At 48.3% G+C, this 69,675-nt stretch overlaps 1 protein-coding gene across 1 annotated transcript; it reads right to left on the minus strand.

The window, feature by feature from the left end:
• Window positions 1-25,109: 25,109 nt before the first annotated feature.
• Window positions 25,110-60,568, minus strand: scara3 (scavenger receptor class A, member 3). The gene is made up of 12 exons (XM_056294350.1): window positions 59,742-60,568; window positions 46,651-46,686; window positions 46,313-46,357; window positions 45,489-45,608; window positions 38,246-38,326; window positions 35,898-36,016; window positions 33,179-33,423; window positions 31,361-31,580; window positions 29,755-29,843; window positions 27,876-28,068; window positions 27,281-27,458; window positions 25,110-27,202 (listed from the first exon to the last, which is right to left on the minus strand). The coding sequence occupies exons 1-12, from the start codon at window positions 59,746-59,748 to the stop codon at window positions 26,706-26,708; spliced, it is 1,830 nt and encodes a 609-aa protein (XP_056150325.1). The 5' UTR covers window positions 59,749-60,568; the 3' UTR covers window positions 25,110-26,705.
• Between the last annotated feature and the right edge of the window lie 9,107 nt (window positions 60,569-69,675).

The following is a 69,675-nucleotide window of genomic DNA, read 5'->3' on the forward strand; positions in this document are numbered from 1 at the left end:
TGAATGCAAAACTAGAGAATAAGAATAGAAGCTGCAGAGAGTCTTGAGTTAGAGGCATGTCTGACTTACTGTGAAACACTGATTTTGATTTCAGTTTTAGCTCTGGACGCGGGGATCGTAAAGTCAGGGGGCCATGACAGCAAGGGCCCGGTCATCCCTAATCTTCAGTCTAGACTTGTGAAGAGTCAAAAGGCCTTCGCCCCGGCTTCTCAGGCTGCAGCCCAGCTCATAGGGGGCAAAAGGTCTGTTATGTAACTCGGAGCTAGACCGTGCAATGCCTCGAAACTAATCAGCAAGATCTTAGAATTAATTCAGAAGCTCACAGGCAGCCAGTTCAAGTAAGTCAAGGGCAAAGTTACATGATTATGTTTATATTTTCCCCAACAACAGCCTCAAAGCATTTTTTGGGGCGGGGGGGGGGGCACAGCAAAAGGCCTGCACCAGAAGACGCTGCAAATTTAAGAAACTGCACCGTGGCCTTTAGCCCATGTGCTACATGCTTATCCGCATGAGCTGCTGCAGCACACTCCAAAAACATTTTGGGTAACACTTGAAGCAAATGTGTATAAATGTCTGTGAGCGCCATGAGTACGTCTTGTAGTGGGTCATGACACTGTCTGTGAGTCACCATGCTGGTTTATAAATGCTTATGAGCCGCTCTGCACGGCTTTACAGATACATCTTTATAGATACGTGATTATAAAGGCTGCTTGACAAAGGTGATGAAGTGCTGCAACCCGTCTGTCAGCAACTCTCTTGTGACGCAGGAGAAAAGCATGTCGTTTTATTAACATTAGTAAATTATTAATATAATAAAATAATTTATTAACATGATTGTAGTGTGAATTAAAGACTTATAAACAACTACATTGTTTTTCTGATGATTTAATAGATTTTTTAAATATTTTTATTTATATATATTTATATATTTATAATATATTTTATATTTTTATATATTTTTTTATATATTTTAATTTTTTTTTTATTTACCCAATTTCCCCTCGGGGGTGAATGAAGTGTTCTGATTCTGATTCTGATTCTGATTTATAAAGCTTTACAGAAAGCATTCTACAAATTTATTCATGTGTTTTGTTGGATGCTTTTAGTCAAATGAATCACTTTACTATTTGACAATAAGGAGCAACGACTACAAAGAGCAGTTCACAACCCGAATAACTTTGTAAATAGGGCAAGTTTCATAAAATGCATTAAAGTATTAATTTAAAATCCAAGGTACAATCACACCGCATGTTTCTTCGGCACAGGCTCTGGGGCCATTATGTAACAGACACTAATGCTACATTAGTCACGAGTCCAACCACAAGCGGAGATGGGCACGAATACGTCAAAAAGTATCCTGTTGCAAATACTTGCTCAACAATTGCATCAAAATAAGATACTGGTATGAGAAAATGTATTTAATTGAAATACAAGTCGTTTGTAATTTCAAAATGCAAAATACATCCTATACAAACTGATATCACATTTTAGGCATTTAGTAGCCTCAATATGGGTCTGACCTTTAACCCCCCCCCCTCCATGGAAAAGATGAGCTCTGCTAATTCCCCCACATCATCAGGACGTCTTGGGGAGGTGGGAGGCTGTGAACTCAGGGGTGCGCGCTGGGAGGTAAATGTGAGTCAACGTACACTGACTGACTGAGTGAACAGCCAGCTGAAACGCAACTGGGGGAACTGAACAGTTAGGCCACCGTGATGCACCAGTTCTTTCAGAGGACAGTGGATAAGACTGGGCATTCAGCAGAGGCCTTTGTCAAGAGCGATAAATCCAAGTGCGGTGGAGTAAGTACACTTCTGACATCTCTAACTTTACAAGCAACCAGCTGAACGAGTGCAAAAGACGCATAACCGTACCAGTACAGCAGGGTATGATGCAGTACAACATAGTAGGAGAGAAGCACCCCCCCCCCTTCACCCCATGCCAACAACAACCTAAAAAAAGAGGATACTCATGTTGTGTACCCCCTAACACTGCAGTCATTTCCCTTTTGGTTGTTTTTTCAGCACAAATCATTTCTCCGTCAGCTCAGCTGTTAATCGGGTGGTAAACCATGCCTGCAAAGGAGACGAGACGCTCGACTGTACCAAGTCTATAAATTCTTTATTCTCAGCAGCGGCCAATGGGTGCATGCCCTTAGTGACAAAGGGTGTGACGAGTCAATTCTATTTTGTCACTGGACCATGTTCAAAGAGGGTAGTTTGTTTGTATGAGGTCCTGGTTTTTTTTTTGGTTTTTTTTGCTTCCCCCCTGCAAATTCCTTTTTGTGGTCTTCAAATTCTGTTATTCTGTCAGGGTGCCTTGGTTTCAAGTGGGTTATAAAATTTGATGTTGCTGCAAGAGAACCACATGTCATGACCTTTTTGTTAGCGCACAGCTGACACTCAGCCTCTGTCTTTCCATTTGGGATCTGCCTCACTGTTTGGAAGTATTTCCCATCCAGCATTGCACATTTGAGCATCGGTGTGGCTTCTGCTTCTGCAGATGTGGTAGATGATGGGCCAGCTCTATACTTATTTTAAACTAAAAAATCACTGAGTACACTTTCAGTTTACTTTTGAAGTACTTGTCAGAGATATGCTAAACAAAACTATACTTACAAGTATACTACTAGTACATACACTTGAACTTAACCTTGACTTGAAGTTTACTTAATAATGCCACTCATCCCCCGAGATGACTGACTTCTACCTAAAGAAAACATGCAAAGATGCCATTGAACTGATTAGGCCTACCAATTGCAACTTAAAACCAACAGCATTCAAAAAGCACCAACAACTACTCACATAACAGACACTAAAACGGTCATGTATGTGTTACTTAAGCATTATCCAGGAATGGGGTCAGTTCACTTTGAATTGTATTAACTCTCTATGCTCCATACTGACACGTGTTTTGTGCAAAAGGTGAGCAACATTTCGTTTTAAAATAACGATCAGAATTGATGCATGACTCCCTTTCTTAAAATCTATGATGAGTGTTTTTAACCGGACCATCCCCTGGCAAAGTAAACGCTGTAAAATGTGATCCTTATCCTCAAGAGGACTGCACAAGCTAGTTCCCTGACAACTCTTAAGAATGGCCAGCATAAAAAGCCTAAAAGTGTTGTAACGTGCATGGATAAGGAGACACGTTGGTCCTTGGCTAACGGGTCGGACCCTTTAGTCCACTGGTTAACGTTGTCGCTTGCGGTGTGTGAGACACGTGTTCGCGTCCCGGCTGTGGCGGTCCCGGACTGCCCCCCCCCCCCGAATTCTCTATAGCAGTGTTTCTCAACCCCCTAGTGGTCCGTGGTGTAATTGCAAGGGGTCCGTGAAAAAAAAATCTTTAAAAAAAAATCCTATGACATTTATAGAAATAGGATTATTTTACTCAGATGTGACTGAGACCTTTATCTACCTAAACTATAAAGGGTAACAGGACTTTTTTCTCTAATTACATCTGTTTCACAAGTGTAATTTATTGTATTTTAATAAGAGATCTCGCTCCCGTTTGCATTGTTAAAAGTTACTGAATACATATTCTGTTTTGTTACATATATCTGAAAGTGCAGTTTCTACTGTTTCTATCAAATTGCAACCCCCCTCCCCCAAGATCAGGTGGAGGGGTCCTCAGGGTAGATCAAAAATACGCAGGGGGTCCAGGACCCCAAAAAGGCTGAGAACCACTGCTCTACAGCATGCTAGATATTAATTTCGTCCTGAGTTACAGAAGCTGCTAACAATTAACCTCGCTAATGAAGCTTCCCATATGATGACTAACCACGAGATGCCACTGTTCCAGGCTGCCTGAGCGTGTCTGTGACGTTAGCGTTAGCATACATTAGCATACCAGCTAACTTTACTAGCTAGCTAGTAAGTACATTTGCCACCTCTAGAGCACATGTGTTTGCTGATCGCTCTTTTCTTCTGCTGTATTTTAGTCATTCAGAAAGCTTGCCTCAGCATACCATATCTGAGAACAAAATGACATATCAATGGGATATGGACACGAGGGACCGGGGGGATCACGTGTTATGTTATGGTCATGTGTTCTAGGTTCTGATTGGAGGGAGGTGTTCTCCGTACGGGCATTGGCCAAGTAGGAAAGCGGGGCGGGACTAGAGGAGGAATGGGGAAGAGTTTTGGTGTTGCGTGTTGTGGTTGTTGTTGTTCCGGCGAGCTAAGATGGATGCCATGCCAGCGGTTAGCCTTGAGCTAAGCTGCGAGTAGTGGCCGGGACCAGTAACGTTAACCTGTCGACCGGTCAGCTGTTATTATTTTCCGGGTGCACCTCCAACTCCAGGTAGTCTGTTCGCTTCAGCAGGAATTAAATCCGGACTCAGTTGAGCTTCCAAAGAGGACTACAGTCTCAGTCTCTCTTCTTTCCTATGAGTTAGCCACAACACAATGTTACATTGGTGTCAGAAATGGGATTTTTTTTCCCGCCCAAGCAGCCGGTGGCTAACAAAGAAGAAACAATGAATGGATCTGGACTGCTAACGCCTCCTTAATCGGAGCCCAGAGTGAAGGTAATGCAAGTGGCACGGACAGCCGAGTGACTGGAGTGAGGAGGAGGAGGAGGAGGAGGAGGAGGAGGAGTGGACGGCGGAGCTCCGAGGAGGACTCTCCCGGGCTACCGACGCACACGGGCTGCGGAGCGAGGACTGGATGGCACGGCTCACAGCGGATGTGGAGGCGGAGCAGGGAGGGACTTATCAAATTGACGAAACACATGCACGGAGGAGTGAAATACTATCTGGCTGCAGCACCGGAGAATCGGACCTCTCGCGTGAGGAGTGGGGTAGCAGCATCTAGCCGCAGCCCCGGGGAAGCGGCCCCTTGTGTGAGGAGTGGGGTAGAAGAGGGGAAATTCGCTGCGACCCAAACGCCGTTACTAACCCAAAACACAGAGACTAAATTTGAGAGGGAGATCTTTAGAGAGTGGCTGAGGATGAAATGTGCTGAAATGGGCGAAGATAAACAAGGCTCTGCTGTGAGAGATCCCTTTGAGAGTGAGCAGGGGATGGAGAGGGGATTGGTCTTAAGGAAAGTTGGCCGAGATTTGCCTGTTATGGATGCTAGTAGCTTTGATGTTCATAGCACCCCTGTTCAAGCTGCTTTTAATAGCCCTGTGGTTATGCCAGCTAACCCGACCAGTGCAAGAGGTCACCAGCTTGAGTTTATTAGCCCAGTGGTTAGACAGGCTAGACACATTATTGAATCATTTAGTTTGAACTACACCATCCCTCCAACCAACCAGACTGCTTATATTAGCCCAGCAGTCGTCGAACCTAGTTCACTCACAGCAGGACAGGCCAACAATAGAGTGAAGGGACTTCAACCGGGGTATTGTAGCCCCATGGTTACCCAGCCTGTTTCGGCCTCAGCTGCCGGTGTGATTCCAGCCACCACCGCCACCCCCTGTCAGAGGAGGGAACCAGTAAAAGTGGGCCGCTAGGATGGTAGGACTGGATGGGAGACTTACTGGACCCAATTCCAGCTTATAGCAAAAGCTAACCAGGGGAATAGCGAGGAGAGCGCAGTTCAGTTGGCTGCAGCCCTGAAGGGAGAGTCAAGATGGGTGCTTTTGGACCTCTCTGAGACGGACATGGCTGACCCCCAGGCTATAGCAGGGGCGATAGAACGGCAGTTTGGTGAACCAACATCGAAGTCGACTGTCCGACAGCAGTTCAACGAGAGGAGATGTAGAGACAGAGAGAGACTGGGGGTCTATGCAGTTGAACTATGCCACTTAACATGTAAAGCATCCCATAGTTCAGTGAGGAACAGCGATTTATTCTAGCAAAGGAGGCTTTTATCAGTGGATTGACTCCCGACAGGCTACGAGAACAGTTTTGCCTCAGGAACCCTCTACCCAGGGAGAGCGCATTGGAACACGCGCAGGAAGTGGAACAGATACTCACTGAAGGACGGACATTGAGACCCTCACAGTTTTCCCCAGCTCGACCGCCTGCTCCTCCCCATTTCCCACAAGCCCCCGGAACCGAAGGACAAACACTGCGACGTTTACTGGATGCACAGGATCGTTCCTGTTGGCAATGTGGTCAGAGGGGCCGCATCCAATACAACTGCCCTGGACCCATGAACTCCACACCCCACCGTCAGCACACACCGGGAAATGGGACGGGGGCAGAGTAGAGAGAGGTTACTCCGCCCCAACCCTTGCACATGTTGTATCCTCACTTGCCATGAATAACTGTGTTTCCGAAGAGCGTCCACGATCAACGGAAGGTGTGTTAATGCCCTAGTGGACTCTGGGTCCTCATTGACACTTATACGGCCAGATGTTTTCATGGAAGAACCCCAGTTGAATCCCACCATCCATCCCTTTATCACAGTGACCAGGGACAGAGCGCACATGCTCGGTCATCACACAGTTGTCCTCCAGTTAGGTGAGCAAACCTTCCCTTACCGTATGTGGGCAGCTAATATTCATGAACAATGCTTGATTGGATATGATTTTATGGAAGCCACCGGGGCTGTGCTGGATGTGGCACGGCAGACAGTGACATTTGAGGATGGTCCCCCATTGCCTTTGTCGTGTGGGAATAAACCCTCGGAGGTTGCCCAGGCCCCAGACACGGGAGATAGCGGGCAGTTAAACCAGTCATCTTCCCCCACGGAGTGTTCAGAATCATTAAAGGCAGAGCCCATAGTTACTCCAGATGCAGGGCCATTACAGCAAGCAGTCGAGCACTGTGCCGTCGTAAAACCTCCAGACCAAACGCGCAGTGAAAACCCCCAACATGCTTTCATGGAAAAGTGGGCCACTCTGCCAGAGTTTTCAGGACTGTCACATGTTAAGGCCGAATAGCTGGAGGCCCCCTTCAACTGAGGAAACCCTTATGGTTCCCTCATGGGAGGCCCTGCCCCAACGAACTCAGAAAAGTCAGCGACTTCAACCGGCTGGCAACCTGGTGGTCAAGATGGTAGCCGTATGTGGTGAGGTCATATTCCGTACTTCCACACCCCAGGAGGAAACAGTAAAAATAGTATGGGAGCAGAACAGGGACGGACTTTCCGAACCAGAGCAGTGGCAGTTGTGGACTGTGCTCTGGGAGTATTGGTCTGTCTTTGCCACCTCCCCCATGGACCTTGGTCAGACACATTTAATGGAGCATGAGATTGACACGGGTAAGGCTCACCCCATCAGACAGTGCCCAGACAGCAGCAGAAAAATGTTTGGAAGAGATGCGGGCGGCCAGAGTAATTGAGTCCCCAAGCTGTACGTGGGTCTCGCCAGTGGTTATGGTGCCAAAGAAAGTTGTAGATGACTTGTGGTTCTGTGTGGATTTCTGGCCAGTGAATTAGGTGACCATTAAAGACTCTTACCCATTACCCCGAGTCAATGACGCCCTGGATGGAATCAGAGGTTCTGCCTGGTTCTCGTCAATGGATTTGAGGAGTGGGTACTGTCGGGTGCCACTGTCAGCTGAAACCCAGCCCAAAACAGCTTTCACCACAGGTTTGGGATTATGACAATTCACAGCGATGCTTTTTGGGCTGTGCAACGTGCCAGCGACCTTTGAAAGACTCATGGAGAGGATCTTGGCTGACGTACTTCACAGAACCGGCAGGTCTACCTTGATGATGTACTGATACATGGGCCGGACTTCCACACCAGGGCTGAAGTTGAATCCAGGGAAGTAAAAGCTGCTGCGGAAAGAGCTGACCTACCTCGGCCACAAGGTGAGTGGTGAGGGGGTGAGTACAGTGGACAGAAATTGCTGTAGTCCAGGAATATTCAACACCAAGGGGATTATCAGAGCTTAAGTCATTCCTGGGTCTGGTGTCATACTACCGGCGGTTTATTACTGGGTTCTCGACAGTGGCGGCACCCATGAACCACCTGACCAAAAACAATGTGCGCTTCGTGTGGGGCCCTGAATAACAGCAGGCATTTGATGCACTCAAGTCCACCCTGTTCCAGTCTCCAGTCTTGACAGCTCCTGATCCTGACGGACAATATGTGTTGGACACAGATGCAAGCAGTGATGGCCTGGGGGCGGTCCTCTCCCAGGTCACCCCCGAGGGGGAGTGTGTAATTGCCTATTTTAGCAGGACATTCAATAAGGTGGAGCGCAACTATTGCATAACCCTGGGAGAGTTACTGGCAGTGGTGGAAGCCATGAAACACTTTATGTACTACCTGTGTGGGCTCCACTTCATTGTTCGGACAGACCACGCTTCACTCAGGGGGTTGATGTCCTTCCGGGAGCCGAGCCAGAGGGACAAGTTGCCTGATGGACTGAATGGCTACAGGATTACAACTTCTCAGTTAAACATAGAAAAGGAGTCCTTCATGTGAACGCAGATGGGCTCTCAAGATGGCCATGCGTTGTGGACTGCTCTCACTGCAGCCGTGTGGAGACGAGGGACGCTGAGGCTGTGAAAGAAAGGACAGAGCTGTGCATGGCTTTGCAAGCTGGACGATGCCATACACTGAGCCGAGGAACAGAGTGCCGATCTGGAGTTGAGTGTGTTGCTGGGGTGGTTACAAGAGAATCGGAGACCAGCCTGGTTGGAGATAACGGCAGCTGGACCATTGTTATGGGGGTTGTGGTCACAGTGGGAGGGATTGGCCCTTCAAGATGGAGTGCTCTGCAGACGTTGGAAGGAACCAGCTTCAGGCTGAGAGAGATGGCAAGTGGTAGTACCTAAGAGTTGACAGGAAGGAGTGCTACAATTCAGTCATGGTCAGCCAGCGGTGGGGCACTTTGGTGTCAATAAAACACTGAATAAGGTCCGACAGACATTCTACTGGAGCACATGCAGGCGGGATGTGGAGGCATACTGCCAGGGATGTGACCCCTGTGTAGCCCGCAAGGGTCCCACAGGCCAAAGCAAGGCTCCTTTGCAACAATACCAAGTGGGGCCCCAATGGACAGTGGCTGTTGATGTGCTTGGACCCTTTCCTCGCACACTGCAGGGTAACCAATATGTGGTAGTTGCAATAGACTACTTCACAAAATGGCCGGAGGTCTATGCCGTTCCAGATCGAGAGGTGGCTACTGTCTGTGAGGTACTAATCGAAGGGATGTTCAGCCATTTTGGGGTTCACACTGAGCTACCCTCGGATCAGGGGAGAAATTTTGAGGCTAAGCTTTTTCCAGAAATGTGCAGGCAGTTGTCCATACATAAGACACGCACGACACCTCTCCACCCTCAGAGTGACGGTCTGGTGGAGAGGTTCAACCACACCCTAGGGATACAGCTTGCCCTGGTGGTTGCAAAGGATCAGAAGAACTGGAACTTACAGCTGTCTTTGGGCCTGATGGTGTGTCGCTCAGCAACTCAAGAAACTATGGGTTGTACTCCGGCCCTACTGATGCTTGGGAGGGAACTCAGGACACCACCAGCGTTGGTATATGGACAACTGCCAGATACTCCCCAGGTGTCCGCTGGCATGGAGTATGCGTCTCAGCTGAGAGAGAGGTTAGACGTGGCACACGAGTTTGCAAGCAAGCAGTCCGAGATGGCTGGAGTGTGGCAAAAGAGAGTCTATGATCAACACACTAAGAGAGCACACTTCTGGGCAGGAGAATTAGTGTGGGTCTATGGGCCGAAGAGGACAAAAGGAAAATCACTGAAACTGCAAAGCAGCTGGGTCGGGCCGTGCTACGTGTTGGAACGGCTGAAGGGAGTGACCTATAGAGTGAGGCTGGCACCACGAGGGAGAGTGGTTGTACTGGACCGTGATCGTCTGGCTCCCTACTGAGGAACAGGTCAGGCTACAGATGGCTGGGTCAGCAGAACACCACCCCAATCACCTGCATCTGCGGATGGAGGTCTGCATCCGTCCCAACATCCCCTTGAGGATCTACAACGGTCCGCAACTGCTAATAGATATTCCAGGTACACTCCTGAGAGCAGGGGCATCGACCGAGGACAGAGGGGCGGGGGGTGGAACACTAGGGAGGGCTAGGCCAGGAGATGGCGTAGGGCCCCCCACCCCCAGCGTTATGCAGACTATGAGGTTGAGCTCCTCGGTGGCGAGGAGTTTTAGAAGGGGGGGCAGTGTAATGCTGGGATATGGACATGAGGGGCCGGGGGGGGGGATCATGTGTTATGTTATGTTCACGTGTTCTAGCTTCTGATTGGAGGGAGGTGTTCTCCGTATGGATATTGGCCAAGTAGGAAAGCGGGGCAGGACTAGAGGAGAAATGGGGAAGAGTTTAAGTGTTGCACGTTGTGGTTGTTTTTGTTCCGGCGAGCTCAGATGGATGCCATGTTAACCTTTAGCTAAGCTAGGAGTAGTGATGTTACAGTATTTTAAGTAATTTCAAATACACAAATACAAACTCAAAAGTATTTTGTTACTTTATTACATCTTGTTTTGTTTTCTGTCCAGCAAAATACAAATTACAATCTCCTCAAAAGTAATCAGATGCATATTTTAAATACATTTAATTGAAATACTGCCCATCTCTGATCACAAGTCTATGTAAAATTCAACAATTAGTTACTGAGTTGATTTACATAGATGATTCGTCTTGCATCATCTATGTAAACATTATCAATACAATTTGGCTCATGGATAACTCCATTACCTGCACATCACATGGATGTACACAAACACACAAACATACGTAAACACTAACATAGAGTACTTATATATCACTCACTGAAATTACCATATACAGTGCATTTCTGGTTCCCTTCAAATACTGACGGTGTTTTTCTCAGTAGGCCTGTTAAAGGGGATTTGTACGTACATGTTCTTTTGCAGTGTAGCAGAGTATCTGAGCTGTGCTCTGTTCCCCATTTACTCAGTCGCTCTCCGTGTTTAATCTGTTGTCAACTTGTCAGAAGAATGTTGTGGGAAAACACAGAATCACTACGTTTCTTGAGATTTGCAGTTAGATGTGGTGAAGTTGTTGTTCCATAAAATCTAAATATTGCAGAAGTGACACTTGATGATTTATTGCCCACTCGAGTTGTTTTCCCAGCAATCCTTGAATAAACAAAGCTAATGAAGTTAGTCTTTGATGAAAAACACATTTGTAACATCTTCCTGTGGAAATCTTTCCAGTATCTTATGGCACGCAGCATGAATGTTGTCACCGAAAGGCATCTGAGTTATAAAGCCGATTTACTGTGATTCCTAAACTGGTATTGCTGGGCACACATAATGTAGCCTATCCCATAATAAATAACCGTTAGACACAATCTAATATTGGTTTGGCGGCGCAGTGATTAGCACGGTCGCCTCACAGCAATAAGGTCCTGGGTTCGAACCCCGGGTTAGTCCAACATTGAGGGTCATCCCGGGTCATCCTGTGTGTGGAGTTTGCATGTTCTCCCCGTGCCTGTGTGGGTTTCCTCCGGTTGCTCCAGTTTCCTCCCACAGTCCAAAGACATGTAGGTCAGCTGAATCGGCTGTACTAAATTGTTCCCAGGTGTGAATGTGTCAGCCCTGTGATGGACCGGCGGCCTGTCCAGGGTGTTTCCCCGCTTGCCGCCCAATGACTGCTGGGATAGGCTCCAGCATCCCCGCCACCCTAAGTAAGATAAGCAAGTTGGATAATATATGGATGGATGGATAACATTGGTTTGACGGAGGCCTTGTGGGCCAAATAGCACACTAGTCAGTTCCACATGGTGGAAGGGAACTCAAATTTTAGTTGGTACTTTAAATTTCAATGGTAAACGGTGCAAGATCATGAAGGCTGGGGCGTGACCCAACAACCAGCTCAGACACTCAATGACACATGCAAATTGAAGGTCGCATCCCAATAGGGCATGCTACAGCACATGACAATTCTCAGGGTCATCATTCTATTATTGGATACACTTACTATACAATTAAACTCATAAGCCAATTCTCAGAAAGTGAGAGACAATACTGAAAAAAACCTGCCCCTAATACCTAAAACTAAGTACTAGCCCAACTGGTCCTACAAGAAGCATCAGCATCCAGTCTTTAAGCTGGCACAAGACCTAATTGAAAAGTTCTGTCACGTCTCCATCAGCAGGGAACGACTGAGACAAAATGAATATAGATTGTCTGTACAGCCAAGTGCATGACACATGTCAGTAAAGCACGTAAAACACTTCCAGCACTCAGCTTCGGTCAGCTGGGGAAACAAACAGAAAGGCTGTCACATGTCAGCTGGCAACAACTGGCCACCACAGCTTATACTGGAGTGGGCAAAGAGCAGACAGGTCCCATCCATTTCAGCCAGAATAGCAACTGTTTTTCTGTCTCAGTGACTCCACTGGCAGAAGCTATAGGCCAGTAACTTGTGCACCCCCAATGCATTTACCCCCAACCTCCCACCCTTGCCTCCAAAAGAAAATAAAATGAAATGAAACAGAGGGCCCAATAGCAGAGATCGACAAACAGAGAAACACATTTTCCACGTCAAAGTAGCTTCTAAGATTCTGTCACAGTGAATATGCAATACATTTACTGTAGGCTCATTGTACATTCCCAATGGGTTACTACATTGTCAATGAGAAGAAAGATAGAAATATGGGCTGATTTTTCCCCCCGAAACTGTACTATAAGAAAAAATACTTAAAAAACAGTTGGCCATCTCTTACTGCTCGGAGAAAAAAATACTAAAATGGTTGCTAAATTATTCCAGTCTTATCTCACAGGTTGGTCATATCACTGGGGCCTCCGCCACACAAAAGGTTAAATATGGTGTGCCTCACAGTTCATTACTCAGCCCACTTACTTAATTCAAGAAAGTCCAAAAACATTTCTTTTCCATTCCTATATTGATCCATAAATGGCCCAATCGTGATTGGGATGCTGCTTTAGATGTTGAATCCACTATTAATTACTTTATTAATTACATTAGTAATGTATTATGTTTCATACTTACACTGAATGCATATGATATATGATATGATATGATATGATATGATATGATATAATATGATGTGTTGTGATGTGATATGGGATTTGATATGATATGATATAATATATGATATGATATCATGTTTTCATTCAGTGATTCATCATCAGCCACCTCTCCGGGGTCGGGTCGCAGGGGCAGCAAGCTAAGTAGGGTGCTCCAGACGTCCCTCTTCCCCAGCAACGCCCTCCAGCTCCTCCTGGGGGATCCCAAGGCGTTCCCAGGCCAGATTGGACATGTAGTCCTTCCAGCGAGTTCTGGGTCTACCCCGGGGTCTCCTTCCAGTTGGCCATGCCCGGTAAACCTCCAAAGGAAGGCGCCCAGGAGGCATCTTAATCAGATCCCCGAACCACCTCAACTGGCTCCTTTCGACGCGAAGGAGCAGCGCCTCTACTCCGAGCTCCCTCCAGATGTCCGAGCTCCTCACCCTATCTCTAAGGCTGAGCCCAGACACCCTACGGAGGCAACTCATTTCAGCCGCTTGTATCCGCGATCTCCCCCTTTCGGTCACTACCCAAAGCTCATGACCATAGGTGAGGGCTGGAATGAAGGTTGACTGGTAAATTGAGAGCTTTGCCTTTCGGCTCAGCTCCCTCTTCACCACAACGGTCTGATACAACGTCCGCATTACTGCTGATGCTGCACCAATCCACCTGTCAATCTCCCGCTCCATCCTACCCTCACTCGTGAACAAGACCTCGAGATACTTGAACTCCATCACTTGAGGCAACAACTCATCCCCAACCCAGAGGGAGCAATCCACCATTTTCCAGTAGAGAACCATGGCCTCAGACTTGGAGGTGCTGACTCTCATCCAGGTCATTTCACACTCAGCTGCAAACCGCCCCAGTGCGTGCTGGAGGTCACGTTCTGATGAAGCCAACAAAACCACATCATCTGCGAAGAGCAGAGATGCAATTCTGAGATTCCCAAAACGAACACACTCCTCACCTTGGCTGCGCCTTGAGATCCTCTGAAAACGTGTTTGACTTTGTGCTGAGAATGCGGACACAGCTCTCACTTTGGTTATACAAGGACCGGATGGCTTGTAGCAACTGCCCGGTACCCCAAACTCCCGCAGTACCCCCCACAGAGTGCCCCGGGGTACACGGTCGTAAGCCTTCTCCAAGTCCACAAAACACATGTAGACTGGCTGGTCAAACTCCCCTGCCCCCCTCAGCACCTCCGCAAGGGTAAAGGGTTGATCCGTTGTTCCACGGCCAGGACGGAATCCGCATTGTTCCCCCAGGATCCGAGGTTCGACAGTTTGTCGGAGCCTCCTTTCCAGCACCCTAGAGTAGACTTTCCAAGGGAGGCTGAGAAATGTGATGCCCCCATAATTGGAGCACACCCTCTGGTCCCCCTTATCATGAAGTGATATCACATATCACATCATGATACGATGTGATATGATACGATATATGATGTGATATGATATGATATGATATATGATATGATGTGATATGATATGATATGATGTGATATGATATGAAGTGATATATGATATGATGTGATATATGATATGATGTGATATGATATGATATATGATATGATGTGATATGATATGATATATGATGTGATATGATATGATGTGATATGATATGATGTGATATGATGTGATATGATATGATATATGATGTGATATGATATGATGTGATATGATATGATATGATGTGATATATGATATGATGTCATATGATATGATATGATATGATGTCATATGATATGATATGATGTCATATGATATGATATGATGTCACATGATGTCATATGATATATGATATGATGTGATGTGATGTGATGTGATGTGATGTGATGTGACGTGATATGATATGATGTCATATGATATGATATGATATGATGTCGTATGATGTCATGTGATGTGATGTGATGTGATATGATGTGATATGATATGATATATGATGTCATATGATGTCATATGATGTCATATGATATGATGTCATATGATATATGATATGATGTCACATGATGTCATATGATGTGATGTGATGTGATGTGACGTGATATGATATGACGTGATATGATATGATGTCATATGATATGATATGATGTGATGTGATATATGATATGATGTCATATGATATGATATGATGTCATATGATATGATATGATGTCATATGATATGATATGATGTGATATGATGTGATGTGATGTGATGTGATATGATATGACGTGATATGATATGATATGATGTCATATGATATGATATGATATGATATGATATGATAAGATATGATGTGATGATTACTATTCAAGGTTTTATGCCTTGTGGATAACATGCATTTGCTGGCTCTGTAAGTTGCTCTGGATAAAAGTTAAAGGGGGTCGTGTAACGCTCACAGGTGAGTAGACTCACTTGAACTCGCCAAAGTACTTCAAATGCTCACCAGCCTGGTTCTAGATTGGGCTCTTTGCATAATCTCTGCCCTAACTTTGGGCTTAAATTCTGTCCTCTCACCTCAGACAGTAAACAGCACTGTGCAGCTTTATTTATTCATCTGAGCAATGCATTTGACTAACTCACGTCGAGCTGGCAAGGATCCCATGATCCCTTGACTGCTCTGCCTTGTCTTGATTCAGAAACGCTCCAGGTCCAGTATGATGTGCACACTATGACCGAAGCAAACACACACACACAACAAAAAAGAGGAAAATAGGAAAGTGAGACATAACCCGTCAGTTTGAGAGCAGGTCAGAGCTAAGCAGCGTTGTCCGTGAGCTGCACGTTTAACGCTTTAATCCACTTTAGTGGGCAACACAAAGACAAGCGGCAAACGTAGGCCATAAAAACAGCATATTGCATTACAAAGGAGACGGGTTATTTGCCATCCTCCCATCTTGACGGCCTCGTCCAGACGTAAACACACTGGCAGAACTGCCATCGTGACATAACACTGGATTTGAACAGGTCTTTCCAGTCCGGGACAGATATCTCACCGCGTCGGTAGAGGAAAGTAGCAGTCGAAATCACTCGTTCACTACACAGTGACAAGCAGCACTTGATAGGATCCCCCCCCACCCACCCCCCGCACCCTCCGATAAGCATCGTGAGGCATTCTGACGGAACCAGCTCCGATACAATGTTGCCAAATGTGTAATTACTGACACTGCCCGCCAGCTGGGAGGTCCAGCAAGTAAGAATGTGTTGAAAATGAAGAAAAAGAAATTAACTTGACCCAATTAAGGTCTTATAATTCGAAGATCTGATTGAAAAGCGAATTTGCTTTTCTTTTCTGGAATTTGCTCTTTTTTCATAACCAGCATTCAGTTTGTTTCCAACACAAACGCTGGAGAGCTACTCCAGAGCGACCAAGGCGGTCATTTTGACCGCCTTGGATTCTCCAAGTTTAATAACTTTGTGGGAAAAAAAAGATACAGACCTGCCGCTCCCTCCGTGCTTAATTAAAATGAGTTTTAGGTCAACTGCGCAAAAAAAGGTATAAGATCTACCTAAAACGACCATGAGCGGTCAACGTGACCGCGCGTAATTTGCGCGTCGTCGTGCGCGTCACGACGCTACTGGTGACGCGTGTTGGTCGCGTCATTTCCTTCGTGAAGTTCGTCGCTCTGGCCTAGAAACACACTAGCGCCCCCCAGTGCAGAGAAACAGTCCAAACTTGATTTGTGATTATTTCCAACATGTCTCGTTACAGACGCCGTTACAGACGCGCCAATTTGAAATTGTCTGAAAAACGGTATTAAAGTTGTTAAAACGTTAATTTTGGTGTCAGCTAGTTTCATAACAGACACACTAACACATGTGACGCATTAATATCTCATTTGGGTATTTACCTTGACAGAATATAGAGCTTAAAAGCCGGCGGTCATTTTGACCGCCCATGGTCGTTTTAGGTGGGAGTTTGGAGCTTGCAGCACCACGGCGGTGGCTGCAAATAAATGAGCATATTAAGGGAGTGTCTTAAACCTCTGTAGCGAGGTGCCTCGTGCAGTCCTGGGTGGACTTATAAATATACTGACGCGCGGTGTCGAAAAAGTTCATCTGCATCCCAAGAAGCAGTAAAGTCAGCCTGGCTTTGCCGCCCTTTTCTGGACCAGTGCCTTCAGTGAGTCCGGGCTCCGCCCTGTGCGCCAACCCTGCTGGAGCTGCTGTGAGATGCAGCCACTCATCCGGGGGGGCCACCTGCATAACACCTGTACACCTTAACCGCACCACGGTGCCTAGTGATCCTCCAGGCGTGTACACCGACTCACTGCACGCAGCCTGGCAGATGTAGAGTGTTTGTACAGCAGCCGCGCACACGCGCACGCGCATGCGCGCGCGCACGCGCATGCAGACGCGTGCACGCCACATAATTACCTGAGGAGGAGAAAGTGCAAGTGTGTTTATACAGCTGCCTGTGTACTGGGTTCAGTGGGAACCTGTCAATTCAGCGATTACCTAACGTCTCAGTGTGGTTGTAGTGTGTAGTGTGTGTGTGTGTGCAGGTTAGGTCATGTCTTTCCGGGCCGACTCCCTCTCGGTCAGACTTAATGTCGTCCTACCTGGAATCGCGCGGCCTCGACAGACAGAAGCGTAGTTCCCACCACCAGCCTGGGGTTGTGTGCGTCCACTCACATGCAGCCCAACACAGGAGGAATTCAGACGGAGGGACGAGGTCTCCTGCATGGACACGTCCCGGGGTTCTGTTATTCGCTCGCACGGCTTCTCCTACCCTTGTTATGCCGAGGACGCCCAGCTGATCTTCTCCTTGCCTCCCTCTGACACACAAGTAGGGACACGCACTGCTGCCTGCTTGACTGACGTCTCGGAGTGGATGGCGACACGCCACCCGAAGCTCAATCTGGACAAGACAGAGCTGATGTTCCTCCCGGGGCAACGCCGTGGTGACGCCAACTCGGACTGGGAGGAATCTGGGTGTGATCCTGGATGACCGGCTATTGTTGGCTGCAAACGTTGCACCGGTTGCTCGCTCCTGCAGATTTCTCCTCTATAGCATCAGGAGGATTCGCCCATTCCTCACCGACGAGACGGCACAGGTGCTCGTCCAGGATCTGGTCACCTCCCGGCTGGACTACAGCAACTCCCTCCTTGCTGGTGCCCCGGCGCCGGCCATCAGACCTCTGGAGCTTGTTCAGAAAGCTGCAGCTCGTCTGGTGTTCAACCACCCTAAGTTCTCCCACACAACTCCCCTTCTCCTGTCCCTACACTGGCTCCCAGTAGCTGCTCCCATCCAGTTTAAGACTCTGGTGCTAGCCTACAGGGCAGTGAAAGGAGCAGCTCCTTCCTATCTCCAGGCCATGGTCAAGCCCTACACCTCCGCCCGACCACTTCGCTCTGCCGCCTCGGGACACCTGGTTGCCCCGTCGCTCAGAGGCCCTTGCTGCCGATCGACCCGGTCCCGGCTCTGTTCTGTCCTGGCCCCACAGTGGTGGACTGAACTCCCCACCTGTCGGCGCAGGTTGAAAACTCACCTCTTCAAGAACTACCACCCTGTTACTTGCTCTTAGCACTTATTGTATTCACTCATTTAAAAAAAATCTCTTTCTTGTGCTTTAACTTCAGCACTGGTTTTGCTCTTAGATGCTTGTTTATAGAGAGGATGTACACTACCGTTCAAAAGTTTGGGATCACATTGAAATGTCCATATTTTTGAAGGAAAAGCACTGTACTGTTCAATGAAGATAACTTTAAACTAGTCTTAACTCTAAAGAAATACACTCTATACATTGCTAATGTGGTAAATGACTATTCTAGCTGCAAATGTCTGGTTTTTGGTGCAATATCTACATAGGTGTATAGAGGCCCATTTCAAGCAACTATCACTCCAGTGTTCTAATGGTACAATGTGTTTGCTCATTGGCTCAGAAGGCTAATTGATGATTAGAAAACCCTTGTGCAATCATGTTCACACATCTGAAAACAGTTTAGCTCGTTACAGAAGCTACAAAACTGACCTTCCTTTGAGCAGATTGAGTTTCTGGAGCATCACATTTGTGGGGTCAATTAAACGCTCAAAATGGCCAGAAAAAGAGAACTTTCATCTGAAACTCGACAGTCTATTCTTGTTCTTAGAAATGAAGGCTATTCCATGCGAGAAATTGCTAAGAAATTGAAGATTTCCTACACCGGTGTGTACTACTCCCTTCAGAGGACAGCACAAACAGGCTCTAACCAGAGTAGAAAAAGAAGTGGGAGGCCGCGTTGCACAACTGAGCAAGAAGATAAGTACATTAGAGTCTCTAGTTTGAGAAACAGACGCCTCACAGGTCCCCAACTGGCATCTTCATTAAATAGTACCCGCAAAACACCAGTGTCAACATCTACAGTGAAGAGGCGGCTGCGGGATTCTGGGCTTCAGGGCAGAGTGGCAAAGAAAAAGCCATATCTGAGACTGACCAATAAAAGAAAAAGATTAAGATGGGCAAAAGAACACAGACATTGGACAGAGGAAGACTGGAAAAAAGTGTTGTGGACGGATGAATCCAAGTTTGAGGTGTTTGGATCACAAAGAAGAACGTTTGTGAGACGCAGAACAAATGAAAAGATGCTGGAAGAATGCCTGACGCCATCTGTTAAGCATGGTGGAGGTAATGTGATGGTCTGGGGTTGCTTTGGTGCTGGTAAGGTGGGAGATTTGTACAGGGTAAAAGGGATTCTGAATAAGGAAGGCTATCACTCCATTTTGCAACGCCATGCCATACCCAGTGGACAGCGCTTGATTGGAGCCAATTTCATCCTACAACAGGACAATGACCCTAAACACACCTCCAAATTGTGCAAGAACTATTTAGAGCAGAAGCAGGCAGCTGGTATTCTATTGGTAATGGAGTGGCCAGCGCAGTCACCAGATCTGAACCCCATTGAGCTGTTGTGGGAGCAGCTTGACCATATGGTACGCAAGAAGTGCCCATCCAACCAATCCAACTTGTGGGAGCTGCTTCTGGAAGCGTGGGGTGCAATTTCTCCAGATTACCTCAACAAATTAACAGCTAGAATGCCAAAGGTCTGCAATGCTGTAATTGCTGCAAATGGAGGATTCTTTGACGAAAGCAAAGTTTGATGTAAAAAAAATCTTATTTCAAATACAAATCATTATTTCTAACCTTGTCAATGTCTTGACTCTATTTTCTATTCATTTCACAACATATGGTGGTGAATAAGTGTGACTTTTCATGGAAAACACAAAATTGTTTGGGTGATCCCAAACTTTTGAACGGTAGTGTACTTATGACCTCTGATGACTAGTAATTCTCCTGATGTCCTATGTTAAATGATGCACTTACTGTAAGTCGCTTTGGATAAAAGCGTCGCCTAAATGACTGTGATGTAATGTAATGTAATGTAATGGACACACATACAAGTCAGCGGCTTCCCCGTCAGAGCCCATAGCAGGTCTCTGGCTGAGCCCAGTGATTAGTCAGTGTTTTGTTGTACTCACATAAAAAAATGGTTCTCATGATTTCTGTAGCTTTGTTCATTTAGTTTTGTCTCATCTGTGAGCTGTGATCATCACGCTCCCAGTGGATTTGAAGGGCCCGTGTGTTGTGGGGAGGTTTATGTGCCTGTCAGTCCCTGTGAGAGTGGGTGTGGCCTGTGAGAGTGGGTGTGGCATATGAGAGTGGGTGTGGCCTGTGAGAGTGGGTGTGGCCTGTACGTGTGGGTGTGGCATATGAGAGTGGGTGTGGCCTGTGAGAGTGGGTGTGGCCTGTACGTGTGGGTGTGGCATATGAGAGTGGGTGTGGCCTGTGAGAGTTGGCGTGGTCTTTGAGAGTGGGTGCGGCCTGTGAGAGTGGGTGTGGCCCGCGTGAGTGGGCGTGGCGTGCGAGAGTGGGTGTGGCACTTGGTAGTGGGTGTGGCCTGTGGGAGTGGGTGTGGCCTCACTATGACTCACCTCCGCGTTAGAACGTATCATTATTCTGTTGTTCTCACAGCTATTAAACTCCTCTGCCAAAGTGTTGTTAACTTTGTGTGTGTGTGTGTGTGTGTGTGTGTGTCTGTGTGTGTCTGTGTGTGTGAGAGAGAGCTGGTAGAGACATGTTTCTCCAGGGAAAGTACATATATTCTGAAAAGAAAGCTTTTAGCCCGTGTTAAACCGGCTGTTTTCTGCCGCATGGAACAGGAGTGAGAGAATTACACGCGTATGAAGTAATGAAATGTATTCCACTTGGAGAATCAAACCTGGCAGCGGTTCAGAAAGCACATCTGGCCCAGGGTTTATTCTGGCCTGGCCAGTGTTTTTCACAAAGGCCATAACACACAACGCCCTCCTCTCACACTTGTCACGTCCCGTAGCTTGATATCGAAAAGCAGATCTCTCTCCTCTCTCTCTCTCTCCCCCTCCCTCACTCTCCTTCTCTCTCTCTCTCCCTCCCTCACCCTCCCCTCTCTCCTTCTCTCTCTCTCTCCCTCCCTCACTCTCCTTCTCTCTCTCTCTCCCTCCCTCACTCTCCTCTCTCTCTCCTTCTCTCTCTCTCCCTCCCTCACCCTCCCCTCTCTCCTTCTCTCCCCCCCCCTCTCACGCTCTCACAAGAGAGCCACTGTAGTTTAAAGGTGCATTCCGTAGCATCATGCACCGCTATGGCAATGCGGAGCACTGCGACAAGAAACACGACGTACGTCACCGTCGGCTCAACAACGTCGTGTAATTGCCCGAGAAAGGGAGACACGTGAAAGCCCCAGAAGGAAAAGGAAGCGACGCAGCATCGGCTGGTTATCTCATTCACAAGTAATAAAGTGGACAACGTCTAGGGACCAAAACAACAGCACACGTGGGGCGGACAGCTGCTGCGCGCATCAGTCGCGGAATGTACCTTTAAAACGTGTAGAGGGAGATCCAACGAAGACACAACTTGCGCAACAATAACTAATAATTCAACGTTAATGGTGTAGCCGGTTATTTTCTTGCCCGGTGCGGGATTCGATACGAGGTGTACCGCACCACAAGGCGACGTCACTAACCGCTCGGCTAAAGGGTCAGACCCGTTAGCTAGGGGACTAACGTGTCTTATTAGTAGTTTACAATGGCCGCAATGAAACTGTGTACATGTGATGTGTAACCGAAAATATCTACGGCATCACGTTTCTGGTCCTCTAAGGCAATGGTTCTCAACCTTTTTGGGGTCCTGGACCCCCTGCGTATTTTTGATCTACCCTGAGGACCCCTCCACCTGATCTTGGGGGAGGGGGGTTGCAATTTGATAGAAACAGTAGAAACTGCACTTTAAATTGCATTATAGCATTTATTCACTCTTTGGGGCAAAAATAAGAGCTTTCAGTTGTAACTTAGATATAGTTAACAAAACAGAATTCTTATGCAGTAACTTTCAGATATATGTAACAAAACAGAATATGTATTCAGTAACTTTCACATATATGTAAAAAACAGAATATGTATGCAGTAACTTTCAGATATATGTAACAAAACAGAATATGTATTCAGTAACTTTCAGATATATGTAACAACAGAATTTTTAGGCAGTAACTTTTAACAATGCAAACGGGAGCGAGATCTCTTATTAAAATACAATAAATTACACTTGTGAAACAGATGTAATTAGAGAAAAAAGTCCTGTTACCCTTTATAGTTTAGGTAGATAAAGGTCTCAGTCACATTCAAGTAAAATAATCCTATTTCTATAAATGTCACAGGATCTTTTTTTTTAAAGATATTTTATTTTCACGGACCCCTTGCAATTACACCACGGACCACTAGGGGTCCGCGGACCCCCGGTTGAGAAACACTGCTCTAAGGCAGTATTCACAGGTTTGCGTGTCTTAAAAGTGCTTTCCTTTCTCCTCAGGTTTATGGTCTTTGGGCTTTTGGGGAATCCGTCCCCTCACCTCACTCTTCAAGCTTGTACTTGTATTTCTAATTGGTAAGAATATTGAGCTCCTCAGCGATATTGTGATATTGGGTATTTTTTTCTGCTTCCGGTGTGGGAAGACGGTGGCGCAAATTCACGCTGGCGGCGGCCTCACTCAGCACCGTCCATGCAGTGTCTTTGTCCACGTCCGCTTCTAAAAGTGTGTCTTGGTTTGATGGCTGGGACAGCTGGCACTGGATCGGCTGGGGGAGAGCTTGGTCTGCTGCTTCCTGTGGGCCCAGGGACCACGGCCCTGCCTGGAGCTGCAACCGAGGAGGTAACACCGAGGGCGGTCTGACAGGACGCGGAAACGGGGCAGGCTAAGCTAACTGCTAGCCCATGCAGAGCGGCAGATCCGACAGTCATTCTGGCGGGCGTTCGTTCTCCTGGACAGTGATTTTTTTTTAAAAAAAAACATTATTTTAGATATATGTGTTAGTTTTGGATATGTGTGTTCTTGCAGTTTTTGGATATGTGTCTCTCTCTTTGTGTTGCACTGCTGTGGACTGGGGGAAATGATATTTCTTCCCGTACATGAAATGAAATGACAACTAAAGTGTTCTTGGTTCCTGATTCACGTTCTTTACACCAAATTCCGACCCTAGCATCTGCATGCCCCAGCAGAAATCGAAATTCATCAAACCAAGCAACATTTTTCCAATCTTTAATCGTCCTGTTTTAGGGATTCAATGTCACTGTAGCTTCATCTTCCTGTTCTTAGCCAACAGGAGTGTAACCCGGGGTGGTCTTCCTCCGCTTCAATACGTTGCGCATCCAGAGATGCCCTCCTGCACACCAACGTTGTAAAGGATGGTTATTTGAGGATTTGTGGCTTTCCTGTCTACTGGAACGAGTCTGGCCACCCTCCTCTCATATTAACAAGGTGTCTCACTCTCACTCACTGGATGATTATTCGCGCCGTTCTCTGTACACTCTAGAGACTGTGGTGCGTGAAATTCCTAAGAGGTCAGCAGTTCTCTGAGACGCTTGAACCGACGTGTCTGGCTGGCATCAGCAGCCATTCTGCAGTCAAAGTCGGTTAGATCACGCATTCTCCACATTCTAACGTTTGATCGAACAACAACTAAAAGTCGTGGTCATGTCTGCGTGCTTTACATATTGAGTAGCAGCTACATGTCTGGCTATTTAAACAAGCAGGTGTCCCTAATAAAGTGGCCCCTGAGTGTACATTTCTCCACTTCCTCTCACCGCTTTCTCGTTTCGTTTGTGTCATTGCCTGTATTCCTCTCCACCCCAGTATCTCCGCGCTGTCTCTGTGTCTCTCTGCGGTTTTGTGTGGTGCCGTTTCTAATGGTGTGTCCAGTAAATCCGTCCCGCTGCAGTTCAGCAGAAGTACTGGTGATTTATGGTTCCACATGTGGGAATGGTTTAGCTTTGTCTCAGCACTGCTGGTGGCTTGCTCACTACAAGTCTGCTGGAGGACTGAAAGGGGGGTGGGGGTGGGGTGGGCGATAGAATGAAGGATCCCCCTAAGCATCAGATAGTTCAGCGATTTCACTCAGAAATGTGACACGCCTTAGATTTTATAACCATCCTTTCCTGTTATAAAGATAACGGAAAAAAATGACTGCGTTGAGGAACTGCACCTTTCCGCCCTCTGCGGTTACACTCCACAACCTTTTTATTCCCTAGCGTGTTTTTGGGGTGAAGACAGCAGGTGGTTTGAAGTCAATGGTCGTTTGCTCATAAGTAACAGTCACAAGACCGCAGGAATATGGGAGTGGGGGGGGGGGGGTTCTTGGAGGAAGTTTTTGTTGGAGATCGAATTCCCCGACATCTCACGAGAGACATTGCATGCTGCAGAAGAGGCAGTGAAAGTGAGGAAAATGTTATGAAACAGACTTTCAGCAGCAGATTATGGTTGTTGCCGCAGTCTTATCGAACCTTTGTTCCCCACCCAAAACGTCTTCTTAATCGAGGGTCATTTGACGAGTGCAGTTCTCACACAAACACCGAATATTCTGGAAAAGAGTAAAATCTGAAAGGGGTTGAAGACAGGAAAGGGAAAGAGGGAAGTAAAATAAACCCTCTCCTTGACCGTAGTTATAGTTAGTAAAAAGTGCCAAAACTATGATTTTAGGTCCAATGTGGGGGGTTTTTTTCTGCAGATTTGTACTGACATGGTCTGTGCTGTACTCTGCTTTTGTCAAAGACTGGCTGCATTAAAACAAAAGAGTCAATTTGAATAATAAGTCCAAACAAGTCCCTGGAAACAAACCTCAAATATCTAACGGGAGGGGCCGACATGTGTTCCGAATTAATGAACAAAACCGCTCCCTTTCCTTTTCAAGGCCTGGTATCAGGACTGCAGGCTGCAGTGGCACTGGGCGCTGGAAGGAAGCGGCTGACAAGAATGGGGCTGTTAAAAGCATTTATTGAAGTTCTATGCAAGCCAGTCGCATTTCATAACAACACACGTTTACAAAAAATGATGGCATTATATCGTTTTCTCCATTCTCAGTATTTCTTCCCGAGATGTATAATGAAGGAAACATGATTATGTAATTGCGTATATCAATGTACTATCTTCATAAGCGAGTAATGCATAAGGTCTTCAGAGGTTCAGCTGAAATTATCAAACAAAACGAAGCGATTGCAAATGCTGTCATTGCTTCAGGATGGGTAACTAGTTTGGTATTTGGATTCCTTACATGAGCTGAACATATACATGATCATTTAGGTATGTTTGGAATGAGTTTCCCATATGAGCTTCTGGAAAAGCACTGTACAATGTCACAAACACATGGGTCTACACGAGGAAAACATGAGCATTCTTTACTTTGTTCCGAGGGTTTATCACATTTGTTTTTGTCCAGCAAACAAATCTCATAAAAGCATTCTTCTGAGGCCATGAATGAATCACAGTTCAAGCAACTTCAACATGACTAAATAAGAAACCCTACAGGAGGCCGCACGTGCTGCGACTTCCATTTCTCAAATAAACATCACCATTAGAATTCTGTTCTCTTGACCAGAGAAAACATTCAGAGTGCCTGCTCTGAAAAGCTATAGTGAAAAAGATAGTAAACAGATTTTCACACTTCAATGAACTATTAAAGTGCAATGTATCAAAACCTCAGGTCATTTTGCATGAAATATAAAAGCAAGTTGATATCCTTTCTGCACCCGCGTGGCAGTGCAAGGCAATGGGAACGTACACTTGATTCAATCAGAGCGAGGAAAAAAAACAAGCAACTTGAAAATGCCCATTTCATGTATATCATAAGTCTGTGTTAAACGTATAGGCTCATGCAGCTTTGGTTTCTTGACAATCAGTCTCCACCACATATTCCTCTCTCATTCTACATTACATTTCTAATCAAACTTTGAACTCAGCAAGGAAGGCTTTTTTCCTTTTGTTTGCTTTTGTAGGATGCAAGCTCATTTTGCTGGCACGCTGACCTTTTGGGTAACCTATGTTGGCATGGGCAGACGGCTAAATTGGCTTTTGTGTGCCAGGGAAGCTCAATGAAGTGTAGCATCAGAACCAATACGTGTAGGCGTTTTGTCTCAAAGTACCACACGAAGTCCAGAATCTGTTCAAATCTTGGTGATTGTTGGTATGGGAAGTGTCAGTGTCAAGTGGATTAAAGGAAAAGAAATGGGTTCTCTGGCAGTAAATACATTTGCTGTTTCCAAAATGTTCTTCTTTGTCCTCCTTTAGTAGCCATGTTATTTTTAAAATGGGTAAAACGTGTACTTGTCATGACACGTAATTGAAACATATTACCTCAAAAAGTCACGAGTTTCTTAATGGCCTTGTGCTGTCCCATAGAAATGAAACGACGCTCATCTGCTGCATCAAAAGTCATCACGGCTATAATTCCTGTCATTAATTTTTATCAGTAATTCCTTCGCTCCTTCGTACATATCAGAGATATTCCATCAGTTCCAGTTTTGTCAATCTCTGAATTCCTCTCCATCCACTTCCTTTTATGTTTCAATCTCCTTTTTACTGTCTCTTAGAGCCAGCAGTCCATGTGTCCCTGCGGGTACGTTGTTGTGTAGTGGTTTTGTCAGGGTGGTATGGTAAACCTGGAGGTCCAGGGATGCCTGGTGGCCCAGGTGGCCCCACTGGACCTGGTTTTCCCCTGGGGCCGGGCATCCCATGGATTCCTGGCAGCCCCGCCTGGCCCTGGATCCCCGGTGGTCCCTTTGGTCCTACCAACCCATCTTTGCCGACATTCCCCATGTCACCCTTCTCGCCCCTCTCACCACGGGGGCCCGGCTGACCGAGAGACCCTTTGGCTCCTTTGAGCCCGGCTACGCCTCTGGCGCCGGTGGGGCCTGATTCACCTTGCACTCCCCTCGATCCGATGAGGCCCTTCTCTCCAGGGAATCCGCGGCTGCCGACAGGACCCCTGTCACCTTTGCTCCCAGTCAGACCCATGGGCCCTCTAGCACCAGCCTCGCCACGGTTCCCTTTGGGGCCTGGTGGCCCAGGAGCACCTATGGGAGAGCAGTGGAAATTAAGAAAGGCATGTGTAATGTGCTTGCTTGCATTCAGTGAGGTGCGTTAACATATACCTTTGAGTATGGTAAAATTCTTTATGAGTTGGGTATGGTGCGTATCCACTAGCTTCATTTCCTCCATCACCATGGACAGGTTCCTGACATCCACATCCAGACGGACACTCAACAACATGTACTGTTGCCTCAGTGTATCAGCTAAGTGGAGGAGCAGCAATACGGTGTTGTTCAAATTCTGGAGGAAAAAAACACAAATAAGTAACAGAAGAAGATATAAACAGTAAGTAGGAGAAGAGGTAGGAGGGCAAGACTGAGATGAAGAAAAAGAAAACTATTCAAAAGTGTACTAAGATTGCAAATGAAATGCTGTGATACAAATCTGACGCAAAACAAAAATAGAACCTGTCTTCACCCACACATCTCATGGATGATATGGGAGGATACATTGTATCTTCTATACAGGGAAATCCCTCTTGTTTTTGCTCGTTTTCGTTTTTGTTTTTTTGTCCATTCGGGACTTGAGCCTTGACCTGCATTATTTGATATAGTTTCCGAATGGCACATACATTTACGGATACTGCGCATAAAATCAGACGATCTAAAAAATAAAATCGAATGGAGCAAAATGGAGAATGTATCTTTTAGCAACAACCTGTAGATCTTCAGTGTGGCTTCCCAGACGACTCTGGCAGGAGGAGCTCTCAATGTTGATGTATTTGTACATGCTCTGGACATGGCTGACAGTGGCATTTATGCTGGAGGAAATGGTCTCAATCTCCAACTCAATGGAATTCAGACGGCCATCTAAAGTGGAGAAACGTTCACCTGTGCGGTTCTCATAGTACCTGGTGAGGAAGAAGAAGGGTTCAACAAGGGATAGTAAGGATGAAGGCACCATATATTGTGGTGTCCCTCAAGGCTCAGTTCTTGGCCCCTTTCTCTTTCCTCTAAACATGCTGTCCCTTGGCCAGGTCATTCAAAATCACAATGTGTTGTACAATTTTTATACTGACACCACTTAGTTATACATGCCACTAAAATCCACAGATCCTAGCGCCCTAGCAAATCTCACAACTTGCCTCTCTGACATTAAATCCTGGCTGTCCGAAAATTTTCTCAAATTTAATAATGATAAGTCTCAGGTCATTCTGTTCGGCCCGAAAATTCCATCAGCCCTTTTGTTACTAGTATTGGTGGTCTGTCAGGTAGTCTTAAGCAAGCTGCTAGGAATCTTGGGGTAATATTCGATGCTAACCTCAATGTTGATAATCAAATCAAACATGTTGGTCAGTCGTGCTTTCTCCAGCTCAAGCTAATCTCCAAAATTAAGTCATTTTTTTTATCAGTTGCCGATCTGCAAAAAATTATACATGCCTTTATCTATTCTCGGCTTGACTATTGTAATGCACTTTATTCTGGTATCAGCAAGGGCTCCCTCCACCGTCTGCAGTAGGTACAACACGCAGCTGCTGAGCTCATTACTGGGACAGAGTCATGACCCTATCACTCCTGTGCTTGCCTCCCTACACTGACTCCCTGTTATAATTCGAATTGATTTTAACATTTTATTGCTCAATTTTAAGGCTTTAAACGGTCTTGTTCCCATAAATTTGTGATTTATTGACATGGTATAGGCCCCCCTCGACCATTAAGATCTGCAGATGGAGCCCTGCTGGTTATTCCCACGTCTCGGTTTGTCACACAGGGTGATGGGGCTTTGGCTGTTAGAGCCCCCACACTGTGGAATGCTCTTCCTGTTGAACTAAGACAAACCAAGTCTCTAGCTTCTTTTGAATTTCGTCTTAAAACTTTCCTTTTCTTATAAATTTATTTCTGATTTTTCCCCTTTTCTCCCAATTTAGTGGCCAATCGATCCCTGTTTTAGTTCAAACACCCACCCTCGTACTGCATGCGTTCGCCAACTGCATCTCTCCGGCCGGCAGTCTCGTGACAAGGCGACTCCAGGCCGAACCGCTGCTTTTTCCCGATACCCGCAGAGACGCATTCATGTGACGAACACAAGCCGACTCCGCCCCCCTCCCGAAGACAGCGCTGCCAATGATCGCTGCTTCACCGAGTCCGGCCATAGTCGGATCTGACGAGACCGGGGCGCGAACCCCCAGTCCCCAGTGGGCAACTGCATCGACACAAAGCCGATGCTTAGACCGCTACGCCACCGCGGACCCTTGTTAAAACTTTTCTTTATGTGAAAGCTTTTGCAAATGTTTGATATTTGTTTTTATCTATTTAAACTGTTTTTATTTTTACTCTTACTTATTTGGTCTTATTGTTATTTTTTGCCTTGTCTAGTTTTATTCCTTTGTAAAGCAATTTGTAACATGTTTTAGAAAAGGGCTATGTAAATATAAATACATTATTATTATTATTATTATTATTATTAAGGGTTTTACTGTGGGTATAAGCTCCTGCTGGGATGAGAGTGCGTTACTGGGTTTGTGTTTTTGCCAGTGTGTGTGTGTGTGTGTGTGTGTGTGTGTGTTTGAGTGTATTTGTGCATGCAAGCTTATTACCTGGAGTGGTAGTGAAGGTCATGCATGTTTTCCTCATGTTCATCCATGAAGGAGGTCACATTGTCCAGCTGCATCTGCAGGTTCATCACCTGGAGAGACAATGGACACACACACACACACACACACACACACACACACACACACACACACACACACACACACACACACACACAGACACACACACACATATACCAAATGAATTGTAACTCTTCATAGATATGTCTTCCCCCTCTTTCGTACTGTGTGTGTGTGTGTGTGTGTGTGTTGAGGTGGTTGTGTGAGAGCCGTGTACATATGAGCATGCATTATCATGTGATTCTGTTTGTGTATGTACTGTCCATGTGTTTATGAGTATGCGTTATACCCCCCTTTAAAAGCATGCTGATGTATGAGTATGGTCATAACATGCCCCCCCCCACATGCACAAATGACTATCACAAGGGCTCATCGAGAAGCTCCGCCCCCTTTGTGCTGAGACCCACGCTCCGCCCCTGAGCGTGATCGTCCCACGCGCTACGTCCTCCTGGCGAAACCCCTCACTGTCAGGTGAAAAGAAGCGGCTGGCAACTCCTCATGTATCGGAGGAGGCACGTGGTAGTCTGCAGCCCTCCCCGGACCGGCAGAGGAGGCGCTAGTGCAGCGATCAGGAAACGTACCCACATCCGGCTCCCCACCCGCAGACACGGCCAATTGTGTCTGTGAGCAACGGGACAGACCGCTACGCTACCCGGATGTCCTGTGAGTCCACACCTGCAGTACTAGTCGCTGACGCAGGGAGGCACCAGCGGCACTGCGTAGTCTCACATGCCGCAGTTGAGGAGTCAGGAAAGCCCGGCTCATTTGAGCACAGCGGGGTAAACACAGCGTGACGTCACAGAGTGCCAAGACAGCTGTGTGTTGAGCCTTTACACGGCTTTTAAGCTGGATGTCAGCAAACGTACTGGAGTCACCCGGGGATTCGCTGCAGTCCAAACGAAGTGGAAACCGTGACCGTTCAGCACCAAGCAGGTGTGTGCCGGTCGGGTTCTGGAGCACACTCGCTCGTTTGTTTAGCAACACAAGTCAGGCATGGTGGCGAACCAGTAGTACTAGCACCAGAGGCGAGCGCAGCACAGAAGGAGGTGCGTCTAGTGTGGAGTCGTGGCACTCCCAAGGTTTGGTTAATGACCTAAGAGTGCAAGTGCGCAATGAAGTGTTGGGTTGCGGTTGTGTTTTGTGGTCTCACTGGAACTGTGTGTGGCGTTCTGAGGAATTAGGTGGAGGACTGACCGTGGACTGTGACCAGGATAAGGAGCCTGGGCTATGGATGAATGGGCAATAAGTCTGTACCTTTCCCTTTCCCTTTCCCTCGACACTGCTTACCCTGTGCTCTGTGTTTCTACCGACACTTTCCAGAAGCACATCCTCTCCGGCAGGATGCCCTAAGCTTCGGAGGAGCTTCATTTTCGTTAATTCCTCCACCCCATGCCCACGTGGGCGCAAAATAAACTGTTACCCTTGTCACTTGAAAACCCGCCCCAGTATGTGATTCCCATCGTTTAAAGCGCCTCTCAATGACAGCATTACCAAAACACGTACATGCACACACACATGCACACAAACACACCTGCAAGGTGAGGTCATGGACCATCTCGGAGGACATGCTGATCCTCTGGTGCGTGGCGGAGATGCCGCTCTGGATGCTGCGCACCGTCTGCATGGTGTTGCTGGAGTTGGATTTGAGCGCGCTCAGGACGCGGCTGTAGTTCTGCCAGTCCGCCGTCATCTTCTGTAGCACCAGAGTCTCCTCGTCGGCTTTCCTCTGCAAGGCGTCCATCCACATGGTGCTGCGAGCGGAGATGCGATTTAGAATTCTGCCGTGCTTGACCCAGCTCACCCCGCGCTAACGTCGTCTGAAAACAAATGTCAGAGTGTGGTGTCGGACCGCCCGATTACCTCTCCATCTGCCGGGGACACCTGTTTTACATTGTTAACCAGGACTCTGCTTGTAGGGCCTGTCTAGAAATGTCTTGTCCGAGTCACTGGAAGGGGACTTTCATACCAAGTTATATGGGGAATATGGAACTTTTCTAATGCAGTGCAGATGTTCACATCTGCTGGAAACTCGTGTTAGTTTTGCTCGTGTAAGTTCTGTTGTTATCACCACACTGCAGAACTTGATGTCGATAGTTTGGATCCTTGGTGTTACGTTGCGTTACGGTCTATTTCTGGAGTTGTAATGCACAAGATTGTTGCACTTTATTTCGTCGTTGTACCGTTAGAGCGAATTTGTCTCCTTCATTTAACCCATCCTACTGTACAGGACCAGTCGGCAGCTTCTTTCCGTTGCCTTGCTCAGGGGCACAGACAGGAGTATTAACCCTAACATGCATGTCTTTTTGATGGTGGGGGGAAACCGAAGCACCCGGAGGAAACCCACCGCAGACACGGGGAGGACGTGCAAACTCCACACAGAAAGGACCTGGGACGGGGGCATCTGGGTACCGTAGCGGTCTATTCTCCGGCCTACCAACACGGGGATCTCCGGTTCGAATCCCCGTGTTGCCTTCGGCTTGGTCGGGCGTCCCTACAAATACAATTGGCCGCGTCTGCGGGTGGGAAGCCTTATGTGGGTATGTGTCCTGGTCGCTGCACTAGCGCCTCCTCTGGTCGGTCGGGGGAACAGCGTGATCCTCCCACGCGCTACGTCCCCCTGGTGAAACTCCTCACTGTCAGGTGAAAAGAAGCGGCTGGCGACTCCACATGTATGGGAGGAGGCATGTGGTAGTCTGCAGCCCTCCCTGGACCGGCAGAGGGGCTTGGAGCAGTGACCAGGACGGCTCGGAAGAGTGGGGTAACTGGTCAAGCACAATTGGGGAGAAAAAATTTTAAAAGAGAAAGGAGCCGGGACGGCCTGGGGTTTGAACCCAGGACTTTCTTAATGTGAGGCAACAATTCTCACAACTGGGCCACCATGCCACCCTGGTGCAATACAAGGAGTATTTATGTCTCTAAATACTTGTGAATGCCACTATTCGAGCTTTAAGGTTCAACAGCAGGGAACACTGCCATCGCAGGTTAAAGTTCATTAAAAGGTAAACTGAAAGTAACTCACGGGCCCAGTCACTACTTCCAATCTGCAAAGCTTGTAATCACAATACAGCTCGCTACAACGATCACATCAACGTCTAATAAAATCATTAATCCATTAATTCATAATAAATATTGGAATGGAGTCACATATAGAAAACTGCAGTACATGTACGAGACCAACTCAGTAGGCTGTATCTATGATGTATGTAGTACAGCAGCCTTCAAGTCTCAGTTTCAACAGTAAAAGAAGCTGGAGTGGGGATCACGTTCATCCTCTCATCTCCTCGATCGCTCTTTTTAAATGCATTCCGCCCGTCTTCCGGTCCATCCGGCAGCTGGTCACTGATCTCACCTGAGGGCCACAGTAGTGTTCACTTGCTGTATCGTCGCTCTGAGGTCATACTGGTCCTGTGACAGAGTCTTCATTCGCTCATCGGTCTCGTCAATCACATCTTTCCAGCCCTCCACCTGGCCCGTATATCTCTCCAGGGATTGGTTCAGGAGCTTGATTGACACGGTGTGGTTCTGCACGTCGCGGGTCAAGCGGCTGCTCGCAGATTTGAGGGTGGACTGGGTCTGGGAGGCCTGGTCCAACACCTGAAAGGTGTGGGTGGTTGGGAAAGAGGGATAGAAGAGAGGATAAAAGGGAACGTTGCCGAACACAAGCGTGAAAGCGATAGAGAAACATATAGGTAGAGTCTGTGAAAAGCAGCTTTTTTCGGGGATCCCCCGCCCCCTTTTCTCCCCAGTTGCACCTTTCCAATTACCCCACTCTTCCGAGCCGTCTCGGTCACTGCTCCACCCCCTCTGCTGATCCGGGGAGGGCTGCAGACCACCACATGCCTCCTCCCATACATGTGGAGTCGCCAGCCGCCTCTTTTCACCTGACAGTGAGGAGTTTCACCAGGGGGACGTAGCGCGTGGGAAGATCACACTATTCCTCCTAGTTCCCCCTGAACAGGCGCCCCGACTGACCAGAGGAGGCGCTAGAGCAGTGAACACGACACATACCCACATCCGGCTTCCCACCCGCAGACACGGCGGGTGGGAAGCCGGATGTGGGTATGTGTCTGTAGGGATGCCCGACCAAGCTGGAGGTGACACAGGGATTCGAACCGGCGATTCCCGTGTTGGTAGGCAACGGAATAGACCGCCACGCTACCTGGACGCCAGCGAAAGAACAGCTTAACGTATCAGCAGAGGGAGGAGAGGATGAAAAAAGACACTTTCATGCTCTGAATCCATAGCAAACGTGGCTGACATGCTTCCACTTCCGCTTAGCGGTTTGAACGGGGCTTCTTCCCCGCTGACCGCAATGTTAAAAAGCCAGTTTTCTGTCGCCTTCAGTTCCATCTGGGATCACTCATTTCATGTTGCAGCAGAACATATAACACAACACAGATGTTCTCATTGACATATCTTCATAGTCTTTTGTCAGATGGCTGCATCTGATCTGTGCAATGATTTGATCAAGAGTCACAAAATGCTAACTGGCTAATCAACGGTAATTTGAGGGCTATTAGCATTTCGTGACTCAATCAAGTCCCTTCTTTTCAAGTTGCGCAGTTGTCTGACAACAGAAACATGCATATATATTGATTGCAAATGCTGTTCTGTTGTGTTGAAAAACACAAAATAAACGAGCCCACCAGAATCCAAGGTGACATAAAGATGGCTTTTTTAGCATATCAGGGAACTGAGAACTGGTCCTTTGCCTGCTGAGATGAAGCGGAAGTACGTCAGCCATGTATCTGAAAAAGGTGCACTGGGTGAGAGGCTGACAAGTAGAAAAGCAGAGGTGCGGCATCTGGGTACCGTGGCGGTCTATTCTGTTGCCTACCAACACGGGAATCGTAGGTTCGAATCCTCGTGTTACCTCCAGCTTGGTCGGGCATCCCTACAGACACAATTGGCCGTGTCTGCGGGTGGGAAGCCGGATGTCGGTATGTGTCCTAGTCGCTGCACTACCGCCTCCTCTGGTCGGTTGGGGTGGGGGTGGGGAACTGGGGGGAATAGCGTGATCCTGCCACGTGCTATGTCCCCCTGGCGAAACTCCTCACTGTCAGGCGAAAAGCAGCTGGCGACTCCACATGTATTGGAGGAGACATGTGGTAGTCTGCAGCCCTCCCCAGATCGGCAGAGGGGGTGGAGCAGCGACCGAGACGGCTCGGAAGAGTGGGGTAATTGGCCGGATACAATTGGGGGGGAAATGGGGTGGGGGGGGGGTCCATGAAAAAAGAAAAGGAAAAAAAAGAAAAGAAAAGCAGAGGTGGACATTCCCTATCCAGCAGCCTGTATCTGGAAGGCCGGGTCCAGGGTTAACGGAGGAGGGGGAGTTGGCCAGAGTCAAGAATGATGAAGGAGGAATTTAATAGACAGCAGATAGTGTATGTCAACTTGGACAACCCTCCAGTCACAGGGATGCAATCAAACCACAGAACATCGTAACCTCGTTGTAATGAGATTCATCACAATGAGGTTTATGCATTTTCACACGACCAAATTTGAAAAGTGGGAGGGACAGTCGGTGCATTGCCGTTCTGTCCACCATACCTGCTCCTGTCCTAGTATCATTCTCTGGATGTGTCCATACCTGCTCCTGCCCTAGTATCATCTCTAGATGTGTCCATACCTGCTCCTCCCTTAGTATCATTCTCTGGATGTGTCCATACCTGCTCCTGCCCTAGTATCATTCTCTAGATGTGTCCATACCTGCTCCTGTCCTAGTATCATTCTCTAGATGTGTCCATACCTGCTCCTGTCCTAGTATCATTCTCTGGATGTGTCCATATCTGCTCCTGTCCTAGTATCATTCTCTAGATGTGTCCATACCTGCTCCTGTCCTAGTATCATTCTCTAGATGTGTCCATACCTGCTCCTGTCCTAGTATCATTCTCTAGATGTGTCCATACCTGCTCCTGTCCTAGTATCATTCTCTGGATGTGTCCATACCTGCTCCTGCCCTAGTATCATTCTCTAGATGTATCCATACCTGCTCCTGCCCTAGTATCATCTCTAGATGTGTCCATACCTGCTCCTCCCTTAGTATCATTCTCTGGATGTGTCCATACCTGCTCCTGCCCTAGTATCATTCTCTGGATGTCTTCAAACTCTCCCTTCAGCCTGCTGATCTCCTCGCTGTACAGAGTCACATCCAGACAGCCTGAACAGTTGGTGGTGGAGCTCAGATCTGTTACAGAGAGAGAGAGAGACATTAACACATTTCTTCTAACACCATTCCAACCAAACTCAGGTGATGTAAACCTGGCAGTTAAACAAATTAATGAAATGTTTAATAAATCAGCTATCAAAGCTAAACTGAAAAAAAGTCCAACAATAAGCAGAATCGGAGACCTCAAAAAGAAAAATGGTTCAATAAAGACTGCAGAAATGCAAGAAAGAAACTACGACAAATATCTAATCGAGAACACCATCAACCACAGAAAACTGAATGAAGACAAAAATACCGTGAGATACTCAAAGAATATAAACAAACTTTAAAATGGAAAAAGCAAGATCACTACAAAAAAAAACTCTCTGAGACACTGAAGAGTCTTTAAATGAAAATCTGTTCTGGGAAAATTTTGAATTCTAAACCGGCCCAGGAAGTAGCCATTCAAAATGGAGACAATCGGACATTTTTTTTTAAAACCTATACAAAGAAATACTGCCAGAAGACCTCTCAACTGGGCAAAAACCTATAAAAGAAAAGCTGGAAATACTGGAATCAACTATATATGTATATATATATATACTAGAAGAACCCCGCTACAGTGTAGCGGTTTGGTTATCCACCCGTCTAAATCTCCCTCCTCTTCATCCTGCCAGCTAACCACCTTCCCCCTGCCCCTAAACCCCCCCCACTCCAACTCCCTCCCCCCAAATGCTCAGAATCGTCTGAAATGCCGAGAAAAGTGGTTTTTAGCCATTTTTAGAAAATGCATATTTTGCATAATTGTGCATAATTATTATGATTATTTTAATTTTCCGCTATGTTTCTGGTCCTCTCTGGAACAATACCTACCACCTCCAAAAAAATTAGGATCATAAGTGCATTTTTGCAAAAATGCATATTATTTTGCATAATGCCAAAACATTTCTAAGTCCCAGAAATTTTTTTTTATATAGGTGAAAAAATCAGAGATGCTCAGAATCATCTGAAATGCCGAGAAAAGTGGTTGTAGCCATTTTTAGAAAAATGCATATTTTACATATTTATGCATAATTATGCATAATTTTAATTTTCTGGGATTTTTCCCTTACTCTCTGAGACAATACCTACCACATCCAAAAAGGATTAGGATCATAAATGCTTTAGTTTTCGGTCCCGCTATCTACACTAACACACACACTAACACCACACACACACACATTACGAAAATATATGATATATATATATAAAACCATTAGAACCCAACTGACTACCAAATTTCACTGGAAGAACTAACAGACAAACACCAAAGTATCAAACCAAAAAAAAAAAAAGCCTGTGGCCCTGACAGCATCAGGACTGAAATGCTCAAACACAGTTCTCTTGAGCTGCAGAAGGCCCTGCTTAAACTGTTCAACCTGGTTCTGCAAGCTGGCTGCTCTCCTGACACCTGGAATAGGGGGCTTATATCTCCAATATACAAGAGTGGAGATAAATTTGACCCCAGTAACTACCGAGGTGTCTGTGTGATCAGTAACCTGGGGAAGGTCTTCTGCTGTATTCTTAACACCCTAATACAGGCCTTCCTCACCAAACAATGTCTTGAGCAGGAGTCAGACTGGCTTTCTACCAAATCACCGCACTACAGATCACATCTACACCCTACACACCCTAATTAATCAACACGTTCACAAAAAAATAAAGGAAAAATGTTTGCATGCTTCATTGATTTTAAGAAAGCATTTGATTCTATCTGACACGATGGTTTATACTATAGAATCATCCAAAGTGGCATAGGGGGTAAAGTTTTTGACTTAATCAAATCTATATATTTGGAAAATAAGTGCGGAGTAAAACTTGGGAACAAAAGAACAGAATACTTCACTCAAGGGCGAGGGGTGAGACAGGGCTGCAGTTTGAGTCCAACCCTGTTCAATATCTACATCAATGAGTTAGCGGCGTTACTGGAACAAGCTGCAGCTCCTGGCCTCACCCTAAACAACGCGGACGTTAAATTCTTGCTCTATGCAGATGACCTGGTGCTGCTGTCACCCACAGAACAGGGTCTACAGCAGCATCTGGATCTGCTAGAGAAATACTGTCAAAACTGGGCCCTGACAATAACCTTAAAAAAGACAAAAATGATGATCTTCCAGAAGCAGCCCAGGTGTCAGGAAAATAGACACCTATTTATTCTCGGTAACGCCACCCTAGAGCACATGTCTGTCTGTCTGTCTGTCTGTCTGTCTGTCTGTCTGTCTGTCTTACCTTCGATTCCCTGCTGGACCTTAGCAATCTTCTTGTGGTAGAAGGACTCCTCTTCCGACAAGCTGTCAACTTTCCTGAACACTGGGGAGATAGAAAAATATGATCAAGGAAATAAAGCGTACTGTATTGATATCTAATTAGGCCAGGGATCAGGAATACAAATATAATGAATTACAGTAGAACAGCAGGATCACAACTTCATTTCCTGTTGAAAAATGAGTTCTGGGGAGGATTGTGAAATATTGCATACATCTGTCCTCTTGCCATCTTATCCATTCATAAGTCTATCACTTGTTATTTTTTCAACTCTTTCTGTGGCAAGATGGCAGCGCAAATTCCCGTTTGCAGCGGCCTCACCCAGCACCGTCCATGCAGTGTCTTTGTCCACATCTGCGTCTAAGTTTGTCTTCGTTTGACGGCTGAGAGAGCTGGTGCTGGATCAGCTGGGAGAGCTTGGTCTGCTGCGTCCTGTGGGCCCAGGGACCACGGCCCTGCCTGGAGCTGCGCCAGAAGAGGAAACACCGAGGGCGGTCTGACAGGACGCGGAAGCGGGGCAGGCTAAGCTAACTGCTAGCCCATGCAGAGCGGCAGTTCTGACAGTCATCCTGGCTGGTGTTCACTCTCCTGAACAGTAATTTTTTTAGTTTAGATATACGTGTTAGTTTGGCTATATGTGTTCTTGTAGTTCTTGGGTGTGTTTTAGTCTTTGTGTTGCACTGCTGTGGGCTGGGAGAAACGACGTTTCGTTTCATTTCATGTGCACAGGTGTATGAAATGAAACGACAAATACAGTGTTTCTGATTCCTGGTGTTATCATAAAGCCGCAGCAGTGGACAAGAGTTTACAATGTGCTGCACAATGAAGACCTAGTGAAAGGGTGGAAGGAAGGAGAATATGAAAGGCTGTGGAGCAAGTACACCGGTGTACAAGTGTGTACGCGTATGATGGGTAATAGTGAGGTTAGGACATGAACACTGGTTCAGGTAGTGTGCACAGGGTTCAGAGCATAGTTGGGCTAGCAAAGCAATATTTTAGCATAATAAAGCCCCGGACAGACCACCAGTCCATCACAGGGCTGACACACACACACACACACACACACACACACACACACACACACACACACACACACACACACACACACACACACACACACACACACACACACACACACACACACATTCACACCTAGGGACAATTTAGCATGGCCGAGTCACCTGACCTACATGTCTTTGGACTGTGGGAGGAAACCGGAGCCCCCGGAGGAAACCCACGCAGACACGGGGAGAACACGCAAACTCCACACAGAGGACCACCCGGGATGACCCTCAAGGTTGGACTACCCCGGGGTTCGAACCCAAGTACCTTCTTGCTTTGAGGCGACCGCGCTAACCACCGTGCCACCAGAGGGTTGTGTCAAATTTGGTAGGCCAAATTCGAGCTGTAAAAATCACACACGTTTGATATAATCACGACAGCTGCCTGTGGTCAGAGGCTCGATCAGGAGGTGAAACTGCTGCACGATATGTGATACCCTTTCCAGTGTGGGAAGGCGGCGGCGCGAATTCATGTTGGCGGCGGCCTCACCCAGTACCGTCCATGCAGTGTCTTTGTCCACGTCTGCGTCTAGGTGTGTCTTGGTCTGATGGCTGGGAGAGCTGGCGTTGGATCAGCTGAGGGAGCTTGGTCTGCTGCGTCCTGTGGGCCCAGGGACCACGGACCTGCCTGGAGCGTCGCCCGAAAAGGAAACACGGTGGGTGGTCTGACAGGACGCAGAAGCGGGGCAGGCTAAGCTAACTGCTAGCCCATGCAGACCAGCAGTTCCAACAGTCATCCTGGCATTCGCTGTCTTGGACAGTGATTGTGTTTTGTTTTTGTTATGTTGGATATATGTGTTCTTGTAGTTTGGGTATGTGCTTTTGTGTTGCACGGCTGTGGGCTGGGGGAAACGACATTTCGTTTCATTTCACGTGCATGGAATGAAATGACAAATACCCATTTCTGATTCTGATAATATATGCCAACCAGCCGTGTTGACCCGAAGGGGCTGTTTTGCGCAGACGGGTGCAGACTCTGCAACATCAGGACCAGATCAGGGTTACAACCAGCCTTTAAGGTGTCGAGTGTGTTCCCGGCTCGACAACAAGAAACAACAAATGTTGACAAATGGCTGGAGGAGAAATGGAGCAGGGAATGTTGTTACGTAAGAGTGCTACAAAGCAGACTTAAGAGGGGATTTAAAACAGACTCACAGCCTGAGGACCTCAGGGAGGACATGCTAGAGAGGAACGATGACGCCGAAAGCTAAAACTCCTCTAGTCTTAAGGAAATGGCTGTGTGATCTGAGTTTAGAGCCCAATTCGTGCTGAATACAAAAAAAGGCCAAAGGTACAAGTTGGGGCCAACCCTGCTGAAGATGGGGAAAGATGCTGAAGCAGTTCCTGAAGCGGAACACGCCAGAGTGCATGCCACGTGCTCTTCCAACCGCCGCTGAAACCCCGGTCGCTGCAGCATTGGGACAGCGGTGATCTGGCGGTGCTGCTCGGCCACGGATGGAAAAAAGGAAAAATATGAGAAAACGTCCTTAGCCTTTACATGTGAAGAGGAGCGTTTGCTGGCGTAGACCTCGTGTTGACGTGAACGGGGGCGTAGTTTTCGGGGCAGGGACAGGAAGTCGTGATTACATGTGCACAACAATGCACATCAGGTTTCCATTAGAGAGCAAACAGGGCCCAAACAACCGTGGATGGAGGTCACCGGCTACAAGCTGCTCCCAGGGCAACAACAAACACTGTGTGTGTGTGTTTGTGTGTGTGTGTGCGTGTGCGATAACAATAATGCCATTCCAAAGGCTTGGTTGCATTTCAGTGTTCAAGTCTCTGACACAGGGGACTAATAAAGGACTGTTCCACAGCAGGCCTGCATGTATGGAGAGGGTCCCCTGGCCTTCTGCACATACCACCTGTTAGACCGCATTAGCCATCTGGGACGGTGATGCTGAACATGCCTATGTGTGGGGGAGGGGCGGGCCTTTACGGCTGGTGTGCTGCACAAACGAGAGCTCTCAAACGCTTCTCAGTGAGCACACTACTGCTGTTGCTTTGTCCGGTGTGTTAACTTTTGTAACTTTGGGACATGGCGGGAAGTCTTTTGTGGATTGTAATAATAACAATAACAACAACAATAATAATCGCCACCAGCATCATCATCATCATTGCATTATATTTATATATCACATTTATAGTTATATATTATATTTATATTTATTTACATTTATATATTGATATATCTTTATATATACATATAAATATATCAATATTGATATTGATATATTTATATGTATTATATATATATATATATTTATATTTATTTATACTTGTGTTTATATTTATCAGCCCTCTCATGGCTCTGGAGCCACTCTGTCAGCTCTCTCACTGCTCTGGAGCCACTCTGTCAGTCCTCTCACGGCTCTGGAGCCACTCTGTCAGCCATGGAGCCGCTCTGTCAGACCTCTCACTGCTCTGGAGCCACTCTGTCAGTCCTCTCACGGCTATGGAGCCACTCTGTCAGCTCTCTCACTGCTCTGGAGCCACTCTGTCAGTCCTCTCACGGCTCTGGAGCCACTCTGTCAGCCATGGAGCCGCTCTGTCAGACCTCTCACTGCTCTGGAGCCACTCTGTCAGTCCTCTCACGGCTATGGAGCCACTCTGTCAGCCGTGGAGCCGCTCTGTCAGTCCTCTCACTGCTCTGGAGCCGCTCTGTCAGTCCTCTCACGGCTCTGGAGCCACTCTGTCAGCCGTGGAGCCGCTCTGTCAGTCCTCTCACTGCTCTGGAGCCGCTCTGTCAGTCCTCTCACGGCTCTGGAGCCACTCTGTCAGTCCTCTCACTGCTCTGGAGCCACTCTGTCAGACCTCTCACTGCTCTGGAGCCACTCTGTCAGTCCTCTCACGGCTCTGGAGCCACTCTGTCAGCCGTGGAGCCGCTCTGTCAGTCCTCTCACTGCTCTGGAGCCACTCTGTCAGTCCTCTCACGGCTCTGGAGCCACTCTGTCAGTCCTCTCACGGCTCTGGAGCCACTCTGTCAGTCCTCTCACGGCTCTGGAGCCACTCTGTCAGTCCTCTCACGGCTCTGGAGCCACTCTGTCAGTCCTCTCACGGCTCTGGAGCCACTCTGTCAGCCGTCTCATGGCTCTGGAGCCACTCTGTCAGCCTTCTCACGGCTCTGGAGCCACTCTGTCAGCCGTTTCATGGCTCTGGAGCCACTCTGTCAGCCGTGGAGCCGCTCTGTCAGCCCTCTCACGGCTCTGGAGCCACTCTGTCAGCCCTCTCACGGCTCTGGAGCCACTCTGTCAGCCGTGGAGCCGCTCTGTCAGCCGTGGAGCCGCTCTGTCAGCCGTGGAGCCACTCTGTCAGCCGTGGAGCCACTCTGTCAGCCGTGGAGCCGCTCTGTCAGCCCTCTCACGGCTCTGGAGCCACTCTGTCAGCCGTGGAGCCGCTCTGTCAGCCCTCTCACGGCTCTGGAGCCACTCTGTCAGCCATGGAGCCGCTCTGTCAGCCCTCTAACGGCTCTGGGGCCGCTCTGTCAGCCCTCTCACGGCTCTGGGGCCGCTCTGTCAGCCGTCTCACGGCTCTGGGGCCGCTCTGTCAGCCCTCTCACGGCTCTGGAGCCACTCTGTCAGCCCTCTCACTGCTCTGGGGCCGCTCTGTCAGTCCTCTCACGGCTCTGGAGCCACTCTGTCAGTCCTCTCACGGCTCTGGAGCCACTCTGTCAGTCCTCTCACGGCTCTGGGGCCGCTCTGTCAGTCCTCTCACGGCTCTGGAGCCACTCTGTCAGCCCTCTCACTGCTCTGGAGCCACTCTGTCAGTCCTCTCACGGCTCTGGAGCCACTCTGTCAGTCCTCTCACGGCTCTGGAGCCACTCTGTCAGCCCTCTCACTGCTCTGGAGCCACTCTGTCAGTCCTCTCACGGCTCTGGAGCCACTCTGTCAGTCCTCTCACGGCTCTGGAGCCACTCTGTCAGTCCTCTCACGGCTCTGGAGCCACTCTGTCAGTCCTCTCACGGCTCTGGAGCCACTCTGTCAGTCCTCTCACGGCTCTGGAGCCACTCTGTCAGTCCTCTCACGGCTCTGGAGCCTTTCTCTGGGACGCCTCAAATGATGTAAACATAAACACGTACAGCTTCCAGCCCAGCCTCACAAGCTGCTGGTAGCGCAGCAGCTGACCTAGCACCCCGGGCCAAGCTCCGCATTCCTCTCATCTAGGGGAGTATAACCGAGCGTCTACTATTCTCACACACACACACACACACACACACACACACACACACACACACACACACACACACACACACACACGGAGTATGCAGAGTCGGTAATGCTTTACATTAAGTGCATGTAATAAGTGTTAGTTTATAGGTAATAAAGCTCTAATGAGTCCTTACAAAATACTTATTAATGGTATTATGTGTTAAGACTATAATAAGCATTAGTAAATATGTAATAAGTCCTTTATAAGTCATGACTTTTGCATTTTGTGGATTATGAAAATTAATGTAATAACTTTTAATCATGAGGGACCTTAGATGCCACGTGCCAAGTTTCCTGCAGGTTGGACTTACAACCCAAGACGAGCGTAGAAACGTAGGTTTTGCATATGAACACGTGTATTCTGATTAAGGCATGATAATGTTAATAAGCATTTTATAGGGATTATAAGGGTCTTATTACCTATTAATGAACACTTATTACAAGCACTTTATGTTAAGCGTTACCCCAGAGTCTTTGTTGTATTCCAATCCAACATCTACTTCTTCCCATCATGCTAGAGTTTTTGGATGAATGCAGTGTTTACTAGATCATTTCTCTTTTTTGTGTTTACTTGTGTGTTTTGTGTACTTGCATCTGAGCCAAAAATTTTTCCATGAATTTCCACCAGCAGGCAATCAACTGGATCACATTTCATCATGCTCCGCTTCCGGTGTGGGAAGACGGCGGCCTCACCCGGTACCGGTGTGGCAAGATGGCGGCCTCACCCAGTACCGGTGTGGCAAGATGGCGGCCTCACCCAGTACCGGTGTGGGAAGATGGCGGCCTCACCCAGTACTGGTGTGGGAAGATGGCGGCCTCACCCAGTACCGGTGTGGGAAGATGGCGGCCTCACCCAGTACCGGTGTGGCAAGATGGCGGCCTCGCCCAGTACAGGTGTGGCAAGATGGCGGCCTCACCCAGTACCGGTGTGGGAAGATGGCGGCCTCACCCAGTACCGGTGTGGCAAGATGGCGGCCTCACCCAGTACCGGTGTGGCAAGATGGCGGCCTCACCCAGTACCGGTGTGGCAAGATGGCGGCCTCACCCCGTACCGGTGTGGGAAGATGGCGGCCTCGTCCAGTGCCGGTGTGGGAAGATGGCGGCCTCGCCCAGTACCGGTGTGGGAAGATGGCGGCCTCGTCCAGTGCCGCCCACGTGGTATCTTTGTCCACCGTCTGCGTCTAGGTTTGGTTTGTCTTCGTTTGATGGCTGGCGCTGGATCGGCTGGGAGAGCTTGGTCTGCTGCGTCCTGTGGGCCCAGGGACCACGGCCCTGACCGGAGCTGCACCTGAAGAGGTAACACCAGGGGCGTTCTGACGGGACCCAGAAGCGGGGCAGGCTAAGCTAACTGCTAGCCCATGCAGACCGGCAGTTCCGACAGTCATCCTGGCTGACGTTCGATCCCTTGGACAGCGAATTTGTTGGACTGTGTTGCACTGAGTGGACTGTGTTGTTAACTAGTTGTGGATTTTTTTTGTTGCTTTGTTCTCTCTGTTTTTGTATGTCTTTGCTGGTGCTATTTTGGGAATTTGGGGATATGTGTTTTTGTCTTTTGTGTCGCACTGCTGTGGGCTGGGGGGAGACGGAAGTTGGTTTCTTTTGTGCACGCAAGTACACGAAAGAAACGACAGTAAAGTGTTCCTGATTCCATAAGCGGACACACGGTGAGGTTTTGGCCAGATGTTATGACTGCAGTCCGAGATCCTATGATCCACGGGCATCCTCAGCGAGGGGGGGGGGGCATTGTTCTACATGCAGCATGGTGGGATTTGTGAGTGTGGGACACGTAGCATAAAGACCAAATATCATTGTGGATTTTCTCCTCTCTCTGCTAACTGCATTTATAAGCTTTTGAGTCCCAAGCAAACCGTTCTCTGGCCTTCGGCCACCGTGGAATTCAGAGGAGCATAAATCTTAGTCAGGCCGAACTGAACTCACCTAGTGATGCCAGAACAACCACAGTGATAATGAGGAATGCAACAAATCCATAGAGGACTTTAACCGCCAGCTGGAGGGAATGAGTCTGCTGACACTTCACACAGCCACCTCTGGTTCGACCTGAAAATATGGGTAAGCGAGCGACTTAGCAAAGGGGTGTTAGGAAAACGTGCAACGTTTAAAAAGACCATGGCGGACAAATGTTCTGGGGTAAAGTGTTGTGTCAGGGTGTTTCATGCAGCTGCTTTAACTACTAGCATCCAAATCCTCAACTGGTGTAAGTGTCACATTAGGGCTTTGCAGCTCCGCGATACTGACGTTGCACGACAGCCCACTTTGCAGGCAAAACTCTGTGGTGAGACGGCCGACACGGCAAACTACGTTTGGGGATATGCAGAGCAGATGTGGAACTCACGCATAAGAAAGCCGCCATGGCAGACGCACGGAAACAACCCAAGCCCCCCCCCCCTCAAACGGACACGTGCACAGTCAGAAACAAACACGACGAACACGTACCCGCGCTGCGGAACAGCCAGAACCGTACCCTTGGAAGTCAACCCGTGGCGTTCACACACGAGCCGCGCACGGCCGGTGTGCACAAGATGTCGCTGCTGCAGAGACGTCATGCAGATGTTTTCTTGTTTGTTGTTTCTGCCGTGCGCGTTTGTTTGCGTCACCTCAGGTGTTTAAGAAAGAGTGCATGCAGATGCACACATGCATGTGTGTGTGTGTGTGTGTGTGTGTGTGTGTGTGTGTGTGTGTGTGTGTGTGTGTGTGTTCGCATGCTTGTGCCGGCATCTGGCTGACTGTGTGTTGACCCTCACCTCTGAACGAAGGCATTTCCTCCTCTTCTCCAGTCAGATCCTCCTCTGCAAAACCAGATCAAAGTCAAACGAGCCGTTCTAATAAAAAAGATATTAAACTGAGTAATGTTTCACTGAGGTGAACTTGTAATGACACATTTACTCCCACATCCACCTGTTTCACCCCACCCCCCACCCCACCCCGACTGCATCCTGATCACCGGCCAGGGCTGAGCAACCGTTACCGGATTCTTCTTTTTTTCTTCAGCAAATACCACTTTTAGGGCATGATATGATTGGAACATGTACTACTTTGGGTTTACAAAACAACACCACAAAACTGCTTGGTTATTTATTACCTTTGAAAAGCTGGTTTTCGTATCCACCGTAGACTTCTGGAAGAGAGGGACAGATGGTGTGAGACGGATGCAGACTGGGAAGATCAGAAATCAGGAACACTCTATTTGCCATTTCATTTCATGCACTTACGCACAAGAGATATGGTTTCCCCAGCCCACAGTGGTGCAACACAAAGACTAAAACGCACATCCAAAACTATAAGAACTGCAAGAACACATATAGCCAAACTAGCACATATATCTACACTAAATTAAGTAAAATAAAATCACTGTCCAGGAGAACGAACGCCAGCCAGGATGACTGTCAGAACTGCTGGTCTGCATGGGCTAGCAGTTAGCTTAGCCTGCCCCGCTTCCGCGTCCTGTTAGACCGCCTTTGGTGTTCCCTCTTCAGGCACAGCTCCAGGCAGGGCCGTGGTCCCTGGGCCCACAGGGTGCAGCAGACCAGGCTCTCCCACTCGACCCAGCGCCAGCTCTCCCAGCCATCAAACCAAGACGAACTTAAGACGCCGACGTGGACAAAGACACTGCATGGACGGCACTGGGTGAGGCTGCCGCAAACGTGAAATCGCGCCGCCATCTTCCCACACCGGAAGCGGAAGTGCACGCGGCTTCCCATCCCACACCGGAGAAAGTATTAAAATCAGGACAACGGTTAGAAAACAAGGCCCACTGGCCTGACACTGGCACATCCCATCTGGCTGGAGTCACTTACAGGTTTTATTACTGTGCATGTGTCCAAAATCAAAAGCAGAAGCCGGAACACGTCTTTATACCCACACCGCAGCACCCGGCACCAAAGTCGGTGCTCGCTAAGAGGCTCGGCTTTGTGTCGCTCTGAGCTCATAATACTTGGCTACAATCTTATAAAAGCACAAACGTGACCCCGAGAGAAGAAGTGTTCCTGTTCCACTCATGTGGTGTCACTGAACGATGACTTGTTTACTTCTATAACTGGTCTGAGTCATGGAGCGAAGACCAGCGACTGTCACGACAAAGGCTCTTTTAAGTGCTTATAAAGACGAGTCGGTTCTGTGTGCCAGACTTAAGTCGTTGCGCGCGCGCGCGTGCGTGCGTGTTTGCATATGTGTGCGCGCGTGTGAGTGTGTGTGTTTGCGTGTGCGTGTGTGTGTGCGCGCGTGCGTGTGCGCGTGTGCGTGTGTGTGTTTCATGTTATCCAGTAGCATTCCAATTAGGGCGTTGCTGGATGAAAAAGAAAGCTTGGTGTGGGTTTCTTCAGCTTTAAGTATGGAGGACATTTTGACAGGACATGCTGACAGGACATGCTGACAGGACATATTGAAAGGACATGTTGAGGACATCTTGACAGGACAAATTGACAGGACATGCTGACGGGAAATGTTGACAGGACATATTGAGAGGACATGTTGAGGACATTTTGACAGGACACGTTGAGCGGACATGTTGAGCGGACATGTTGACAGGACATGTTGAGGACATTTTGACAGGACATGCTGACAGGACGTGTTGACAGAACATATTGAGAGGACATGCTGAGGACATCTTGACAGGACATATTGACAGGAGTTATTGAGAGGACATGTTGAGGACATTTTGACAAGACATGTTAAGCGGACATGTTGACAGGACATATTGAGAGGACATGCTGAGGACATCTTGACAGGACATATTGACAGGACTTATTGAGAGGACATGTTGAGGACATTTTGACAAGACATGTTGAGCGGACATGTTGAGCAGACATGTCTAACAGCTCTAACACAGTTCTAACACAGCACTAACCCAGCTCTAACAGCTCTAACAGCTCTAACACAACTTTAACACGGCACTAACACAGCTCTAACACAGCTCTAACAGCTCTAACACAGTAACACAGTTCTAACAGCTCTAACCCAGCTCTAACACAGCTCTAACAGCTCTAACACAGCTCTAACACAGCACTAACACGGCTCTAACACAGCTCTAACACAGCTCTAACACGGCTCTAACGCAGCTCTAACACAGCACTAACACAGCTCTAATAGCTCTAACACAGCACTAACACGGCTCTAACACAGCTCTAACACAGCACTAACACGGCTCTAACACAGCTCTAACAGCTCTAACACAGCTCTAACACGGCTCTAACACAGCTCTAACACGGCTCTAACTCTAACACAGCACTAACACAGCTCTAATAGCTCTAACACAGCACTAACACGGCTCTAACACAGCACTAACATAGCTCTAACAGCTCTTACACAGCTCTAACACAGCTCTAACAGCTCTAATACAGCACTAACACAGCTCTAACACAGTACTAACACAGCTCTAACACAGCACTAGCACAGCTCTACACAGCTCTAACAGCTCTAACAGAGCTAGAGGTCTGACACAGCTCTAACAGCTCTAACAAAAATTTGTGTGGGAGCCAATGGCACAAGGTCCCATTACATCAGCAGTAATAGTTAAAAATTACCTTCTGGGCCCACAGCTCTAACAGAGCTCTAACAGAGCTAGAGCTCTAACACAGCTCTAACAGAGCTAGAGCTCTAACACGGCTCTAACACAGCTCTTTGAACTCTAACACAGCTCTAACACAGCGCTAACACAGCACTAACACAGCTCTAACACAGCACTAACACAGCTCTAACAGAGCTCTAACACAGCACTAACAGCTCTAACACAGCTCTAACAGAACTCTAACAGAGTTCTAACACAGCTCTAACAGAGTTCTATGAACTCTAACACAGCTCTAACATAGCACTAACACAGCTCTAACACAGCACTAACACAGCTCTAACAGAACTCTAACAGAGTTCTAACACAACACTAACAGAGCTCTGTTCTAACACAGCTCTAACAGAGCGCAAAAACATGCAGTTCAATACATCACGACGGCATCACCGTTCCATTGTTATTTTGGTTGGACAGTTGGTAGATTGTCTGTCCAACAGGCGCATCGCCACACCATCATCACATTCCAACATTTTCCCTTTTCATCCATCCATCCATCCATTATCCAGACAGCTTATCCTGCTCTCAGGGTCGCGGGGACGCTTGAGCCTATTCCAGCAGTCATTGGGCGGCGGGCGGCGAGCCACCCTGGACAGGCCTCCAGACCGTCCACAAAAAAAAATGTCACTGTCCAAGACAGCGAACACCAAGATGGCTGTCCGAACTGCCGGTCTGCATGGCCTAGCAGTTAGCTTAGCCTGCCCCGCTTCCGCGTCCTGTCAGACCGCCATCGCTGCTACCTCTTTGGGCACAGCTCCAGGCAGGGCCGTGGTCCCTGGGCCCACAGGACGCAGCAGACCAAGTTCTCCCAGCCGATCCAGCGCCAGCTCTCGCAGCCATCAAACGAAGACAAATTTAGACGCAGATGTGGACAAATGTGCTGCATGGACGGTACTGGGTGAGGCCGCCGCACATGTGAATTCGCGCCGCCATCTTCCCACACGGGTAGTGGGTGAGGCCGCCGCAAACATGAATTCGCGCCGCCATCTTCCCACACGGGTAGTGGGTGAGGCCGCCGCAAACATGAATTCGCGCCGCCATCTCCCACACGGGTAGTGGGTGAGGCCGCAGCAAACATGAATTCGCGCCGCCATCTCCCCACGCCGGAAACTATCAGTGACATATTTATAGGCTTAAAAAATTAGCTCTACTTCAGTGTTCCACGTGAAATTCCTGGGAAGCTGTTATTCCTCATTGAAACAACGAGGGGAACTGGCTTCCAAGCAGTCGCCACAGACTCTGTAGAGATGTCATGTTACACAACTCCGTGATTGCTAAACCCCATAATGGTTGACTTTGCGGTGATCAATCTGAAATGTTGCAGGCCGATTAGCTTTGTGTGCAGCCAAGGGGACGTTGCAAAATGTCTCCCTTGAAACAAAAACAAAGTCTTGCGAAACTTCTGCTGCGTGTCGTCCCGAATAGATGACCACATAATCAGCTCAAACTGAGGAGAAGCTCCTCATCCAAAAGCTTCTGAGGGGAAGACACGCTTCGGAGGTGATCACCGATAGCGGGGTTATGGAGGAATCCACTCGAAAAACTACACTGATATTTTCTAAATGACATTACAATGGCGGACTTCATATCGGTGCGAGAGGGAAGAACCGTGGACCATTCCTCGCGTTCCTGGACTGACTCGGAGAGCGCTGAATCTGACTGTACTCTACAGGCCGCGGAACGTGATCTCTCCCCCAGGACCCTGCTCAGGTTTCTCTTTCCAAAAATGACATTGCCATGTCAAGTTTGTCCGTGCACACCAACATCACAAAACAGTCCCAAAGGGCTTTACAGCCCGTGTAATAGGCGACGCCCCCTATCTGCAGACCCTCGGTTCAGATGAGGAAGAACCTTATCGGGAATTTAAAGGGAGAAACCTCAGGAAGAGCAACAGAGGAGGGATCCTCTTCCAAGACAGACAAGACGTGCAGTAGGTGTTGAATACAGAGAGCAGACACAGGGCTCACCAGTTCGAATCCCCGTGTTGCCTCCGGCTTGGTCGGGCGTCCCTACAGACACCCAATTGTCAGAGGGTGGGAACCCCGATGTGGGTATGTGTCCTGGGCACTCCACTAGCGCCTCCTCTGGCCGGGGCGCCTGTTCAAGGGGGGGGGGAACTGGGTGAAATAGCGTGATCCGCCCACGCGCTACCTCCCCCCGGTGAAACTCCTCACTGTCAGGTGAAAAGAAGCGGCTGGCGACTCCACATGTATCGGAGGAGGCACGTGGTAGTCTGCAGCCCTCCCCCGGTTGGGCAGAGGGGGTGGAGCAGCGACCGGGACGGCTCGGAAGAGTGGGGTGATTGGACGGGTACAATTTGGGAGAAAAAGGCGGGGGAGGGCACAGAATTAAAATGTAACACCACAGGTTACAAGCAGAGCCAGGTCATGTTGACTACATGCTGTTAACACAAAGCAAATGTACATGTACTGGGTCATGAAGAGTGTAAGGAGTGTAGCGCCCTCTAGGGAAGCCGCTGTTTTAACTGTCAGCATGGCACAAGATGGCGCTGAGCCTGTTCAACCGAGCAACAGTCACTGAGGCTTAGAGATGCAAAAAGTTGTTAACCCCCCCCCCCCACACACACACACACACACACACACACACACACACGAAAAAACAAGCATCAGCTCTTATTGGTGCAGGTATACTGGGTGGGTGTTATGTGGTCAGGGAGAATGGAAGGGCTGAATCATCCTACCCTGAAGCCAAGCTTCTTTTACCCAGCTCTCACCCAGGGCTGCAGAGAGAGACTAGCAAAACACTGCAAATAACAAGGTGTGTGTTTGTTTGTGTGTGTGTGTGTGTGTGTGTGTGTGTGTGTCTGAGCCGATGGTGGAACAGCTGAAGTCTGGTCTGGGTAGAGGAGTTAGAAAATACTGTGGTGGACAAGGTGGAAGCAAAGGATGGCCAAATAAAAGAGGAAGGGGAGGAGGTAAAGTCACAGACAAAAAGACAGAAAGACAGGCAAACAGACAGTCAGACAGACAGTCAGTCAGACAGACAAAAGACAGACAGATGGACAGTCAAACAAAAAGACAGAGAGGCAGACATACAAACAGGCAAACAGACAGACAGACAGATAGACACAGTTAGTCAGACAGACTGACTGACAAACAGACACACAAACAGGCAAACACAGACACAGACAAACTAAAGGCAGAGATAGACAGACAGGCAAACAGACAGACAGACAGGCAGACAGACACACAGTCAGACAGACTGACTGACAGACAGACACACAAACAGGCAAACACAGACACAGACAAACTAAAGGCAGAGATAGAAAAACAGACAGACAGACAAACAAGCAAACAGACGGACAGACAGTCAGTCAGACTGACAGACAGACAGACAGGCAGACTGACAGACAGAGAGACAGTCAGACAACTCCACATGTATGGGAGGAGGCATGTGGTAGTCTGCAGTCCTCCCCGGATCAGCAGAGGGGGTGGAGCATCGACCGGGACGACTCAGAAGAGTGGGCTACTTGGCCAAGTACAATTGGGGGGGGGGGGGGAAGGGGGGGAATACAAATAAATAAATAAATAAATAAGCGAAGGGTCCGGTTAGCAACGTGTATGTTTAAATGTATACATGAGGATTAGTAGTGTTGTAAAAGGTCAAATCAAACGAGACAAACTCTAGATTCAACATGTACACGCTGAATCGGAAATCTACAGGTCCTTGATTTTCAATTCAATATCCATGTCACCAACGGCAGCACAAGGCAGTGGTATCGAGATAAATAAACACTATGAATGCAAAGGTGTCGAGTCTGAAGCCAGCTGAATATGGAAAGAAGTCCTCCGCTGTGAACTGTGCTGTCTGGTGTGCAGACAGGCTTTTAGGACGTAGCGCAGCACGCAGGTGCGGGGCAGCCAGTTCCTTGGCCCTGGATGTGGAAAAGCCTTGGTGGCGATGTGAATACACAGTGTGAGCCCAGCAAGAATATGCTTCAGCTTTCCACTGCACAAGCAAATATGAATTGCACAGGTGCACAAACAAAAAGAGGTGCTCCACAAAACTGAATGAAACTAATATTTGTAAGTGTTCACAGTTTCTTGCAACGGAAGTATCACAGCACTAGTGTACTGAGGGTAATTCAGTAGGTAGCACTATGGTCAACATGGTCAGCATCGACAAGTCCTCCAACCATGGATGTATTACAGTAGAACCGGATACGGCGCCGCCGCTCAGCCTTGCAGCCAATTTGTTCCCTAGTGGTCACTCGCGGTATTGCAGCGGAAAATCCCCTCCGGCCCACATAGCGTTTCCCCCCATAGACCACCGTTGTAAAAGAGACGCCTGTAACACTGTTGACAGGACACCTGCAGCTATAATCATGGTCAGTTATTACTCTTTGTATTGTATATTTTTCAGCCATGGGGTTTTAATCCTTTTAGAATTTTTCCAAAGCCCAGAAAAATCCTTTTTTTCCCAGCATGACGTCACGGCTGTGTACGAGCGCTCTACGCGCGGTCACGTTGTGTCTCGGGGACGAGCATCTTTGCTAGTTTAAACAAACGCGGTTCGGATGAACACAAACCAGATGTAAAGGCGAACAAACGACACAAAGCCGAGCCCCTCTCTTTCACACGTCACGATATGCTGAGTTGGTGGTTTGGCGTCGCGAATAATTGCTCACCGAGTTGTCTTATTTATGCGTCCATGAAGTCCGCTAGCGTAGCACTCATGAACGCGCGGCGCCGGATTCGCTCGTTCTCATAGCCTAGAGGCGTGATGGGAGTAAACACTACTGCGCATACTCAGTGGGCCGCATGTACCCGGAAGTAACCCGGAAGCCAGACCCTTTTTCGGCGTATGCGCCAGGCGAGCAATTCTCATAGGAAAGAACAGGCGCCATTTTGTTTTGAATCGGCGTCCTCTACCGTAGTCCATCCCTGGTTCCTACCCTGTGAAGAAACCAGCAGTTTACAAGAGCATAAATAGTTCTTGCACTCCCCCCCATCTCTTGGCTCGTCGCATTTTGTGGTTGGTAACGAAGTTCAAAGGTCATACGATGACGAGCCACCCGAGACGCCAGATTGTCGTTGTTTACACGACCGCTAGATGTCGCTTGACTTTAAAACGTAACTATAGCTCGTAATAAGCTGCTTGTACAAACGACCTATGGGGGTCGTGTTTTGGTGGAGGACAGTCGGGATTAAGGAAATTATCGTATTTCAAATAGGAGCACGCCGTAATAAACCACGACAGGTCTATTAACTCCCACTTTACCACCTGGGCTCTTGTTTTTCAGTGATGGCGTTCGACAACGCAGGAAACTGGCCCACCACACCAAACCTACGCTGGTCAAGGTTAGGGAAGTGGCAATTATGGCGCCGCAAGCCACAGCTATGCTTGATGGTTTCAAAGCAGTTCTGTTAGATGTGAGTTTGATTGCACGTCTCTTGTGGTAACACGGGTGCTATATTACAATCTGAAATTGATTGCTTTCCTCCATTTGGAATTCTTACACAACATGTACATCGACAATGATATGTTTGACATGATTGCTGGTGGTTTAGTAATGAAAATGAATGGATCACCATCCCCCAATCACTTTAAACAACATCCTGGTTAGGGTTTAGTTCCATAACACCTGATATATTTTATAAAAGCAAAGAACAACAAACCTGGGAGAGCCAGTCTACCTCTCTATAATCTACTTGGACATTGCTCTGGTAGGAGTGTGGAGGACACTGCAGGCTGTGGTGAACATGAGAACACAGCACATACAGGCCTCATGCTGCAGACGCTAGCAGCCCACCTATCAAAACACCAGGGCTAGCACCGGTACAGCACACAGGACCTGAGACAGAAATGCCAAGGACATATTGGTTTCGGGACGGTTTCGCTTCACAGCGCTGCTATAAAGATGTTTGAATGTCTGCAACCAGTTTGGTGAAAGCACCTGCACAGGTGAGGGATAGTATGACATGTAATTATCAGAATCAGAAACACTTTATTTGTAGAATCATTTCATGCACTTGCGCACATGAAATGAAATGAAACATCGTTTCCCCCGGCCCACAGCAGTGCAACACAAAGACAAAAACACACATGCAGAAAGTACAAGAACTACAAGAACACATATATCCAAACTAACACATACAATAATAATAATAATAATAATAATAATAATAATCGCTGTCCAGGAGAACGAACGCCAGCCAAGATGGCTGTCAGAACTGCCGGTCTGCATGGCTTAGCAGTTAGCTTAGCCTGCCCCGCTTTCATGTCCCGTCAGACCGCCCTCGGTGCTTCCTCTTCGGGTGCAACTCCGGTCAGGGCCGTGGTCCTTGGGCCTACAGGATGCAGCAGACCAAGCTCCCTCAGCCGATCTAACGCCGGCTCTCCAGCCAGACACCTTCGACACACCTCCCTGCACTCCACACGACGACACTAAAAACACAGTTGAGGCGAGGCGAGGCCGCTGCCAGACCACCCTGCTTAGGCTAGCAGTTAGCTTATCCTGCCTCCCTTCCGCACCCTGTCAGAACGCCCTCATTGTTTTCCTCTTCGGGCACAGCTCCAGGCTGGGCCGTGGTCCCCGGGCCCACAAGACGCAGCAGACCAAGCTCTCCCTGCTGATCCAGCACCAGCTCTCCCAACCATCAAACGAAGACGTGGACAAAGACACTGCATGGACGGTACTGGGTGAGGCCACCACAAACGTGAATTTGCGCTGCCATCTTCCCACACCGGAAGCGGACATGTAATATAGCATATAAAACAAACATCTCCTTGCCGCTAAACTCCATCTTTTCTTCCCCTTTCATATCTGGTATTCTGGATGCCCCCCCCACACACACACACACGCCCTTACACCACCCGCCCTCTCCAGTCCCAAACTTTGAACCGTTTTTCACTTTCACTTTCAGTAAAGTTCACATAGGTGGAATATTTTTAGGGGAGGTAGGACAACATTACGCCACTCATTATGTCCTCTCATAGGCAAATGAAAATCCACTCTCCACACCAACAAGAAGATTCACCTACCCCCAAGACATTTGAAACGAAATGTGGTGCATTTCAACGTCCCTCTCTCTAACTTAGTCCGACTCCCCTTAAAAAAAATTTTTTTAAAAACCCCAGCAAACCCAGCTTTAAGTGAAACCAGAAGTATGGAGATGGGCCGTCTTCCAGCGTGGAGCAGGGGTCTCAGCCACAACTGGTAAATCTTGTAAATTGTCTCCCTGACCAAACCTTTTGTTGACATTCAGCTGGTCCAGAAAATCCTCCGACTGGAATGTGTGGTCTCCTTTACAGATCTGTAAACGCCTGGAATGCGTTACCCCAGAGTGCGACGTTGGATTTTACAGAGGGGCCATTACAAGACGAGTTGTCTTTTTATTGTGGTTTGCCAGTGCAACGGAAGATCTCGCAGGCCAGTTCCCACAGATGCAGCCTGTTTTGTAAGGAATCCACCGCTTTGGACAGTGGAGACTTTTGCTGAGGTGGAGAGACCGAGACGGGTGAGGTTCACATTACTTTGGGGCCAAAGGGTGTGTACAGTATCCTCAAACGCTCGGTGTTTGTTTTGGACTCCACGTTGTTATACTTCTAGGCAGGCACTGCCTCCCACACCACTAAGTAAGAGGATTATTCCATGTCGTAGATGGACGGAGGGTAAGAAGGAGGGTCCTCCACCTAAAATGAAGACAACCACGAGAATCTGCTTTTGTGTTCTCCTCTTGTGTTATTTCTCTTCCTCTTAGTCTCTCTGTCATTTGGTCCTTCTCGCTCCCTACCCACACACCTGCTTCCCTTACTGCCCCCCACGCCGTTCCAGCATGCCGATTGCTTGAGTTCAGCCCGAGAGTGTGTAAGCTCACTCTGCTCTTTCTATTACTTGGTGCATTTTGCAGAGACAGCGGACACGGAATCAAACCCGCTGAGATAAGATGAACTGTAATGACGGATAATGGGTTTTGGACTGCTGCGTCCATCACGGCACAGTCACTGATGTTTATGGCAGACTAAGTCAAAAGCCATCTCTAATATGTGACAGTGCAGAGGAGTCATTTGGCTAAGGGGAAAACTAAGGGAACAGCTAAGGGGACAGCTAAGGGGACACCTAAGGGAACACCTAAGGGGACAACTAAGGGGACAACTGAGTTGACAACTAAGGCGACAACTAAGGGAACGCCTAAGGGGACAACTAAAGGGACAGCTAAGATGACAACTAAGGGGACACCTAAGGGGACAACTAAGGGAACGCCTAAGGGGATAACTAAGGGGACAACTAAAGGGACAGCTAAGATGACAACTAAGGGGACAACTAAGGGGACACCTAAGGGGACACCTAAGGGGACAACTGAGTTGACAACTAAGGCGACAACTAAGGGAATAACTAAGGGGACACCTAAAGGGACAACTAAGATGACAACTAAGGGGACACCTAAGGGAACACCTAAGGGGACAAATAAGGGGACAACTAAGGCGACAACTAAGGGAACACCTAAGGGGACAACTAAAGGGACAGCTAAGATGACAACTAAGGGGACACCTAAGGGGACAACTAAGGGAACGTCTAAGGGGACAACTAAGGGGACAACTGAGTTGACAACTAAGGGGACAACTAAGGGGACACCTAAGGGAACACCTAAGGGGACAAATAAGGGAACGCCTAAGGGGACAACTAAGGGGACAACTGAGTTGACAACTAAGGCGACAACTGAGGGAATAACTAAGGAGACAACTCCGTGACCCTGACAGCAGCATAAGTGGTTTGGATAATGGATGGACAACTAATGTGATATTGTCAGCGCTTCACAACAACGTCAAACTGCCAAGGCACATCTGACTTCCCTGCCGCCTAGAACGTCCCCCCCTCTTCCTCAGCCGCCTAGAGCGTCCCCCCCCTCTTCCTCTGCCGCCTAGAGCGTTCCCCCCTCTTCCTCTGCCGCCTAGAGCGTTCCCCCTTCTTCCTCTGCCGCCTAGAGCGTTTCCCCCTCTTCCTCTGCCACCTAGAGCGTTCCCCTCTCTTCCTCTGCCACCTAGAGCGTTCCCCCCTCTTCCTCAGCCGCCTAGAGCGTCCCCCCCTCTTCCTCTGCCGCCTAGAGCGTTCCCCCCTCTTCCTCTGCCGCCTAGAGCGTTCCCCCTTCTTCCTCTGCCGCCTAGAGCGTTTCCCCCTCTTCATCTGCCGCCTAGAGCGTTCCCCTCTCTTCCTCTGCCACCTAGAGCGTTCCCCCTCTTCCTCTGCCGCCTAGAGCGTTCCCCTCTCTTCCTCTGCCACCTAGAGCGTTCCCCCTCTTCCTCAGCCGCCTAGAGCGTTCCCCCCTCTTCCTCTGCCGCCTAGAGCGTTCCCCCTTCTTCTTCTGCCGCCTAGAGCGTTCCCCCCTCTTCCTCAGCCGCCTAGAGCGTTCCCCCCTCTTCCTCTGCCACCTAGAGCGTTCCCCCTCTTCCTCTGCCACCTAGAGCGTTCCCCCCTCTTCCTCTGCCACCTAGAGCGTTCCCCCTCTTCCTCTGCTACCTAGAGCGTTCCCCCCTCTTCCTCTGCCGCCTAGAGCGTTCCCCCCTCTTCCTCTGCCGCCTAGAGCGTTCTCCCCTCTTCCTCTGCTGAGTAGAGCGTCCCCCCTCTTCCTCTGCCACCTAGAGCGTTCTCCCCTCTTCCTCTGCCGCCTAAAGCGTTCTCCCCTCTTCCTCTGCTGAGTAGAGCGTCCCCCCTCTTCCTCTGCCGCCTAGAGCGTTCCCCCTCTTCCTCTGCCGCCTAAAGCGTTCCCTCTCTCTTCCCTGCCGCCTAGAGCGTTCCCCCCTCTTCCTCTACCGCCTAGAGCGTTCCCCCCTCTTCCTCTGCCTCACTCGTTCCCACCGTATCTCTCTGTTTGTCTCTCAAATGATCCATTTCACGCAGGGTTTCTGTCCTTTTGTACCTTAAGCTTTCTCACACCTGTGTAAACGTTTAGAGAGACACAACACACACACACACACAACGTGCACGTGCGCACGTGCGCACGCTCGTGCTTTTACTTTTGTGGCCCTGCAGAGGTCTTGGAAGCGGCCCCTGTCCTCTCCGCAGCTCTCGTTTCACGCAATGTTGTGAGAATGCTCCAATTCAAATGTTATTTTTCACTTGCGTTCCTTCAAATTGGTTATTAAGCAAATCTTTCGCTGTCTGGCAGGGCAGTGACACACACACACACACGCACACACACGCGCACACACGCACACGCACACACGCGCGCGCACACGCGCACACACACACGCGGATTTCAAAGCTGACTAGTCAGAAGTCTCAGAGCCAAGAAAAGCAAGCTTTGCACTCTCAGGATCTAGACTGGTTTTAAAGAACAACACTTGTCGGCACATTTTGGGTTGCTGGTTGGCTCTCCAGGCACCTGGCGCCACGCTATTATGTCAGATACGGTATCCCGCTGCCCGCAGTCCACGTGTTAAAATGTACCGCGCAGCACCCTCGTACCAGCTGAACATACACACCTACTGTGTGCCTTGGTCCAGAGGAGTCGTGCCATAGCAGTCACACGGTGCGGCCTTCCCGCAGGCAACAGTTTTGTGTCGAAAAGGTCAGAAAAAACCAATAAACACGCTTTTTCCTCACCCCTTCTCCTGTCACGGAGCAGGGGTGAGGAAAACTCTCGCTTTACCTTTCATGGTTCCACTTCAGGTGACTCCCTCTCTGGCAGTAAACAACCTGCTGTCTGAAAGATGCTGCTGCTGCTGCTGATGATGGTGATGATGATGATGATGATGATGGTGGTGGTGGTGGTGGTGGTGGTGGTGATGATAACAACGATGACAACATTAACTGCAGTCCTCCTCACAAAATGTGCACGTTTTGTCCTGAATCGAACGTGTCCACGGCGTGCGTAAGCAACGTGTCCACGGCGTGGGCAAGAAACGCGAATGTGCCGCTGGTTGTTTCAGTCACTGCATCCCGCCACGCGTCCCAGCTGACAGGGTGGGGGTGGGGGTGGGGGGGGGGTGCGGAGGCTCCACAGTAGCTCGGCGTGTTTGCTGGAGTCCAAAATCCTCTGACTCCCGCCCGGCCTCTAAGTGACGAATGGCTGTTAAACGAGCAATAGCTCAAGCCGAGTCGTAAATCAGCGTCCCACTCGAACCGAACCGGTGAAAGTCGTCCCTCTGGGCTGCTCGTGGACTTGAGCAAGTTAGGCGCAGACTTCCCTGTCGGACTGCGGACGGCCGCATGTCAGACTGCCGCCGGGTGCGAGACTCGGGGCTGATGAGCGGCTGAGGTTATTAACCGAAGCTCCTGTAAGACTGGACCTGCTCCGCTCGCTGTTTCCACGAGAGTGCGTCTGCAGCCCTCTGACATCCTCCCTCTCCTCCGCTGAGCCTCAGACACTAACGCAGACCAGCAGCCCGGCAGACCATGTGCGGCAGGACTGAGACAGAGATGGACAGAGACAGAGGGGGAGAGAGAGAGAGAGAGAGAGAGCGAGCGATAAAAGGGGAACAAAGAAATTGGTAGAACATTTAAAAAAGAGAAAGAGGGAGGGACCGAAAAAGAACACAGAGGGGAAGAAAGGACAGGGAGGCAGGAGGGAAGGGAGGGAGAGAGAGTGGGAGGGTCCACGTGTATTGTGTAAAGCTGGTTTTGTGACTGGGGCTAATTGCTAACAAATGTCTGAACACAGCGGATACAGCACCTTGGATATCTGTGGCCCTGGCCTGCGAGACAGGAAACTAATTTCCATACACGCGTGCGCGCGCCCTAACGCGCGCGCGCGCGCACACACACATATATATATAAAGAGATAGATAAATTGATTGATTGGTTGATTTATTGATTGGTTGGTTGGTTGGTTGATTCATTCATTCATTTGGAGTCCCTGATTTTGTTCTTACTGCGCCAGGGAACCAATCATATGCTTAAATATGGGTTTGACTTCCAAGTTGGCACCAGGAGGACATTATGTGTCCGTTTGCCTGATAAATAAACTATGCACTGATATCCATCCAGGCGTGTAATCCATCATCTATGCTGCCAGTTCCAATAAAGCAATAAACTGCAGCTTATTGGCTGCAATGACAACTTTTGTGGCAACCAGTGAGCTAGAAAGGGATTTCTCCTCTCTTCCCCTGTTTTTATCCCCACCAGAGCCTGGAGGGGATTATGCGTTTCGTCGTGTGTGTGCGTGTGTGTGTGTGTATGTGTGCGTGTGTGTGTCCGCGGCTAATCTCGCATACTACTGGACCTGTCAACCTGATTTTTTTTTTTTGCGCACAGTTATGACCGTGTGATCCAGAACCTCTTGTGGTGGCAGTGATTCAGATCCTTTGGAAACCTGTGTTCTCGCTACCGCCGCTCCCTCTCTTCAGTCATTCTCTAGCTCACTCGACCGACGCTGCGCTCTGTCGCTGCCCGATCCAAGTCAACCGTGCGCACGCGTGCGCACGCGCGCAAATGCGCGACTCACGTCTACGGTTGACTCGGACTGGGCAGAGAGATGAGCAAAAGTTATCAAAGGAGTTTTGACAATCCAAAAAATGTGAAAGTTACGGAGGAACAATTTCCTCTAGGTTGCAGTCGAAACAGGAAGTGCTGCATATTCTTGTTGCTGCCTGATCTGAGTCAATGGTTTAATCAGCGTTATTATATTATCAATCAATCAATCAATCAATCAAGTTGCATTTTATACAGCGCTTTCCTAGCTGCAAAACTTAAAGAGCTTTAAATTTCTGGTCAAATCTGAAGTTTCAGACACCTGTATAATAGAACAAAAGCCGTTTTCGGTACAATCTCCCTATTATCAAAATAAGGACAACGTTAGGGTTACACGAAAATGGTCACATAGCACACATTTTTGGAAAGTGCATATTAGACTTGTTCGCATTAGTACGAGGGTACGCCTAGGAGGCTGCGCGTCCGCAGACTGACAGGCACGTTTGTTTTTATTAGGGAGATGTTTTTATAAGCAGTGGGTTTCCTCTAAGTATTTACGTGTATATGTCCGCTGCTAATCTCTCATACTACTGGCCACATCAGCCTAACAACCGCTGCTAATCTCTCATACTACTGGCCACATCAGCCTAACAACCACTGCTAATCTCTCATACTACTGGCCACATCAGCATAACAACCACTGCTAATCTCTCATACTACTGGCCACATCAGCCTAACAACTGCTGCTAATCTCTCATACTACTGGCCATATCAGCCTAACAACCGCTGCTAATCTCTCATACTACTGGCCACATCAGCCTAACAAATGCTGCTAATCTCACATACTACTGGCCACATCAGCCTAACAACTGCTGCTAATCTCTCATACTACTGGCCACATCAGCCTAACAACTGCTGCTAATCTCTCATACTACTGGCCACATCAGCCTAACAACTGCTGCTAATCTCTCATACTACTGGCCACATCAGCCTAACAACTGCTGCTAATCTCTCATACTACTGGCCACATCAGCCTAACAACTGCTGCTAATCTCTCATACTACTGGCCACATCAGCCTAACAACTGCTGCTAATCTCTCATACTACTGGCCACATCACATCAGCCTAACAGCCGCTGCTAATCTCTCATACTACTGGCCATATCAGCCTAACAACTGCTGCTAATCTCTCATACTACTGGCCATATCAGCCTAACAACTGCTGCTAATCTCTCATACTACTGGCCATATCAGCCTAACAACCGCTGCTAATCTCTCATACTACTGGCCATATCAGCCTAACAACTGCTACTAATCTCTCATACTACTGGCCACATCAGCCTAACAACTGCTGCTAATCTCTCATACTACTGGCCACATCAGCCTAACAACTGCTGCTAATCTCTCATACTACTGGCCACATCAGCCTAACAACTGCTGCTAATCTCTCATACTACTGGCCACATCAGCCTAACAACTGCTGCTAATCTCTCATACTACTGGCCACATCAGCCTAACAACCGCTGCTAATCTCTCATACTACTGGTCACATCAGCCTAACAACTGCTGCTAATCTCTCATACTACTGGCCATATCAGCCTAACAACCGCTGCTAATCTCTCATACTACTGGTCACATCAGCCTAACAACCGCTGCTAATCTCTCATACTACTGGCCACATCAGCCTAACAACCGCTGCTAATCTCTCATACTACTGGCCACATCAGCCTAACAACCGCTGCTAATCTCTCATACTACTGGCCACATCAGCATAACAACCGCTGCTAATCTCTCATACTACTGGCCACATCAGCCTAACAACTGCTGCTAATCTCTCATACTACTGGCCATATCAGCCTAACAACTGCTGCTAATCTCTCATACTACTGGTCACATCAGCCTAACAACCGCTGCTAATCTCTCATACTACTGGCCACATCAGCCTAACAACTGCTGCTAATCTCTCATACTACTGGCCACATCAGCCTAACAACTGCTGCTAATCTCTCATACTACTGGCCACATCAGCCTAACAACTGCTGCTAATCTCTCATACTACTGGCCACATCAGCCTAACAACTGCTGCTAATCTCTCATACTACTGGCCATATCAGCCTAACAACTGCTGCTAATCTCTCATACTACTGGCCATATCAGCCTAACAACCGCTGCTAATCTCTCATACTACTGGTCACATCAGCCTAACAACCGCTGCTAATCTCTCATACTACTGGCCATATCAGCCTAACAACCGCTGCTAATCTCTCATACTACTGGCCACATCAGCCTAACAACTGCTGCTAATCTCTCATACTACTGGCCACATCAGCCTAACAACTGCTGCTAATCTCTCATACTACTGGCCACATCACATCAGCCTAACAGCCGCTGCTAATCTCTCATACTACTGGCCATATCAGCATAACAACCACTGCTAATCTCTCATACTACTGGCCATATCAGCCTAACAACTGCTGCTAATCTCTCATACTACTGGTCACATCAGCCTAACAACCGCTGCTAATCTCTCATACTACTGGCCACATCAGCCTAACAACCGCTGCTAATCTCTCATACTACTGGCCACATCAGCCTAACAACCGCTGCTAATCTCTCATACTACTGGCCATATCAGCCTAACAACCGCTGCTAATCTCTCATACTACTGGCCACATCAGCCTAACAACCACTGCTAATCTCTCATACTACTGGCCATATCAGCCTAACAACTGCTGCTAATCTCTCATACTACTGGCCACATCAGCATAACAACCGCTGCTAATCTCTCATACTACTGGTCACATCAGCCTAACAACTTTGTGCACCATTATGCCTGTGTGATCAAGGCTGTCTCGTGGTTGTGGGGATTCAAAACCTTTGAAAAAAACTGTTCCCGCTGCAGCTCAGAACTAAGTCCTCAGCTGGGTTTTGGCCCGAGTCTGAGCACTGGAGACGGGGAGACACGCAGGCAGTACCTCTGTATTTTCCATCCATCCATCCATCATCCCAACCGCTGATCCTGCTCTCAGGGTCGCGGGGATGTTGGAGCCCATCCCAGCAGTCGTTGGACGGCAGACGGGGAGACACCCTGGACAGGCCGCCAGACATCACACACACACTCATACCTAGGGACAGTTCAGTACGGCCCATTTTTGGCCGGACCTGGACTGTGGGAGGAAACCCACGCAGACCCGGGGAGAACAGGAAAACGCCACACAGAGGACGACCCGGGACGACCCCCAAGGTTCGACTACCCCGGGGATCGAACCCAGCACCTTCTTGCTGTGAAGCGAGCGCGCTGACCACTGCGCCACGTGCCGCCGGCTAGCGAGTCCGGTCTGAAAATCCCGCGTGTCCGTCTGTTCTGCAGTTTCTGGCCGCTGTGTTGAGGTCCCCCCATCCCTCCCCCCCCTCCCCCCGGCTGCCACAGGTAGAACATAAATTAACATGATGAGAACAAGTAAAGGGTGAACGAGACGGGGCCCGAAGCTTAAAATGGGGGGGAAAATAATAATAATAATTGAATTTCAACCAAAGACCCGCGCCCTACCTGCCGTGTGCAGGCGCGGATGTCCCATAATTCCGGCGTGGTGACGCGGGAACAGTTCACCAACTCACGCGCCTCCGTTGTGCTGCTGATGTGTATGGAAAACCATAACACCGATGCCTGCCAGCTCCGCATGGGTCTTCCCAAAATGCTCTTTTACTGGTATCCCGTCTGGGAAAAATACAGGTCTGTGGTGTTGAACTGCCTAACGGGTTTAGTCACGTGACGTGCCCTCTCCCGAAGGAATACTTCACACAGACCCTGACACATTCCTGACGGCACAGGGCGTAACACGTCTTCTACTTCCCCTTCTGATCATTACATTAATTATTCAATTCATCAATTTGAATTAATTAATTGATTAAATAGACATGCGATATAGTAATATAATGAATAATATATATATTGTAGCGAATTCGGGGGACAACGCAACCAGAGGAACTGCCGCGGCCGGGAAGCGAACCCGTATCGCCCGCACCGCAGGAGACATCGCTAACCGCTAGACTACAGGGTCGGACCCGCCAGGCAGCTGCCAGCGTGTCTTCTTATCCGTGAACGTTACACTACCCCCCTCCTTCGGGAAGCGCGTCCCCGCACTTAAGCATATCGGCTCCTTCACGCCTCAGGGCGCATACGTTTCCGATGGCCTTACGGTCGCTCCATCCCACTTCTGACACCAATGTAGCGAATTCGGGGGGGGGGGGCAGTCCGGGAACCGTCACAGCCGGGACGCGAACCCGTATTTCGTGCAAGGTAAACGACAACATTAACCAGTCGACTAACGGGTCGGACTCGCCGGCCAGCGGCCAGCGTGTCTACTTATCCATGCACGTTACAATATATATATATATATATATATATAGTATATACTATATATCAATTATAATCCAGTGAGTCAAGTAAACTTTATTTTGCTCCGTATTTGTTGAGCACTTTCCCTACCATTGAGTGTTTCTTTTAACAACGTTATATATTAATTATATATTAATTATATACATGATGTTTATTGGCGGCACGGTGGCGCAGTGGTTAGCGCGGTCGCCTCACGGCAAGAAGGCCCTGGGTTCGAACCCCAGGGTAGTCCAAACTTTGGGGTCGTCTCGGGTCGTCCTCTGTGTGGAGTTTGCGTGTTCTCCCCGTGTCTGCGTGGGTTTCCTCCCACAGTCCAAAGACGAGTAGGTCAGGTGGGTCGGTCGTGCTAAATTGTCTGTGGGTGTGTGGAGGCCTGGCCAGGGTGTCTCTCCGCCTGCCGCCCAGTGGCTGCTGGGATAGGCTCCAGCATCCCTGAGAGCAGGATAAGCAGGATAAGCGGTTCTTGTGTAAACACAGCATCCATTGCACATTGTTCGTCTTGGGAGAGAGATCTCCCCTTGAGGGTTCTTTCTCTTTTTTCCTCCCTGTTAAAGGTTTTTTAGGGAGTTGTTCCTTATCTGATGCGAGGGTCTAAGGACAGGATGTTGTGTTGCTGTAAAGCCCCTTGATGCAGTTTTGTAATTTGTGATATTGGGCTGTACAAATTAAATTGACTTGACTTGACTTCTCCCGGTAAGCGAGAGAAGGGCTTGTTCCCCCCCCCCCCCAAGTCCGAGCACCAGACAAGGGCTTGGTGGGGATCTGCGCTCTACTGAGTGCGCTCTTCTAGTTTTCTCTCTCTCTAGGTTTTGCAGAGAACTACACGGACAGTTGCCATTGGAAGCCCCCATCGGGTATCATTGCGCTACACAGGTCCAAATCCATGTCGTATCACAAATAACTCTCCTCTGTCCCATCGTTTTGTCTGTCTACTGGAATGGAAAAAGAAGAAGTAAAGGAACGTTATCGCGAGTCTGACCGCAAGTGAAAGTCACGTGTTCGCCATTAGTAAGCTAGTCGTGGTGGGCTTTGTGGGGCTTGAAGTTGTTATTCAGTTCTTAATCATTCATATTCCGTCTGAAGGCAATTTGTCTGCCGTCTAATAACATATGGTGTTTGCTTACTCGTAACCTTTGACCCTTTGTGATCTCTTTGTGATCTCTACTATGTTTACCTTGAGTCTATATTGCTTAGCTTGCGTAGCAGAACAAAGGTGGTGGTATCACGTGGCTCCTCTATATTAGCTGATGAAGGCCTGCTGCTAACTGCTAAATGCTAGCTGCTAGCTGCTAGCAGAGGAATGTGTGGGGAACTCATCTGAGTGTAACAAGATCTGAAGGAAAGGCTCTAGAGAATTAAAGCTGGACGATAAGGACGAGAGGAGACCTGACCTATGAACTCTTTGAGCACGTTCTGTCATCCATTAGGATGACAGTCCAGCAATAAAGATGAGTTATCTCCTCCAGATAAGATTAGGGAGGAACTCTGGGTACATGCCATTGTGATCATGATAATAAGCATGTTTGGGCTGCAGGGTATAAAAGGGAGTGCGCGCTGAGATCAGGGAGTGCACTTTATCTGTGCCGCGTGTGTGTATATCATATTCATATTAAAGTGTGACAATACCGTAAGAGATGTTTGTCTCACTCCTCATTTATTGTCAGAGTAGAATTAAATAATTGCCACGACAACTTAGGGGTCCGCGTGGGAAGCCTACCTCATATTTCCCTTGACCCACTCTGCACAGATTGAATCTGGCCAGCCAGTCTGGTGAAGGGGTTGAAAAATCACCCAAGACCCAAGAAGTCTGCCTCCCCTGAGGACAGCTCATAACTGAAGGGACTTTGTGAGATTGTGGGGAAGGCCTTGTGTGATACGGCGTATTATTTAAACGAGGACACAGTGTTGAAGACCAGGGAAAGGCGTCTGAAAGTTAATGACAATCACTTCGGGGCAATGACCCACTGGCAAAGGACATAATGAATAATGTCAATTGAATGTCAGGATTAGGAAATTTCCGGGAAAGAGAGTGACTGCAGGATACCAGAATGGGGGAAAACCAAAGCAAACTTTTTACTGACAAGTCTTGTCTGAGTGGATGTGTGAAAAACATGATGATGAATAGAATAGAATACTCTTTACTAATCATGTTTTACATACATATACAAAGGAAATTTACTCTCTTCATTTAACCCATCCTAGCTGTGTAGCTAGGAGCAGTGGGCAGCCGTCGTGCAGCACCCGGGGACTAACTCTAGCTCTTCTTTCCATTGCCTCGGTCAGGGGTATTAACCCTAACATGCATGTCTTTTTGATGGTGGGAGGAAACCGAAGTGCCCAGAGGAAACCTATGCAGACACTGGGAGCACATGCAAACTCCAGACAGAAGGGACCTGGGATGGCCTGGGGTTCGAACCCAGGACCTTCTTGCTGTGAGGCAACAGCGCGTACCACTGGGCAACCGCGCCGCCCATGACTCCTGTAAACAGTTTCCAATTTGGGAAAATAAATTTGGATTTCCTGTAAGTGGTAGTTTTAGTGTAAATCAGCTACAAAAGCTGCAGGATAAGGTGGGGAAAGGCGGAAGAGAAAAGGGGGAAAAGATAAAGTAGATTGGAAAGCATGTATGATGTGGAAAGAGGAGGCAGAGAAAAATATAGGCAAAGGAACAGTGAGAAGAGATGCAAGGGGGAGGGGGAGGACAGTAAATCACTGTCCTCAGCTTTCACAGAAAGATCTGGATCTTCTTGCTGTCTCAGTCGTTCATCAGAGACCCAAATTTGTTCAAATTTGTCACTATAATAGTTGATAATGGTAGCAAGCAACACGTTTTAATAGAAAATCCACAGTACTAGTACGTTATAACTACGCTGTAACTTTCCAGCCAGGGACTCCTGAGCAAACTAGGCAACTACTACAATTCCGAGCAGCAGACGTAACAATGATGCTAATGATGTAACGAGTGGTGTCCCATTCCCTAGGCCTAGGTAAAGACGTCAAACTCTACCCACCCCCTAGCAGGGGTGGGCAATCTTATCCAGAAAGGGCCGGTGTGGGTGCAGGTTTCTGTTCCATCCAAGCAGTTACACAACCTGATCCCACTAATCAACCAGTAGAGTCTTTGCTGAGGAACTTAATTAGGAGACACAGGTGTGTAATTTGCTTGGTTGGAACAAAGACCTGCACCCAGACTGGCCCTTTCTGGATAAGATTGCCCACCCCTGCCTTGTAGGGTAGGGTTTGAAGTCCCACTACCCAGTAGAAGGCACTCTAAAACTAGGGGTAGTGCCAAGGGGGTTGTTGGGCCTTAAAGTCTCTCTCAGTGTCAGCCCAGGACCCAGCTTCACTGCGGTACATAAGCCCAGTCAGTTAATTAGGCAGTCTGTTAATTAGGCACACCTGAGGCTGATCGCTAATCAGCCTCCCTACTAACAGAAACGTTTGCTCCCCTGCAAACCACGGCCCCTTCCTCTCCGCTTCCAGCCGACGCTACACCACAGCTCTCCTAGTCGCCCTTTTATGCACCCCCCTACCCCACCCCCACACCGGTGGCACGAATGAGACCTGATTGTAGTGATGCTGCTTCTTAGAATCAAGAGAACAGTAATGTCAACTACTAATAAGACACATTAGTCCCTAGCTAACGGGTCTGACCCTTTAGCCAAGCGGTTAGTGACGTCGCCTTGTGGTGCAGTACACCCCGTATCGAATCCCGCACCGGGCAAGAAAATAACCGGTTACATTGGTGGCAGCGGTGGGATCCGGAAGTGTGCAGA

Source organism: Lampris incognitus, chromosome 15 (assembly GCF_029633865.1).
Source record: "Lampris incognitus isolate fLamInc1 chromosome 15, fLamInc1.hap2, whole genome shotgun sequence".
Taxonomy (NCBI): Eukaryota; Metazoa; Chordata; class Actinopteri; order Lampriformes; family Lampridae; genus Lampris; species Lampris incognitus.

Bases quoted from the DNA above. Each gene is read 5' to 3' on its own strand.
- scara3 (XM_056294350.1), bottom strand. The intron at 36,017-38,245 runs GTAAGACAGACA...TCTCTGTAACAG, and splicing joins GGTCCAGCAGGGAATCGAAG to ATCTGAGCTCCACCACCAAC. The intron at 29,844-31,360 runs GTGTGTTTGTGT...TTGTCTCTCCAG, and splicing joins TCCATGACCTCACCTTGCAG to GTGATGAACCTGCAGATGCA.